Raw genomic sequence first — 72,089 nt, 5'->3', positions numbered from 1 at the left:
AGATTCCGATGCACCAGTGCAGGTTTACTATATCCCGTGGACCTTCACATTGATGATGAAACACAGAAATCGCATCGGAATTGAATATAAAAGGCACAATGCCGACTTATGTACAAGAAGAGTGAATCTTCTAAGAGTTTGTGCTTTGAGCGGCTCCTGGGAGACCAGTATTGGATTCCGATGCACCAGTGTAGGTTTACTGTATCCCTTGGACCTTCACATTGACGATGAAACACAGAAAAAAATATCGGAATTGAATATAAAAGGCACAATGCTGACTTAAGTATAAGAAGAGTGGATCTCCTAAGAGTTTGTGGTTTGAGCGGCTCCTGGGAGACCAGTATTGGATTCCGATGCACCAGTGCAGGTTTACTGTATCCCTTGGACCTTTACATTGACGATGAAACACAGAAATCGCATCGGAATTGAATATAAAAGGCACGATGCTGACTTAAGTACAAGAAGAGTGAATCTTCTAAGAGTTTGTGCTTTGAGCGGCTCCTGGGAGACCAGTATTGGATTCCGATGATCCCACCAGTGCAGGCTTACTGTATCCCTTGGACCTTCACATTGACGATGAAACACAGAAATCGCGTCGGAATTGAATATAAAAGGAACAATGCCGACTTAAGTACAAGAAGAGTGAATCTTCTAAGAGTTTGTGGTTTGAGCGGCTCCTGGGAGACCAGTATGGGATTCCGATGCACCAGTGCAGGTTTACTGTATCCCTTGGACCTTCACTTTGACGATGAAACACAGAAATCGCATCGGAATTGAATATAAAAGGCACAATGCCGACTTAAGTACAAGAAGTGTGAATCTTCTAAGCGTTTGTGGTTTGAGCGGCTCCTGGGAGACCAGTATTGGATTCCGATGCACCATTGCAGGTTTACTGTATCCCTTGGACCTTCACATTGACGATGAAACACAGAAATCGCATCGGAATTGAATACAAGAGGCACAATGCCGACTTAAGTACGTGAAGAGTGAATCTTCTAAGAATTTGTGGTTTGAGCGGCTCCTGGGAGACCACTATTGGATTCAGATGCACCATTGCAGGTTTAATGTATCCCTTGGACCTTCACGTTGACGATGAAACACAGAAATCGCACCGGAATTTAACATAAAAGGCACAATGCCGACTTAAGTACAAGAAGAGTGAAGCTTCTAATAGTTTTTGCTTTGAGCAGCTCCTGGGAGACCAGTATTAGATTCCGATGCACCAGTGCAGGTTTACAGTACCCCTTGGACCTTCACATTGACGATGAAACACAGAAATCGCATCGGAATTGAATATAAAAGGCACAATGCCGACTTAAGTACAAGGAGAGTGAATCTTCTAAGAGTTTGTGGTTTGAGCGGCTCCTGGGAGACCAGTATTGGATTCCGATGCACCAGTGCAGGTTTACTGTATCCCTTGGACCTTCACTTTGACGATGAAACACAGAAATCGCATCTGAATTGAATATAAAATGCACAATGCTGACTTAAGTACAAGAAGAGTGAATCTTGTACGAGTTTTGCTTTGAGCGGCTCCAGGGACACCAGTATTAGATTCCGATGCACCAGTGCAGGTTTACTATATCCTTTGGACCTTCACATTGATGATGAAACACAGAAATCGCATCGGAATTGAATATAAAATGCACAATGCCGACTTATGTACAAGAAGAGTGAATCTTCTAAGAGTTTATGCTTTGAGCGGCTCCTGGAAGACCAGTATTGGATTCCGATGCACCAGTGTAGGTTTACTGTATCCCTTGGACCTTCACATTGACGATGAAACACAGAAAAAAATATCGGAATTGAATATAAAAGGCACATTGCCGACTTAAGTACAAGAAGAGTGGATCTCCTAAGAGTTTGTGGTTTGAGCGGCTCCTGGGAGACCAGTATTGGATTCCGATGCACCAGTGCAGGTTTACTGTATCCCTTGGACCTTTACATTGACGATGAAACACAGAAATCGCATCGGAATTGAATATAAAAGGCACGATGCCGACTTAAGTACAAGAAGAGTGAATCTTCTAAGAGTTTGTGATTTGAGCGGCTCCTGGGAGACCAGTATTGGATTCCGACGCACCAGTGCAGGTTTACTGTATCCCTTGGACCTTCACTTTGATGATGAAACACAGAAATCGCATCGGAATTGAATATAAAAGGCACAATGCTGACTTAAGTACAAGAAGAGTGAATCTTGTACGAGTTTTGTTTTGAGCGGCTCCTGGGACACCAGTATTAGATTCCGACGCACCAGTGCAGGTTTACTATATCCCTTGGACCTTCACATTGATGATGAAACACAGAAATCGCATCGGAATTAAATATATAAGGCACAATGCCGACTTATGTACAAGAAGAGTGAATCTTCTAAGAGTTTGTGCTTTGAGTGGCTCCTGGGAGACCAGTATTGGATTCCGATGCACCAGTGCAGGTTTACTGTATCCCTTGGACCTTCACATTGACGATGAAACACAGAAATCGCATCGGAATTGAATATAAAAGGCACGATGCCGACATAAGTACAAGAAGAGTGAATCTTCTAAGAGTTTGTGCTTTGAGCGGTGCCTGGGAGACCAGTATTGGATTCCGATCCACCAGTGAAGGTTTACTGTATCCCTTGGACCTTCACATTGACGATGAAACATAGAAATCGCATCGGAATTGAATATAAAGGGCACACTGCCGAACTAAGTACAAGAAGAGTTAATCTTCTAATAGTTTGTGCTTAGAGCAGCTCCTGGGAGACCAGTATTGGATTCCGATGCACCAGTGTAGGTTTACTGTATACCTTGGACCTTCACATTGACGATGAAACACAGAAAAAAATATCGGAATTGAATATAAAAGGCACATTGCCGACTTAAGTACAAGAAGAGTGGATCTTCTAAGAGTTTGTAGTTTGAGCGGCTCCTGGGAGACCAGTATTGGATTACGATGCACAAGTGCAGGTTTACTGTATCCCTTGGACCTATACATTGACGATGAAACACAGAAATCGCATCGGAATTGAATATAAAAGGCACGATGCCGACTTAAGTACAAGAAGAGTGAATCTTCTAAGAGTTTGTGCTTTGAGCGGCTACTGGGAGACCAGTATTGGATTACGATGTTCCCACCAGTGCAGGTTTACTGTATCCCTTGGACCTTCACATTGACCATGAAACACAGAAATCGCGTCGGAATTGAATATAAAAGGCACAATGCCGGCTTAAGTACAAGAAGAGTGAATCTTCTAAGAGTTTGTGGTTTGAGCGGCTCCTGGGAGACCAGTATTGGATTCCGATGCACCAGTGCAGGTTTACTGTATCCCTTGGACCTTCACTTTGACGATGAAACACAGAAATCGCATCGGAATTGAATATAAAAGGCACAATGCCGACTTAAGTACAAGAAGAGTGAATCTCCTAAGAGTTTGTGGTGTGAGCGGCTCCTGGGAGACCAGTATTGGATTCCGATGCACCAGTGCGAGTTTACTGTATCCCTTGGACCTTCACATTGACGATTAAACACAGAAATCGCATCGGAATTGAATATAAAAGGCACAATGCCGACTTAAGTACAAGGAGAGTGAATCTTCTAAGAGTTTGTGGTTTGAGCGGCTCCTGGGAGACCAGTATTGGATTCCGATGCACCAGTGCAGGTTTACTGTATCCCTTGGACCTTCACTTTGACGATGAAACACAGAAATCGCATCGGAATTGAATATAAAAGGCACAATGCTGACTTAAGTACAAGAAGAGTGAATCTTCTACGAGTTTTGCTTTGAGCGGCTCCTGGGACACCAGTATTAGATTCCGATGCACCAGTGCAGGTTTACTATATCCCGTGGACCTTCACATTGATGATGAAACACAGAAATCGCATCGGAATTGAATATAAAAGGCACAATGCCGACTTATGTACAAGAAGAGTGAATCTTCTAAGAGTTTGTGCTTTGAGCGGCTCCTGGGAGACCAGTATTGGATTCCGATGCACCAGTGTAGGTTTACTGTATCCCTTGGACCTTCACATTGACGATGAAACACAGAAAAAAAATATCGGAATTGAATATAAAAGGCACAATGCTGACTTAAGTATAAGAAGAGTGGATCTCCTAAGAGTTTGTGGTTTGAGCGGCTCCTGGGAGACCAGTATTGGATTCCGATGCACCAGTGCAGGTTTACTGTATCCCTTGGACCTTTACATTGACGATGAAACACAGAAATCGCATCGGAATTGAATATAAAAGGCACGATGCTGACTTAAGTACAAGAAGAGTGAATCTTCTAAGAGTTTGTACTTTGAGCGGCTCCTGGGAGACCAGTATTGGATTCCGATGATCCCACCAGTGCAGGTTTACTGTATCCCTTGGACCTTCACATTGACGATGAAACACAGAAATCGCGTCGGAATTGAATATAAAAGGCACAATGCCGACTTAAGTACAAGAAGAGTGAATCTTCTAAGAGTTTGTGGTTTGAGCGGCTCCTGGGAGACCAGTATGGGATTCCGATGCACCAGTGCAGGTTTACTGTATCCCTTGGACCTTCACTTTGACGATGAAACACAGAAATCGCATCGGAATTGAATATAAAAGGCACAATGCCGACTTAAGTACAAGAAGTGTGAATCTTCTAAGAGTTTGTGGTTTGAGCGGCTCCTGGGAGACCAGTGTTGGATTCCGATGCACCATTGCAGGTTTACTGTATCCCTTGGACCTTCACATTGACGATGAAACACAGAAATCGCATCGGAATTGAATACAAGAGGCACAATGCCGACTTAAGTACATGAAGAGTGAATCTTCTAAGAATTTGTGGTTTGAGCGGCTCCTGGGAGACCACTATTGGATTCAGATGCACCATTGCAGGTTTAATGTATCCCTTGGACCTTCACGTTGACGATGAAACACAGAAATCGCACCGGAATTTAACATAAAAGGCACAATGCCGACTTAAGTACAAGAAGAGTGAATCTTCTAATAGTTTTTGCTTTGAGCAGCTCCTGGGAGACCAGTATTAGATTCCGATGCACCAGTGCAGGTTTACTGTATCCCTTGGACCTTCACTTTGACGATGAAACACAGAAATCGCATCGGAATTGAATATAAAAGGCACAATGCTGACTTAAGTACAAGAAGAGTGAATCTTGTACGAGTTTTGTTTTGAGCGGCTCCTGGGACACCAGTATTAGATTCCGATGCACCAGTGCAGGTTTACTATATCCCTTGGACCTTCACATTGATGATGAAACACAGAAAAAAATATCGGAATTGAATATAAAAGGCACATTGCCGACTTAAGTTCAAGAAGAGTGAATCTTCTAAGAGTTTGTGCTTTGAGCGGCTACTGGGAGACCAGTATTGGATTACGATGTTCCCACCAGTGCAGGTTTACTGTATCCCTTGGACCTTCACATTGACCATGAAACACAGAAATCGCGTCGGAATTGAATATAAAAGGCACAATGCCGGCTTAAGTACAAGAAGAGTGAATCTTCTAAGAGTTTGTGGTTTGAGCGGCTCCTGGGAGACCAGTATTGGATTCCGATGCACCAGTACAGGTTTACTGTATCCCTTGGACCTTCACTTTGACGATGAAACACAGAAATCGCATCGGAATTGAATATAAAAGGCACAATGAAGACTTAAGTACAAGAAGAGTGAATCTCCTAAGAGTTTGTGGTATGAGCGGCTCCTGGGAGACCAGTATTGGATTCCGATGCACCAGTGCGAGTTTAATGTATCCCTTGGACCTTCACATTGACGGTTAAACACAGAAATCGCATCGGAATTGAATATAAAAGGCACAATGCCGACTTAAGTACAAGGAGAGTGAATCTTCTAAGAGTTTGTGGTTTGAGCGACTCCTGGGAGACCAGTATTGGATTCCGATGCACCAGTGCAGGTTTACTGTATCCCTTGGACCTTCACTTTGACGATGAAACACAGAAATCGCATCGGAATTGAATATAAAAGGCACAATGCTGACATAAGTACAAGAAGAGTGAATCTTCTACGAGTTTTGCTTTGAGCGGCTCCTGGGACACCAGTATTAGATTCCGATGCACCAGTGCAGGTATACTATATCCCGTGGACCTTCACATTGATGATGAAACACAGAAATCGCATCGGAATTGAATATAAAAGGCACAATGCCGACTTATGTACAAGAAGAGTGAATCTTCTAAGAGTTTGTGCTTTGAGCGGCACCTGGGAGACCAGTATTGGATTCCGATGCACCAGTGTAGGTTTACTGTATCCCTTGGACCTTCACATTGACGATGAAACACAGAAAAAAATATCGGAATTGAATATAAAAGGCACAATGCCAACTTAAGTATAAGAAGAATGGATCTCCTAAGAGTTTGTGGATTGAGCGGCTCCTGGGAGACCAGTATTGGATTCCGATGCACCAGTGCAGGTTTACTGTATCCCTTGGACCTTTACATTGACGATGAAACACAGAAATCGCATCGGAATTGAATATAAAAGGAACGATGCTGACTTAAGTACAAGAAGAGTGAATCTTCTAAGAGTTTGTGCTTTGAGCGGCTCCTGGGAGACCAGTATTGGATTCCGATGATCCCACCAGTGCAGGTTTACTGTATCCCTTGGACCTTCACATTGACGATGAAACACAGAAATCGCGTCGGAATTGAATATAAAAGGCACAATGCCGACTTAAGTACAAGAAGAGTGAATCTTCTAAGAGTTTGTGGTTTGAGCGGCTCCTGGGAGACCAGAATTGGATTCCGATGCACCAGTGCAGGTTTACTGTATCCCTTGGACCTTCACTTTGACGATGAAACACAGAAATCGCATCGGAATTGAATATAAAAGGCACAATGCCGACTTAAGTACAAGAAGTGTGAATCTTCTAAGAGTTTGTGGTTTGAGCGGCTCCTGGGAGACCAGTATTGGATTCCGATGCACCAGTGCAGGTTTACTGTATCCCTTGGACCTTCACATTGACGATGAAACACAGAAATCGCATCGGAATTGAATACAAAAGGCACAATGCCGACTTAAGTACATGAAGAGTGAATCTTCTAAGAGTTTGTGGTTTGAGCGGCTCCTGGGAGACCACTATTGGATTCAGATGCACCATTGCAGGTTTAATGTATCCCTTGGACCTTCACGTTGACGATGAAACACAGAAATCGCATCGGAATTTAACATAAAAGGCACAATGCCGACTTAAGTACAAGAAGAGTTAATCTTCTAATAGTTTGTGCTTTGAGCAGCTCCTGGGAGACCAGTATTAGATTCCGATACACCAGTGCAGGTTTACAGTACCCCTTGGACCTTCACATTGACGATGAAACACAGAAATCGCATCGGAATTGAATATAAAAGGCACGATGACGACTTAAGTACTAGAAGAGTGAATCTTCTAAGAGTTTGTGTTTTGAGCGGCTCCTGGGAAACCAGTATTACTAGATTCCGATGCACCAGTGCAGGTTTACTATATCCCTTGGACCTTCACATTGACGATGAATCATAGATATCGCATCGGAATTGAATATAAAAGGCACAATGCCGACTTATGTACAAGAAGAGTGAATCTTCTAAGAGTTTATGCTTTGAGCGGCTCCTGGGAGACCAGTATTGGATTCCGATGCACCAGTGTAGGTTTACTGTATCCCTTGGACCTTCACATTGACGATGAAACACAGAAAACAATATCGGAATTGAATATAAAAGGCACATTGCCGACTTAAGTACAAGAAGAGTGGATCTCCTAAGAGTTTGTGGTTTGAGCGGCTCCTCGGAGACCAGTATTGGATTCCGATGCACCAGTGCAGGTTTACTGTATCCCTTGGACCTTTACATTGACGATGAAACACAGAAATCGCATCGGAATTGAATATAAAAGGCACGATTCCGACTTAAGTACAAGAAGAGTGAATCTTCTAAGAGTTTGTGGTTTGAGCGGCTCCTGGGAGACCAGTATTGGATTCCGATGCACCAGTGCGGGTTTACTGTATCCCTTGGACCTTCACTTTGACGATGAAACATAGAAATCGCATCGTAATTGAATATAAAAGGCACAATGCTGACTTAAGTACAAGAAGAGTGAATCTTGTACGAGTTTTGCTTTGAGCGGCTCCTGGGACACCAATATTAGATTCCGATGCACCAGTGCAGGTTTACTATATCCCTTGGACCTTCACATTGATGATGAAACACAGAAATCGCATCGGAATTGAATATAAAAGGCACAATGCCGACTTATGTACAAGAAGAGTGAATTTTCTAAGAGTTTGTGCTTTGAGCGGCTCCTGGGAGACCAGTATTGTATTCCGATGGACCAGTGCAAGTTTACTGTATCGCTTGGACCTTCACATTGACGATGAAACACAGAAATCGCATCGGAATTGAATATAAAAGGCACGATGCCGACTTAAGTACAAGAAGAGTGAATCTTCTAAGAGTTTGTGCTTTGAGCGGTGCCTGGGAGACCAGTATTGGATTCCGATGCACCAGTGAAGGTTTACTGTATCCCTTGGACCTTCACATTGACGATGAAACATAGAAATCGCATCGGAATTGAATATAAAGGGCACACTGCCGAACTAAGTACAAGAAGAATTAATCTTCTAATAGTTTGTGCTTAGAGCAGCTCCTGGGAGACCAGTATTAGATTCCGATGCACCAGTGCAGGTTTACAGTACCCCTTGGTCCTTCACATTGACGATGAAACACAGAAATCGCATCGGAATTGAATATAGAAGGCACAATGCCGACTTAAGTACTAGAAGAGTGAATCTTCTAAGAGTTTGTGTTTTGAGCGGCTCCTGGGAGACCAGTATTACTAGATTCCGATGCACCAGTGCAGGTTTACTATATCCCTTGGACCTTCACATTGACGATGAAACACAGAAATCGCATCGGAATTGAATATAAAAGGTACAACGCCGACTTATGTACAAGAAGAGTGAATCTTCTAAGAGTTTGTGGTTTGAGCGGCTCTTGGGAGACCAGTATTGGATTCCGATGCACCAGTGCAGGTTTACTGTATCCCTTGGACCTTTACATTGACGATGAAACACAGAAATCGCATCGGAATTGAATATAAAAGGCACGATGCCGACTTAAGTACAAGAAGAGTGAATCTTCTAAGAGTTTGTGGTTTGAGCGGCTCCTGGGAGACCAGTATTGGATTCCGACGCACCAGTGCAGGTTTACTGTATCCCTTGGACCTTCACTTTGACGATGAAACACAGAAATCGCATCGGAATTGAATATAAAAGGCACAATGCTGACTTAAGTACAAGAAGAGTGAATCTTGTACGAGTTTTGTTTTGAGCGGCTCCTGGGACACCAGTATTAGATTCCGATGCACCAGTGCAGGTTTACTATATCCCTTGGACCTTCACATTGATGATGAAACACAGAAATCGCATCGGAATTAAATATATAAGGCACAATGCCGACTTATGTACAAGAAGAGTGAATCTTCTAAGAGTTTGTGCTTTGAGCGGCTCCTGGGAGACCAGTATTGGATTCCGATGCACCAGTGCAGGTTTACTGTATCCCTTGGACCTTCACATTGACGATGAAACACAGAAATCGCATCGGAATTGAATATAAAAGGCACGATGCCGACTTAAGTACAAGAAGAGTGAATCTTCTAAGAGTTTGTGCTTTGAGCGGTGCCTGGGAGACCAGTATTGGATTCCGATGCACCAGTGAAGGTTTACTGTATCCCTTGGACCTTCACATTGACGATGAAACATAGAAATCGCATCGGAATTGAATATAAAGGGCACACTGCCGAACTAAGTACAAGAAGAATTAATCTTCTAATAGTTTGTGCTTAGAGCAGCTCCTGGGAGACCAGTATTAGATTCCGATGCACCAGTGCAGGTTTACAGTACCCCTTGGTCCTTCACATTGACGATGAAACACAGAAATCGCATCGGAATTGAATATAGAAGGCACAATGCCGACTTAAGTACTAGAAGAGTGAATCTTCTAAGAGTTTGTGTTTTGAGCGGCTCCTGGGAGACCAGTATTACTAGATTCCGATGCACCAGTGCAGGTTTACTATATCCCTTGGACCTTCACATTGACGATGAAACACAGAAATCGCATCGGAATTGAATATAAAAGGTACAATGCCGACTTATGTACAAGAAGAGTGAATCTTCTAAGAGTTTGTGCTTTGAGCGGCTCCTGGGAGACCAGTATTGGATTCCGATGCACCAGTGTAGGTTTACTGTATCCCTTGGACCTTCACATTGACGTTGAAACACAGAAAAAAATATCGGAATTGAATATAAAAGGCACAATGCCGACTTAAGTACAAGAAGGGTGAATCTCCTAAGAGTTTGTGGTTTGAGCGGCTCCTGGGAGACCAGTATTGGATTCCGATGCACCAGTGCGAGTTTACTGTATCCCTTGGACCTTCACATTGACGATTAAACACAGAAATCGCATCGGAATTGAATATAAAAGGCACAATGCCGACTTAAGTACAAGGAGAGTGAATCTTCTAAGAGTTTGTGGTTTGAGCGGCTCTTGGGAGACCAGTATTGGATTCCGATGCACCAGTGCAGGTTTACTGTATCCCTTGGACCTTCACTTTGACGATGAAACACAGAAATCGCATCGGAATTGAATATAAAAGGCACAATGCTGACTTAAGTACAAGAAGAGTGAATCTTGTACGAGTTTTGCTTTTAGCGGCTCCTGGGACACCAGTATTAGATTCCGATGCACTAGTGCAGGTTTACTATATCCTTTGGACCTTCACATTGATGATGAAACACAGAAATCGCATCGGAATTGAATATAAAAGGCACAATGCCGACTTATGTACAAGAAGAGTGAATCTTCTAAGAGTTTATGCTTTGAGCGGCTCCTGGGAGACCAGAATTGGATTCCATTGCACCAGTGTAGGTTTACTGTATCCCTTGGACCTTCACATTGACGATGAAACACAGAAAAAAATATCGGAATTGAATATAAAAGGCACATTGCCGACTTAAGTACAAGAAGAGTGGATCTGCTAAGAGTTTGTGGTTTGAGCGGCTCCTGGGAGACCAGTATTGGATTCCGATGCACCAGTGCAGGTTTACTGTATCCCTTGGACCTTTACATTGACGATGAAACACAGAAATCGCATCGGAATTGAATATAAATGGCACGATGCCGACTTAAGTACAAGAAGATTGAATCTTCTAAGAGTTTGTGGTTTGAGCGGCTCCTGGGAGACCAGTATTGGATTCCGACGCACCAGTGCAGGTTTACTGTATCCCTTGGACCTTCACTTTGACGATGAAACACAGAAATCGCATCGGAATTGAATATAAAAGGCACAATGCTGACTTAAGTACAAGAAGAGTGAATCTTGTACGAGTTTTGTTTTGAGCGGCTCCTGGGACACCAGTATTAGATTCCGATGCACCAGTGCAGGTTTACTATATCCCTTGGACCTTCACATTGATGATGAAACACAGAAATCGCATCGGAATTAAATATATAAGGCACAATGCCGACTTATGTACAAGAAGAGTGAATCTTCTAAGAGTTTGTGCTTTGAGCGGCTCCTGGGAGACCAGTATTGGATTCCGATGCACCAGTGCAGGTTTACTGTATCCCTTGGACCTTCACATTGACGATGAAACACAGAAATCGCATCGGAATTGAATATAAAAGGCACGATGCCGACTTAAGTACAAGAAGAGTGAATCTTCTAAGAGTTTGTGCTTTGAGCGGTGCCTGGGAGACCAGTATTGGATTCCGATCCACCAGTGAAGGTTTACTGTATCCCTTGGACCTTCACATTGACGATGAAACATAGAAATCGCATCGGAATTGAATATAAAGGGCACACTGCCGAACTAAGTACAAGAAGAGTTAATCTTCTAATAGTTTGTGCTTAGAGCAGCTCCTGGGAGACCAGTATTGCATTCCGATGCACCAGTGTAGGTTTACTGTATACCTTGGACCTTCACATTGACGATGAAACACAGAAAAAAATATCGGAATTGAATATAAAAGGCACATTGCCGACTTAAGTACAAGAAGAGTGGATCTTCTAAGAGTTTGTGCTTTGAGCGGTGCCTGGGAGACCAGTATTGGATTCCGATCCACCAGTGAAGGTTTACTGTATCCCTTGGACCTTCACATTGACGATGAAACATAGAAATCGCATCGGAATTGAATATAAAGGGCACACTGCCGAACTAAGTACAAGAAGAGTTAATCTTCTAATAGTTTGTGCTTAGAGCAGCTCCTGGGAGACCAGTATTGCATTCCGATGCACCAGTGTAGGTTTACTGTATACCTTGGACCTTCACATTGACGATGAAACACAGAAAAAAATATCGGAATTGAATATAAAAGGCACGATGCCGACTTAAGTACAAGAAGAGTGAATCTTCTAAGAGTTTGTGCTTTGAGCGGCTACTGGGAGACCAGTATTGGATTACGATGTTCCCACCAGTGCAGGTTTACTGTATCCCTTGGACCTTCACATTGACCATGAAACACAGAAATCGCGTCGGAATTGAATATAAAAGGCCCAATGCCGGCTTAAGTACAAGAAGAGTGAATCTTCTAAGAGTTTGTGGTTTGAGCGGCTCCTGGGAGACCAGTATTGGATTCCGATGCACCAGTGCAGGTTTACTGTATCCCTTGGACCTTCACTTTGACGATGAAACACAGAAATCGCATCGGAATTGAATATAAAAGACACAATGCCGACTTAAGTACAAGAAGAGTGAATCTCCTAAGAGTTTGAGGTGTGAGCGGCTCCTGGGAGACCAGTATTGGATTCCGATGCACCAGTGCGAGTTTACTGTATCCCTTGGACCTTCACATTGACGATTAAACACAGAAATCGCATCGGAATTGAATATAAAAGGCACAATGCCGACTTAAGTACAAGAAGTGTGAATCTTCTAAGAGTTTGTGGTTTGAGCGGCTCCTGGGAGACCAGTATTGGATTCCGATGCACCAGTGCAGGTTTACTGTATCCCTTGGACCTTTACATTGACGATGAAACACAGAAATCGCATCGGAATTGAATATAAAAGGAACGATGCTGACTTAAGTACAAGAAGAGTGAATCTTCTAAGAGTTTGTGCTTTGAGCGGCTCCTGGGAGACCAGTATTGGATTCCGATGATCCCACCAGTGCAGGTTTACTGTATCCCTTGGACCTTCACATTGACGATGAAACACAGAAATCGCGTCGGAATGGAATATAAAAGGCACAATGCCGACTTAAGTACAAGAAGAGTGAATCTTCTAAGAGTTTGTGGTTTGAGCGGCTCCTGGGAGACCAGAATTGGATTCCGACGCACCAGTGCAGGTTTACTGTATCCCTTGGACCTTCACTTTGACGATGAAACACAGAAATCGCATCGGAATTGAATATAAAAGGCACAATGCCGACTTAAGTACAAGAAGTGTGAATCTTCTAAGAGTTTGTGGTTTGAGCGGCTCCTGGGAGACCAGTATTGGATTCCGATGCACCAGTGCAGGTTTACTGTATCCCTTGGACCTTCACATTGACGATGAAACACAGAAATCGCATCGGAATTGTATACAAAAGGCACAATGCCGACTTAAGTACATGAAGAGTGAATCTTCTAAGAGTTTGTGGTTTGAGCGGCTCCTGGGAGACCACTATTGGATTCAGATGCACCATTGCAGGTTTAATGTATCCCTTGGACCTTCACGTTGACGATGAAACACAGAAATCGCATCGGAATTTAACATAAAAGGCACAATGCCGACTTAAGTACAAGAAGAGTGAATCTTCTAATAGTTTGTGCTTTGAGCAGCTCCTGGGAGACCAGTATTAGATTCCGATACACCAGTGCAGGTTTACAGTACCCCTTGGACCTTCACATTGACGATGAAACACAGAAATCGCATCGGAATTGAATATAAAAGGCACGATGCCGACTTAAGTACTAGAAGAGTGAATCTTCTAAGAGTTTGTGTTTTGAGCGGCTCCTGGGAAACCAGTATTACTAGATTCCGATGCACCAGTGCAGGTTTACTATATCCCTTGGACCTTCACATTGACGATGAATCATAGAAATCGCATCGGAATTGAATATAAAAGGCACAATGCCGACTTATGTACAAGAAGAGTGAATCTTCTAAGAGTTTATGCTTTGAGCGGCTCCTGGGAGACCAGTATTGGATTCCGATGCACCAGTGTAGGTTTACTGTATCCCTTGGACCTTCACATTGACGATGAAACACAGAAAACAATATCGGAATTGAATATAAAAGGCACATTGCCGACTTAAGTACAAGAAGAGTGGATCTCCTAAGAGTTTGTGGTTTGAGCGGCTCCTGGGAGACCAGTATTGGATTCCGATGCACCAGTGCAGGTTTACTGTATCCCTTGGACCTTTACATTGACGATGAAACACAGAAATCGCATCGGAATTGAATATAAAAGGCACGATTCCGACTTAAGTACAAGAAGAGTGAATCTTCTAAGAGTTTGTGGTTTGAGCGGCTCCTGGGAGACCAGTATTGGATTCCGATGCACCAGTGCAGGTTTACTGTATCCCTTGGACCTTCACTTTGACGATGAAACACAGAAATCGCATCGTAATTGAATATAAAAGGCACAATGCTGACTTAAGTACAAGAAGAGTGAATCTTGTACGAGTTTTGCTTTGAGCGGCTCCTGGGACACCAATATTAGATTCCGATGCACCAGTGCAGGTTTACTATATCCCTTGGACCTTCACATTGATGATGAAACACAGAAATCGCATGGGAATTGAATATAGAAGGCACAATGCCGACTTAAGTACTAGAAGAGTGAATCTTCTAAGAGTTTGTGTTTTGAGCGGCTCCTGGGAGACCAGTATTACTAGATTCCGATGCACCAGTGCAGGTTTACTATATCGCTTGGACCTTCACATTGACGATGAAACACAGAAATCGCATCGGAATTGAATATAAAAGGTACAATGCCGACTTATGTACAAGAAGAGTGAATCTTCTAAGAGTTTGTGCTTTGAGCGGCTCCTGGGAGACCAGTATTGGATTCCGATGCACCAGTGTAGGTTTACTGTATCCCTTGGACCTTCACATTGACGTTGAAACACAGAAAAAAATATCGGAATTGAATATAAAAGGCACAATGCCGACTTAAGTACAAGAAGGGTGAATCTCCTAAGAGTTTGTGGTTTGAGCGGCTCCTGGGAGACCAGTATTGGATTCCGATGCACCAGTGCGAGTTTACTGTATCCCTTGGACCTTCACATTGACGATTAAACACAGAAATCGCATCGGAATTGAATATAAAAGGCACAATGCCGACTTAAGTACAAGGAGAGTGAATCTTCTAAGAGTTTGTGGTTTGAGCGGCTCCTGGGAGACCAGTATTGGATTCCGATGCACCAGTGCAGGTTTACTGTATCCCTTGGACCTTCACTTTGACGATGAAACACAGAAATCGCATCGGAATTGAATATAAAAGGCACAATGCTGACTTAAGTACAAGAAGAGTGAATCTTGTACGAGTTTTGCTTTTAGCGGCTCCTGGGACACCAGTATTAGATTCCGATGCACCAGTGCAGGTTTACTATATCCTTTGGACCTTCACATTGATGATGAAACACAGAAATCGCATCGGAATTGAATATAAAAGGCACAATGCCGACTTATGTACAAGAAGAGTGAATCTTCTAAGAGTTTATGCTTTGAGCGGCTCCTGGGAGACCAGTATTGGATTCCATTGCACCAGTGTAGGTTTACTGTATCCCTTGGACCTTCACATTGACGATGAAACACAAAAAAAAATATCGGAATTGAATATAAAAGGCACATTGCCGACTTAAGTACAAGAAGAGTGGATCTGCTAAGAGTTTGTGGTTTGAGCGGCTCCTGGGAGACCAGTATTGGATTCCGATGCACCAGTGCAGGTTTACTGTATCCCTTGGACCTTTACATTGACGATGAAACACAGAAATCGCATCGGAATTGAATATAAAAGGCACGATGCCGACTTAAGTACAAGAAGAGTGAATCTTCTAAGAGTTTGTGGTTTGAGCGGCTCCTGGGAGACCAGTATTGGATTCCGACGCTCCAGTGCAGGTTTACTGTATCCCTTGGACCTTCACTTTGACGATGAAACACTTAAATCGCATCGGAATTGAATATAAAAGGCACAATGCTGACTTAAGTACAAGAAGAGTGAATCTTGTACGAGTTTTGTTTTGAGCGGCTCCTGGGACACCAGTATTAGATTCCGATGCACCAGTGCAGGTTTACTATATCCCTTGGACCTTCACATTGATGATGAAACACAGAAATCGCATCGGAATTAAATATATAAGGCACAATGCCGACTTATGTACAAGAAGAGTGAATCTTCTAAGAGTTTGTGCTTTGAGCGGCTCCTGGGAGACCAGTATTGGATTCCGATGCACCAGTGCAGGTTTACTGTATCCCTTGGACCTTCACATTGACGATGAAACACAGAAATCGCATCGGAATTGAATATAAAAGGCACGATGCCGACTTAAGTACAAGAAGAGTGAATCTTCTAAGAGTTTGTGCTTTGAGCGGTGCCTGGGAGACCAGTATTGGATTCCGATCCACCAGTGAAGGTTTACTGTATCCCTTGGACCTTCACATTGACGATGAAACATAGAAATCGCATCGGAATTGAATATAAAGGGCACACTGCCGAACTAAGTACAAGAAGAGTTAATCTTCTAATAGTTTGTGCTTAGAGCAGCTCCTGGGAGACCAGTATTGCGTTCCGATGCACCAGTGTCGGTTTACTGTATACCTTGGACCTTCACATTGACGATGAAACACAGAAAAAAATATCGGAATTGAATATAAAAGGCACATTGCCGACTTAAATACAAGAAGAGTGGATCTTCTAAGAGTTTGTGGTTTGAGCGGCTCCTGGGAGACCAGTATTGGATTCCGATGCACCAGTGCAGGTTTACTGTATCCCTTGGACCTTCACTTTGACGATGAAACACAGAAATCGCATCGGAATTGAATGTAAAAGACACAATGCCGACTTAAGTACAAGAAGAGTGAATCTCCTAAGAGTTTGTGGTGTGAGCGGCTCCTGGAAGACCAGTATTGGATTCCGATGCACCAGTGCCAGTTTACTGTATCCCTTGGACCTTCACATTGACGATTAAACACAGAAATCGCATCGGAATTGAATATAAAAGGCACAATGCCGACTTAAGTACAAGGAGAGTGAATCTTCTAGGAGTTTGTGGTTTGAGCGGCTCCTGGGAGACCAGTATTGGATTCCGATGCACCAGTGCAGGTTTACTGTATCCCTTGGACCTTCACTTTGACGATGAAACACAGAAATCGCATCGGAATTGAATATAAAAGGCACAATGCTGACATAAGTACAAGAAGAGTGAATCTTCTACGAGTTTTGCTTTGAGCGGCTCCTGGGACACCAGTATTAGATTCCGATGCACCAGTGCAGGTATACTATATCCCGTGGACCTTCACATTGATGATGAAACACAGAAATCGCATCGGAATTGAATATAAAAGGCACAATGCCGACTTATGTACAAGAAGAGTGAATCTTCTAAGAGTTTGTGCTTTGAGCGGCACCTGGGAGACCAGTATTGGATTCCGATGCACCAGTGTAGGTTTACTGTATCCCTTGGACCTTCACATTGACGATGAAACACAGAAAAAAATATCGGAATTGAATATAAAAGGCACAATGCCGACTTAAGTATAAGAAGAGTGGATCTCCTAAGAGTTTGTGGTTTGAGCGGCTCCTGGGAGACCAGTATTGGATTCCGATGCACCAGTGCAGGTTTACTGTATCCCTTGGACCTTTACATTGACGATGAAACACAGAAATCGCATCGGAATTGAATATAAAAGGAACGATGCTGACTTAAGTACAAGAAGAGTGAATCTTCTAAGAGTGTGTGTTTTGAGCGATGCCTGGGAGACCAGTATTGGATTCCGATCCACCAGTGAAGGTTTACTGTATCCCTTGGACCTTCACATTGACGATGAAACATACAAATCGCATCGGAATTGAATATAAAGGGCACACTGCCGAACTAAGTACAAGAAGAGTTAATCTTCTAATAGTTTGTGCTTAGAGCAGCTCCTGGGAGACCAGTATTGGATTCCGATGCACCAGTGTAGGTTTACTGTATACCTTGGACCTTCACGTTGACGATGAAACACAGAAAAAAATATCGGAATTGAATATAAAAGGCACATTGCCGACTTAAGTACAAGAAGAGTGGATCTTCTAAGAGTTTGTAGTTTGAGCGGCTCCTGGGAGACCAGTATTGGATTCCGATGCACCAGTGCAGATTTACTGTATCCCTTGGACCTATACATTGACGATGAAACACAGAAATCGCATCGGAATTGAATATAAAAGGCACGATGCCGACTTAAGTACAAGAAGAGTGAATCTTCAAAGGGTTTGTGCTTTGAGCGGCTACTGGGAGACCAGTATTGGATTACGATGTTCCCACCAGTGCAGGTTTACTGTATCCCTTGGACCTTCACATTGACCATGAAACACAGAAATCGCGTCGGAATTGAATATAAAAGGCACAATGCCGGCTTAAGTACAAGAAGAGTGAATCTTCTAAGAGTTTGTGGTTTGAGCGGCTCCTGGGAGACCAGTATTGGATTCCGATGCACCAGTGCAGGTTTACTGTATCCCTTGGACCTTCACTTTGACGATGAAACACAGAAATCGCATCGGAATTGAATATAAAAGGCACAATGCCGACTTAAGTACAAGAAGAGTGAATCTCCTAAGAGTTTGTGGTGTGAGCGGCTCCTGGGAGACCCGTATTGGATTCCGATGCACCAGTGCGAGTTTACTGTATCCCTTGGACCTTCACATTGACGATTAAACACAGAAATCGCATCGGAATTGAATATAAAAGACACAATGCCGACTTAAGTACAAGGAGAGTGAATCTTCTAAGAGTTTGTGGTTTGAGCGGCTCCTGGGAGACCAGTATTGGATTCCGATGCACCAGTGCAGGTTTACTGTATCCCTTGGACCTTCACTTTGACGATGAAACACAGAAATCGCATCGGAATTGAATATAAAAGGCACAATGCTGACTTAAGTACAAGAAGAGTGAATCTTCTACGAGTTTTGCTTTGAGCGGCTCCTGGGACACCAGTATTAGATTCCGATGCACCAGTGCAGGTATACTATATCCCGTGGACCTTCACATTGATGATGAAACACAGAAATCGCATCGGAATTGAATATAAAAGGCACAATGCCGACTTATGTACAAGAAGAGTGAATCTTCTAAGAGTTTGTGCTTTGAGCGGCACCTGGGAGACCAGTATTGGATTCCGATGCACCAGTGTACGTTTACTGTATCCCTTGGACCTTCACATTGACGATGAAACACAGAAAAAAATATCGGAATTGAATATAAAAGGCACAATGCCGACTTAAGTATAAGAAGAGTGAATCTTCTAAGAGTTTGTGGTTTCAGCGGCTCCTGGGAGACCAGAATTGGATTCCGATGATCCCACCAGTGCAGGTTTACTGTATCCCTTGGACCTTCACATTGACGATGAAACACAGAAATCGCGTCGGAATTGAATATAAAAGGCACAATGCCGACTTAAGTACAAGAAGAGTGAATCTTCTAAGAGTTTGTGGTTTCAGCGGCTCCTGGGAGACCAGAATTGGATTCCGATGCACCAGTGCAGGTTTACTGTATCCCTTGGACCTTCACTTTGACGATGAAACACAGAAATCGCATCGGAATTGAATATAAAAGGCACAATGCCGACTTAAGTACAAGAAGTGTGAATCTTCTAAGAGTTTGTGGTTTGAGCGGCTCCTGGGAGACCAGTATTGGATTCCGATGCACCAGTGCAGGTTTACTGTATCCCTTGGACCTTCACATTGACGATGAAACACAGAAATCGCATCAGAATTGAATACAAAAGGCACAATGCCGACTTAAGTACATGAAGAGTGAATCTTCTAAGAGTTTGTGGTTTAAGCGGCTCCTGGGAGACCACTATTGGAATCAGATGCACCATTGCAGGTTTAATGTATCCCTTGGACCTTCACGTTGACGATGAAACACAGAAATCGCATCGGAATTTAACATAAAAGGCACAATGCCGACTTAAGTACAAGAAGAGTGAATCTTCTAATAGTTTGTGCTTTGAGCAGCTCCTGGGAGACCAGTATTAGATTCCGATACACCAGTGCAGGTTTACAGTACCCCTTGGACCTTCACATTGACGATGAAACACAGAAATCGCATCGGAATTGAATATAAAAGGCACGATGCCGACTTAAGTACTAGAAGAGTGAATCTTCTAAGAGTTTGTGTTTTGAGCGGCTCCTGGGAAACCAGTATTACTAGATTCCGATGCACCAGTGCAGGTTTACTATATCCCTTGGACCTTCACATTGACGATGAATCATAGAAATCGCATCGGAATTGAATATAAAAGGCACAATGCCGACTTATGTACAAGAAGAGTGAATCTTCTAAGAGTTTATGCTTTGAGCGGCTCCTGGGAGACCAGTATTGGATTCCGATGCACCAGTGTAGGTTTACTGTATCCCTTGGACCTTCACATTGACGATGAAACACAGAAAACAATATCGGAATTGAATATAAAAGGCACATTGCCGACTTAAGTACAAGAAGAGTGGATCTCCTAAGAGTTTGTGGTTTGAGCGGCTCCTGGGAGACCAGTAGTGGATTCCGATGCACCAGTGCAGGTTTACTGTATCCCTTGGACCTTTACATTGACGATGAAACACAGAAATCGCATCGGAATTGAATATAAAAGGCACGATTCCGACCTAAGTACAAGAAGAGTGAATCTTCTAAGAGTTTGTGGTTTGAGCGGCTCCTGGGAGACCAGTATTGGATTCCGATGCACCAGTGTAGGTTTACTGTATCCCTTGGACCTTCACTTTGACGATGAAACACAGAAATCGCATCGTAATTGAATATAAAAGGCACAATGCTGACTTAAGTACAAGAAGAGTGAATCTTGTACGTGTTTTGCTTTGAGCGGCTCCTGGGACACCAATATTAGATTCCGATGCACCAGTGCAGGTTTACTATATCCCTTGGACCTTCACATTGATGATGAAACACAGAAATCGCATCGGAATTGAATATAAAAGGCACAATGCCGACTTATGTACAAGAAGAGTGAATCTTCTAAGAGTTTGTGCTTTGAGCGGCTCCTGGGAGACCAGTATTGTATTCCGATGCACCAGTGCAAGTTTACTGTATCGCTTGGACCTTCACATTGACGATGAAACACAGAAATCGCATCGGAATTGAATATAAAAGGCACGATGCCGACTTAAGTACAAGAAGAGTGAATCTTCTAAGAGTTTGTGCTTTGAGCGGTGCCTGGGAGACCAGTATTGGATTCCGATGCACCAGTGAAGGTTTACTGTATCCCTTGGACCTTCACATTGACGATGAAACACAGAAATCGCGTCGGAATTGAATATAAAAGGCACAATGCCGACTTAAGTACAAGAAGAGTGAATCTTCTAAGAGTTTGTGGTTTGAGCGGCTCCTGGGAGACCAGAATTGGATTCCGATGCACCAGTGCAGGTTTACTGTATCCCTTGGACCTTCACTTTGACGATGAAACACAGAAATCGCATCGGAATTGAATATAAAAGGCTCAATGCCGACTTAAGTACAAGAAGTGTGAATCTTCTAAGAGTTTGTGGTTTGAGCGGCTCCTGGGAGACCAGTATTGGTTTCCGATGCACCAGTGCAGGTTTACTGTATCCCTTGGACCTTCACATTGACGATGAAACACAGAAATCGCATCGGAATTGAATACAAAAGGCACAATGCCGACTTAAGTACATGAAGAGTGAATCTTCTAAGAGTTTGTGGTTTAAGCGGCTCCTGGGAGACCACTATTGGATTCAGATGCACCATTGCAGGTTTAATGTATCCCTTGGACCTTCACGTTGAAGATGAAACACAGAAATCGCATCGGAATTTAACATAAAAGGCACAATGCCGACTTAAGTACAAGAAGAGTGAATCTTCTAATAGTTTGTGCTTTGAGCAGCTCCTGGGAGACCAGTATTAGATTCCGATACACCAGTGCAGGTTTACAGTACCCGTTGGACCTTCACATTGACGATGAAACACAGAAATCGCATCGGAATTGAATATAAAAGGCACGATGCCGACTTAAGTACTAGAAGAGTGAATCTTCTAAGTGTTTGTGTTTTGAGCGGCTCCTGGGAAACCAGTATTACTAGATTCCGATGCACCAGTGCAGGTTTACTATATCCCTTGGACCTTCACATTGACGATGAATCATAGAAATCGCATCGGAATTGAATATAAAAGGCACAATGCCGACTTATGTACAAGAAGAGTGAATCTTCTAAGAGTTTATGCTTTCAGCGGCTCCTGGGAGACCAGTATTGGATTCCGATGCACCAGTGTAGGTTGACTGTATCCCTTGGACCTTCACATTGACGATGAAACACAGAAAACAATATCGGAATTGAATATAAAAGGCACATTGCCGACTTAAGTACAAGAAGAGTGGATCTCCTAAGAGTTTGTGGTTTGAGCGGCTCCTGGGAGACCAGTATTGGATTCCGATGCACCAGTGCAGGTTTACTGTATCCCTTGGACCTTTACATTGACGATGAAACACAGAAATCGCATCGGAATTGAATATAAAAGGCACGATTCCGACTTAAGTACAAGAAGAGTGAATCTTCTAAGAGTTTGTGGTTTGAGCGGCTCCTGGGAGACCAGTATTGGATTCCGATGCACCAGTGCAGGTTTACTGTATCCCTTGGACCTTCACTTTGACGATGAAACACAGAAATCGCATCGTAATTGAATATAAAAGGCACAATGCTGACTTAAGTACAAGAAGAGTGAATCTTGTACGAGTTTTGCTTTGAGCGGCTCCTGGGACACCAATATTAGATTCCGATGCACCAGTGCAGGTTTACTATATCCCTTGGACCTTCACATTGATGATGAAACACAGAAATCGCATCGGAATTGAATATAAAAGGCACAATGCCGACTTATGTACAAGAAGAGTGAATCTTCTAAGAGTTTGTGCTTTGAGCGGCTCCTGGGAGACCAGTATTGTATTCCGATGCACCAGTGCAAGTTTACTGTATCGCTTGGACCTTCACATTGACGATGAAACACAGAAATCGCATCGGAATTGAATATAAAAGGAACGATGCCGACTTAAGTACAAGAAGAGTGAATCTTCTAAGAGTTTGTGCTTTGAGCGGTGCCTGGGAGACCAGTATTGGATTCCGATGCACCAGTGAAGGTTTACTGTATCCCTTGGACCTTCACATTGACGATGAAACATAGAAATCGCATCGGAATTGAATATAAAGGGCACACTGCCGAACTAAGTACAAGAAGAATTAATCTTCTAATAGTTTGTGCTTAGAGCAGCTCCTGGGAGACCAGTATTAGATTCCGATGCACCAGTGCAGGTTTACAGTACACCTTGGACCTTCACATTGACGATGAAACACAGAAATCGCATCGGAATTGAATATAAAAGGCACAATGCCGACTTAAGTACTAGAAGAGTGAATCTTCTAAGAGTTTGTGTTTTGAGCGGCTCCTGGGAGACCAGTATTACTAGATTCCGATGCACCAGTGCAGGTTTACTATATCCCTTGGACCTTCACATTGACGATGAAACACAGAAATCGCATCGGAATTGAATATAAAAGGTACAATGCCGACTTATGTACAAGAAGAGTGAATCTTCTAAGAGTTTGTGCTTTGAGCGGCTCCTGGGAGACCAGTATTGGATTCCGATGCACCAGTGTAGGTTTACTGTATCACTTGGACCTTCACATTGACGTTGAAACACAGAAAAAAATATCGGAATTGAATATAAAAGGCACAATGCCGACTTAAGTACAAGAAGAGTGAATCTCCTAAGAGTTTGTGGTTTGAGCGGCTCCTGGGAGACCAGTATTGGATTCCGATGCACCAGTGCGAGTTTACTGTATCCCTTGGACCTTCACATTGACGATTAAACACAGAAATCGCATCGGAATTGAATATAAAAGGCACAATGCCGACTTAAGTACAAGGAGAGTGAATCATATAAGAGTTTGTGGTTTGAGCGGCTCCTGGGAGACCAGTATTGGATTCCGATGCACCAGTGCAGGTTTACTGTATCCCTTGGACCTTCACTTTGACGATGAAACACAGAAATCGCATCGGAATTGAATATAAAAGGCACAATGCTGACTTAAGTACAAGAAGAGTGAATCTTCTACGAGTTTTGCTTTTAGCGGCTCCTGGGACACCAGTATTAGATTCCGATGCACCAGTGCAGGTTTACTATATCCCTTGGACCTTCACATTGATGATGAAACACAGAAATCGCATCAAAATTGAATATAAAAGGCACAATGCCGACTTAAGTACAAGAAGAGTGAATCTTCTAAGAGTTTGTGCTTTGAGCGGTGCCTGGGAGACCAGTATTGGATTCCGATGCACCAGTGAAGGTTTACTGTATCCCTTGGACCTTCACATTGACGATGAAACATAGAAATCGCATCGGAATTGAATATAAAGGGCACACTGCCGAACTAAGTACAAGAAGAATTAATCTTCTAATAGTTTGTGCTTAGAGCAGCTCCTGGGAGACCAGTATTAGATTCCGATGCACCAGTGCAGGTTTACAGTACACCTTGGACCTTCACATTGACGATGAAACACAGAAATCGCATCGGAATTGAATATAAAAGGCACAATGCCGACTTAAGTACTAGAAGAGTGAATCTTCTAAGAGTTTGTGTTTTGAGCGGCTCCTGGGAGACCAGTATTACTAGATTCCGATGCACCAGTGCAGGTTTACTATATCCCTTGGACCTTCACATTGACGATGAAACACAGAAATCGCATCGGAATTGAATATAAAAGGTACAATGCCGACTTATGTACAAGAAGAGTGAATCTTCTAAGAGTTTGTGCTTTGAGCGGCTCCTGGGAGACCAGTATTGGATTCCGATGCACCAGTGTAGGTTTACTGTATCACTTGGACCTTCACATTGACGTTGAAACACAGAAAAAAATATCGGAATTGAATATAAAAGGCACAATGCCGACTTAAGTACAAGAAGAGTGAATCTCCTAAGAGTTTGTGGTTTGAGCGGCTCCTGGGAGACCAGTATTGGATTCCGATGCACCAGTGCAGGTTTACTGTATCCCTTGGACCTTCACTTTGACGATGAAACACAGAAATCGCATCGGAATTGAATATAAAAGGCACAATGCTGACTTAAGTACAAGAAGAGTGAATCTTGTACGAGTTTTGCTTTGAGCGGCTCCTGGGACACCAGTATTAGATTCCGATGCACCAGTGCAGGTTTACTATATCCCTTTTACCTTCACATTGATGATGAAACACAGAAATCGCATCGGAATTGAATATAAAAGGCACAATGCCGACTTATGTACAAGAAGAGTGAATCTTCTAAGAGTTTGTGCTTTGAGCGGCTCCTGGGAGACCAGTATTGGATTCCGATGCACCAGTGTACGTTTACTATATCCCTTGGACCTTCACATTGACGATGAAACACAGAAAAAAATATCGGAATTGAATATAAAAGGCACATTGCCGACTTAAGTACAAGAAGGGTGGATCTCCTAAGGGTTTGTCGTTTGAGCGGCTCCTGGGAGACCAGTATTGGATTCCGATGCACCAGTGCAGGTTTACTGTATCCCTTGGACCTTTACATTGACGATGAAACACTGAAATCGCATCGGAATTGAATATAAAAGGCACGATGCCGACTTAAGTACAAGAAGAGTGAATCTTCTAAGAGTTTGTACTTTGAGCGGCTCCTGGGAGACCAGTATTGGATTCCGATGCACCAGTGCAGGTTTACTGTATCCCTTCTACCTTCACATTGACGATGAAACACAGAAATCGCGTCGGAATTGAATATAAAAGGCACAATGCCGGCTTAAGTACAAGAAGAGTGAATCTTCTAAGAGTTTGTGGTTTGAGCGGCTCCTGGGAGACCAGTATTGGATTCCGATGAACCAGTGCAGGTTTACTGTATCCCTTGGACCTTCACTTTGACGATGAAACACAGTAATCGCATCGGAATTGAATATAAAAGGCACAATGACGACTTAAGTACAAGAAGAGTGAATCTCCTAAGAGTTTGTGGTTTGAGCGGCTCCTGGGAGACCAGTATTGGATTCCGATGCACCAGTGCGAGTTTACTGTATCCCTTGGACCTTCACATTGACGATTAAACACAGAAATCGCATCGGAATTGAATATAAAAGGCACAATGCCGACTTAAGTACAAGGAGAGTGAATCATATAAGAGTTTGTGGTTTGAGCGGCTCCTGGGAGACCAGTATTGGATTCCGATGCACCAGTGCAGGTTTACTGTATCCCTTGGACCTTCACTTTGACGATGAAACACAGAAATCGCATCGGAATTGAATATAAAAGGCACAATGCTGACTTAAGTACAAGAAGAGTGAATCTTCTACGAGTTTTGCTTTTAGCGGCTCCTGGGACACCAGTATTAGATTCCGATGCACCAGTGCAGGTTTACTATATCCCTTGGACCTTCACATTGATGATGAAACACAGAAATCGCATCAAAATTGAATATAAAAGGCACAATGCCGACTTATGTACAAGAAGAGTGAATCTTCTAAGAGTTTGTGCTTTGAGCGGCTCCTGGGAGACCAGTATTGGATTCCGATGCACCAGTGTAGGTTTACTGTATCCCTTGGACCTTCACATTGAGGATGAAACACAGAAAAAAATATCGGAATTGAATATAAAAGGCACAATGCCGACTTAAGTACAAGAAGAGTGGATCTCCTAAGAGTTTGTGGTTTGAGCGGCTCCTGGGAGACCAGTATTGGATTCCGATGCACCAGTGCAGGTTTACTGTATCCCTTGGACCTTTACATTGACGATGAGACACAGAAATCGCATCGGAATTGAATATAAAAGGCACGATGCCGACTTAAGTACAAGAAGAGTGAATCCCCTAAGAGTTTGTGGTTTGAGCGGCTCCTGGGAGACCAGTATTGGATTCCGATGCACCAGTGCGAGTTTACTGTATCCCTTGGACCTTCACATTGACGATTAAACACAGAAATCGCATCGGAATTGAATATAAAAGGCACAATGCCGACTTAAGTACAAGGAGAGTGAATCTTCTAAGAGTTTGTGGTTTGAGCGGCTCCTGGGAGACCAGTATTGGATTCCGATGCACCAGTGCAGGTTTACTGTATCCCTTGGACCTTCACTTTGACGATGAAACACAGAAATCGCATCGGAATTGAATATAAAAGGCACAATGCTGACTTAAGTACAAGAAGAGTGAATCTTGTACGAGTTTTGCTTTGAGCGGCTCCTGGGACACCAGTATTAGATTCCGATGCACCAGTGCAGGTTTACTATATCCCTTTTACCTTCACATTGATGATGAAACACAGAAATCGCATCGGAATTGAATATAAAAGGCACAATGCCGACTTATGTACAAGAAGAGTGAATCTTCTAAGAGTTTGTGCTTTGAGCGGCTCCTGGGAGACCAGTATTGGATTCCGATGCACCAGTGTACGTTTACTGTATCCCTTGGACCTTCACATTGACGATGAAACACAGAAAAAAATATCGGAATTGAATATAAAAGGCACATTGCCGACTTAAGTACAAGAAGGGTGGATCTCCTAAGGGTTTGTGGTTTGAGCGGCTCCTGGGAGACCAGTATTGGATTCCGATGCACCAGTGCAGGTTTACTGTATCCCTTGGACCTTTACATTGACGATGAAACACTGAAATCGCATCGGAATTGAATATAAAAGGCACGATGCCGACTTATGTACAAGAAGAGTGAATCTTCTAAGAGTTTGTACTTTGAGCGGCTCCTGGGAGACCAGTATTGGATTCCGATGCACCAGTGCAGGTTTACTGTATCCCTTCTACCTTCACATTGACGATGAAACACAGAAATCGCGTCGGAATTGAATATAAAAGGCACAATGCCGGCTTAAGTACAAGAAGAGTGAATCTTCTAAGAGTTTGTGGTTTGAGCGGCTCCTGGGAGACCAGTATTGGATTCCGATGAACCAGTGCAGGTTTACTGTATCCCTTGGACCTTCACTTTGACGATGAAACACAGTAATCGCATCGGAATTGAATATAAAAGGCACAATGACGATTTAAGTACAAGAAGAGTGAATCTCCTAAGAGTTTGTGGTTTGAGCGGCTCCTGGGAGACCAGTATTGGATTCCGATGCACCAGTGCGAGTTTACTGTATCCCTTGGACCTTCACATTGACGATTAAACACAGAAATCGCATCGGAATTGAATATAAAAGGCACAATGCCGACTTAAGTACAAGGAGAGTGAATCATATAAGATTTTGTGGTTTGAGCGGCTCCTGGGAGACCAGTATTGGATTCCGATGCACCAGTGCAGGTTTACTGTATCCCTTGGACCTTCACTTTGACGATGAAACACAGAAATCGCATCGGAATTGAATATAAAAGGCACAATGCTGACTTAAGTACAAGAAGAGTGAATCTTCTACGAGTTTTGCTTTTAGCGGCTCCTGGGACACCAGTATTAGATTCCGATGCACCAGTGCAGGTTTACTATATCCCTTGGACCTTCACATTGATGATGAAACACAGAAATCGCATCAAAATTGAATATAAAAGGCACAATGCCGACTTATGTACAAGAAGAGTGAATCTTCTAAGAGTTTGTGCTTTGAGCGGCTCCTGGGAGACCAGTATTGGATTCCGATGCACCAGTGTAGGTTTACTGTATCCCTTGGACCTTCACATTGAGGATGAAACACAGAAAAAAATATCGGAATTGAATATAAAAGGCACAATGCCGACTTAAGTACAAGAAGAGTGGATCTCCTAAGAGTTTGTGGTTTGAGCGGCTCCTGGGACACCAGTATTGGATTCCGATGCACCAGTGCAGGTTTACTGTATCCCTTGGACCTTTACATTGACGATGAGACACAGAAATCGCATCGGAATTGAATATAAAAGGCACGATGCCGACTTAAGTACAAGAAGAGTGAATCTTCTAAGAGTTTGTGCTTTGAGCGGCTCCTGGGAGACCAGTATTGGATTCCGATGATCCCACCAGTGCAGGTTTACTGTATCCCTTGGACCTTCACATTGACGATGAAACACAAAAATCGCGTCGGAATTGAATATAAAAGGCACAATGCCGGCTTAAGTACAAGAAGAGTGAATCTTCTAAGAGTTTGTGGTTTGAGCGGCTCCTGGGAGACCAGTATTGGATTCCGATGCACCAGTGCAGGTTTACTGTATCCCTTGGACCTTCACTTTGACGATGAAACACAGAAATCGCATCGGAATTGAATATAAAAGGCAGAATGCCGACTTAAGTACAAGAAGTGTGAATCTTCTAAGAGTTTGTGGTTTGAGCGGCTCCTGGGAGACCAGTATTGGATTCCGATGCACCAGTGCAGGTTTACTGTATCCCTTGGACCTTCACATTGACGATGAAACACAGAAATCGCATCGGAATTGAATACAAAAGGCACAATGCCGACTTAAGTACATGAAGAGTGAATCTTCTAAGAGTTTGTGGTTTGAGCGGCTCCTGCGAGACCACTATTGGATGCTGATGCACCATTGCAGGTTTAATGTATCCCTTGGACCTTCACGTTGACGACGAAACACAGAAATCTCATTGGAATTTAACATAAAAGGCACAATGCCGACTTAAGTACAAGAAGAGTGAATCCTCTAAGAGTTTGTGCTTTGAGCAGCTCCTGGGAGACCAGTATTGGATTCCGATGCACCAGTGTAGGTTTACTGTATCCCTTGGTCCTTCCCATTGACGATGAAACACAGAAATCGCATCGGAATTGAATATAAAAGGCACAATGCCGACTTACGTACAAGAAGAGTGAATCTTCTAAGAGTTTGTGCTTTGAGCGGTGCCTGGGAGACCAGTATTGGATTCCGATGCACCAGTGAAGGTTTTCTGTATCCCTTGGACCTTCACATTGACAATTAAACATAGAAATCGCATCGGAATTGAATATAAAGGGCACAATGCCGAATTAAGTACAAGAAGAGTTAATCTTCTAATAGGTTGTGCTTTGAGCAGCTCCTGGGAGACCAGTATTAGATTCCGATGCACCAGTGCAGGTTTACAGTACCCCTTGGACCTTCACATTGACGATGAAACACAGAAATCACATCGGAATTGAATATAAAAGGCTTAATGCCGACTTAAGTACTAGAAGAGTGAATCTTCTAAGAGTTTGTGTTTTGAGCGGCTCCTGGGACACCAGTATTACTAGATTCCGATGCACCAGTGCAGGTTTACTATATCCCTTGGACCTTCACATTGACGATGAAACACAGAAATCGCATCGGAATTGAATATAAAAAGCACAATGCCGACTTATGTACAAGAAGAGTGAATCTTCTAAGAGTTTGTGCTTTGAGCGGCTCCTGGGAGACCAGTATTGGATTCCGATGCACCAGTGTAGGTTTACTGTATCCCTTGGACCTTCACATTGACGTTGAAACACAGAAAAAAATATCGGAATTGAATATAAAGGGCACAATGCCGACTTAAGTACAAGAAGAGTGAATCTCCTAAGAGTTTGTGGTTTGAGCAGCTCCTGGGAGACCCGTATTGGATTCCGATGCACCAGTGCGAGTTTACTGTATCCCTTGGACCTTCACATTGACTATTAAACACAGAAATCGCATCGGAATTGAATATAAAAGGCACAATGCCGACTTAAGTACAAGGAGAGTGATTCTTCTAAGAGTTTGTGGTTTGAGCGGCTCCTGGGAGACCAGTATTGGATTCCGATGCACCAGTGCAGGTTTAGTGTATCCCTTGGACCTTCACTTTGACGATGAAACACAGAAATCGCATCGGAATTGAATATAAAAGGCACAATGCTCACTTAAGTACAAGAAGAGTGAATCTTGTACGAGTTTTGCTTTGAGCGGCTCCTGGGACACCAGTATTAGATTCCGATGCACCAGTGCAGGTTTATTATATCCCTTGGACCTTCACATTGATGATGAAACACAGAAATCGCATCGGAATTGAATATAAAAGGCACAATGCCGACTTATGTACAAGAAGAGTGAATCTTCTAAGAGTTTGTGTTTTGGGCGGCTCCTGGGAGACCAGTATTACTAGATTCCGATGCACCAGTGCAGGTTTACTGTATCCCTTGGACCTTTACATTGACGATGAGACACAGAAATCGCATCGGAATTGAATATAAAAGGCACGATGCCGACTTAAGTACAAGAAGAGTGAATCTTCTAAGAGTTTGTGCTTTGAGCGGCTCCTGGGAGACCAGTATTGGATTCCGATGATCCCACCAGTGCAGGTTTACTGTATCCCTTGGACCTTCACATTGACGATGAAACACAAAAATCGCGTCGGAATTGAATATAAAAGGCACAATGCCGGCTTAAGTACAAGAAGAGTGAATCTTCTAAGAGTTTGTGGTTTGAGCGGCTCCTGGGAGACCAGTATTGGATTCCGATGCACCAGTGCAGGTTTACTGTATCCCTTGGACCTTCACTTTGACGATGAAACACAGAAATCGCATCGGAATTGAATATAAAAGGCAGAATGCCGACTTAAGTACAAGAAGTGTGAATCTTCTAAGAGTTTGTGGTTTGAGCGGCTCCTGGGAGACCAGTATTGGATTCCGATGCACCAGTGCAGGTTTACTGTATCCCTTGGACCTTCACATTGACGATGAAACACAGAAATCGCATCGGAATTGAATACAAAAGGCACAATGCCGACTTACGTACATGAAGAGTGAATCTTCTAAGAGTTTGTGGTTTGAGCGGCTCCTGCGAGACCACTATTGGATTCTGATGCACCATTGCAGGTTTAATGTATCCCTTGGACCTTCACGTTTACGACGAAACACAGAAATCTCATTGGAATTTAACATAAAAGGCACAATGCCGACTTAAGTACAAGAAGAGTGAATCCTCTAAGAGTTTGTGCTTTGAGCAGCTCCTGGGAGACCAGTATTGGATTCCGATGCACCAGTGTAGGTTTACTGTATCCCTTGGTCCTTCCCATTGACGATGAAACACAGAAATCGCATCGGAATTGAATATAAAAGGCACAATGCCGACTTACGTACAAGAAGAGTGAATCTTCTAAGAGTTTGTGCTTTGAGCGGTGCCTGGGAGACCAGTATTGGATTCCGATGCACCAGTGAAGGTTTTCTGTATCCCTTGGACCTTCACATTGACAATTAAACATAGAAATCGCATCGGAATTGAATATAAAGGGCACAATGCCGAATTAAGTACAAGAAGAGTTAATCTTCTAATAGTTTGTGCTTTGAGCAGCTCCTGGGAGACCAGTATTAGATTCCGATGCACCAGTGCAGGTTTACAGTACCCCTTGGACCTTCACATTGACGATGAAACACAGAAATCACATCGGAATTGAATATAAAAGGCACAATGCCGACTTAAGTACTAGAAGAGTGAATCTTCTAAGAGTTTGTGTTTTGAGCGGCTCCTGGGAGACCAGTATTACTAGATTCCGATGCACCAGTGCAGGTTTACTATATCCCTTGGACCTTCACATTGACGATGAAACACAGAAATCGCATCGGAATTGAATATAAAAAGCACAATGCCGACTTATGTACAAGAAGAGTGAATCTTCTAAGAGTTTGTGCTTTGAGCGGCTCCTGGGAGACCAGTATTGGATTCCGATGCACCAGTGTAGGTTTACTGTATCCCTTGGACCTTCACATTGACGTTGAAACACAGAAAAAAATATCGGAATTGAATATAAAGGGCACAATGCCGACTTAAGTACAAGAAGAGTGAATCTCCTAAGAGTTTGTGGTTTGAGCGGCTCCTGGGAGACCCGTATTGGATTCCGATGCACCAGTGCGAGTTTACTGTATCCCTTGGACCTTCACATTGACTATTAAACACAGAAATCGCATCGGAATTGAATATAAAAGGCACAATGCCGACTTAAGTACGAGTGATTCTTCTAAGAGTTTGTGGTTTGAGCGGCTCCTGGGAGACCAGTATTGGATTCCGATGCACCAGTGCAGGTTTAGTGTATCCCTTGGACCTTCACTTTGACGATGAAACACAGAAATCGCATCGGAATTGAATATAAAAGGCACAATGCTCACTTAAGTACAAGAAGAGTGAATCTTGTACGAGTTTTGCTTTGAGCGGCTCCTGGGACACCAGTATTAGATTCCGATGCACCAGTGCAGGTTTATTATATCCCTTGGACCTTCACATTGATGATGAAACACAGAAATCGCATCGGAATTGAATATAAAAGGCACAATGCCGACTTATGTACAAGAAGAGTGAATCTTCTAAGAGTTTGTGTTTTGGGCGGCTCCTGGGAGACCAGTATTACTAGATTCCGATGCACCAGTGCAGGTTTACTATATCCCTTGGACCTTCACATTGACGATGAAACACAGAAATCGCATCGGAATTGAATATAAAAGGTACAATGCCGACTTATGTACAAGAAGAGTGAATCTTCTAAAAGTTTGTGCTTTGAGCGGCTCCTGGGAGACCAGTATTGGATTCCGATGCACCAGTGTAGGTTTACTGTATCACTTGGACCTTCACATTGACGTTGAAACACAGAAAAAAATATCGGAATTGAATATAAAAGGCACAATGCCGACTTAAGTACAAGAAGAGTGAATCTCCTAAGAATTTGTGGTTTGAGCGGCTCCTGCGAGACCAGTATTGGATTCCGATGATCCCACCAGTGCAGGTTTACTGTATCCCTTGGACCTTCACATTGACGATGAAACACAGAAATCGCATCGGAATTGAATACAAAAGGCACAATGCCGACTTAAGTACATGAAGAGTGAATCTTCTAAGAGTTTGTGGTTTGAGCGGCTCCTGCGAGACCACTATTGGATTCTGATGCACCATTGCAGGTTTAATGTATCCCTTGGCCCTTCACGTTGACGACGAAACACAGAAATCTCATTGGAATTTAACATAAAAGGCACAATGCCGACTTAAGTACAAGAAGAGTGAATCCTCTAAGAGTTTGTGCTTTGAGCAGCTCCTGGGAGACCAGTATTGGATTCCGATGCACCAGTGTAGGTTTACTGTATCCCTTGGTCCTTCCCATTGACGATGAAACACAGAAATCGCATCGGAATTGAATATAAAAGTCACAATGCCGACTTACGTACAAGAAGAGTGAATCTTCTAAGAGTTTGTGCTTTGAGCGGTGCCTGGGAGACCAGTATTGGATTCCGATGCACCAGTGAAAGTTTTCTGTATCCCTTGGACCTTCACATTGACAATTAAACATAGAAATCGCATCGGAATTGAATATAAAGGGCACAATGCCGAATTAAGTACAAGAAGAGTTAATCTTCTAATAGTTTGTGCTTTGAGCAGCTCCTGGGAGACCAGTATTAGATTCCGATGCACCAGTGCAGGTTTACAGTACCCCTTGGACCTTCACATTGACGATGAAACACAGAAATCCCATCGGAATTGAATATAAAAGGCACAATGCCGACTTAAGTACTAGAAGAGTGAATCTTCTAAGAGTTTGTGTTTTGAGCGGCTCCTGGGAGACCAGTATTACTAGATTCCGATGCACCAGTGCAGGTTTACTATATCCCTTGGACCTTCACATTGACGATGAAACACAGAAATCGCATCGGAATTGAATATAAAAAGCACAATGCCGACTTATGTACAAGAAGAGTGAATCTTCTAAGAGTTTGTGCTTTGAGCGGCTCCTGGGAGACCAGTATTGGATTCCGATGCACCAGTGTAGGTTTACTGTATCCCTTGGACCTTCACATTGACGTTGAAACACAGAAAAAAATATCGGAATTGAATATAAAGGGCACAATGCCGACTTAAGTACAAGAAGAGTGAATCTCCTAAGAGTTTGTGGTTTGAGCGGCTCCTGGGAGACCCGTATTGGATTCCGATGCACCAGTGCGAGTTTACTGTATCCCTTGGACCTTCACATTGACTATTAAACACAGAAATCGCATCGGAATTGAATATAAAAGGCACAATGCCGACTTAAGTACAAGGAGAGTGATTCTTCTAAGAGTTTGTGGTTTGAGCGGCTCCTGGGAGACCAGTATTGCATTCCGATGCACCAGTGCAGGTTTAGTGTATCCCTTGGACCTTCACTTTGACGATGAAACACAGAAATCGCATCGGAATTGAATATAAAAGGCACAATGCTCACTTAAGTACAAGAAGAGTGAATCTTGTACGAGTTTTGCTTTGAGCGGCTCCTGGGACACCAGTTTTAGATTCCGATGCACCAGTGCCGGTTTATTATATCCCTTGGACCTTCACATTGATGATGAAACACAGAAATCGCATCGGAATTGAATATAAAAGGCACAATGCCGACTTATGTACAAGAAGAGTGAATCTTCTAAGAGTTTGTGTTTTGGGCGGCTCCTGGGAGACCAGTATTACTAGATTCCGATGCACCAGTGCAGGTTTACTATATCCCTTGGACCTTCACATTGACGATGAAACACAGAAATCGCATCGGAATTGAATATAAAAGGTACAATGCCGACTTATGTACAAGAAGAGTGAATCTTCTAAGAGTTTGTGCTTTGAGCGGCTCCTGGGAGACCAGTATTGGATTCCGATGCACCAGTGTAGGTTTACTGTATCACTTGGACCTTCACATTGACGTTGAAACACAGAAAAAAATATCGGAATTGAATATAAAAGGCACAATGCCGACTTAAGTACAAGAAGAGTGAATCTCCTAAGAGTTTGTGGTTTGAGCGGCTCCTGGGAGACCAGTATTGGATTCCGATGCACCAGTGCAGGTTTACTGTATCCCTTGGACCTTCACTTTGACGATGAAACACAGAAATCGCATCGGAATTGAATATAAAAGGCAGAATGCCGACTTAAGTACAAGAAGTGTGAATCTTCTAAGAGTTTGTGGTTTGAGCGGCTCCTGGGAGACCAGTATTGGATTCCGATGCACCAGTGCAGGTTTACTGTATCCCTTGGACCTTCACATTGACGATGAAACACAGAAATCGCATCGGAATTGAATACAAAAGGCACAATGCCGACTTAAGTACATGAAGAGTGAATCTTCTAAGAGTTTGTGGTTTGAGCGGCTCCTGCGAGACCACTATTGGATGCTGATGCACCATTGCAGGTTTAATGTATCCCTTGGACCTTCACGTTGACGACGAAACACAGAAATCTCATTGGAATTTAACATAAAAGGCACAATGCCGACTTAAGTACAAGAAGAGTGAATCCTCTAAGAGTTTGTGCTTTGAGCAGCTCCTGGGAGACCAGTATTGGATTCCGATGCACCAGTGTAGGTTTACTGTATCCCTTGGTCCTTCCCATTGACGATGAAACACAGAAATCGCATCGGAATTGAATATAAAAGGCACAATGCCGACTTACGTACAAGAAGAGTGAATCTTCTAAGAGTTTGTGCTTTGAGCGGTGCCTGGGAGACCAGTATTGGATTCCGATGCACCAGTGAAGGTTTTCTGTATCCCTTGGACCTTCACATTGACAATTAAACATAGAAATCGCATCGGAATTGAATATAAAGGGCACAATGCCGAATTAAGTACAAGAAGAGTTAATCTTCTAATAGGTTGTGCTTTGAGCAGCTCCTGGGAGACCAGTATTAGATTCCGATGCACCAGTGCAGGTTTACAGTACCCCTTGGACCTTCACATTGACGATGAAACACAGAAATCACATCGGAATTGAATATAAAAGGCTTAATGCCGACTTAAGTACTAGAAGAGTGAATCTTCTAAGAGTTTGTGTTTTGAGCGGCTCCTGGGACACCAGTATTACTAGATTCCGATGCACCAGTGCAGGTTTACTATATCCCTTGGACCTTCACATTGACGATGAAACACAGAAATCGCATCGGAATTGAATATAAAAAGCACAATGCCGACTTATGTACAAGAAGAGTGAATCTTCTAAGAGTTTGTGCTTTGAGCGGCTCCTGGGAGACCAGTATTGGATTCCGATGCACCAGTGTAGGTTTACTGTATCCCTTGGACCTTCACATTGACGTTGAAACACAGAAAAAAATATCGGAATTGAATATAAAGGGCACAATGCCGACTTAAGTACAAGAAGAGTGAATCTCCTAAGAGTTTGTGGTTTGAGCAGCTCCTGGGAGACCCGTATTGGATTCCGATGCACCAGTGCGAGTTTACTGTATCCCTTGGACCTTCACATTGACTATTAAACACAGAAATCGCATCGGAATTGAATATAAAAGGCACAATGCCGACTTAAGTACAAGGAGAGTGATTCTTCTAAGAGTTTGTGGTTTGAGCGGCTCCTGGGAGACCAGTATTGGATTCCGATGCACCAGTGCAGGTTTAGTGTATCCCTTGGACCTTCACTTTGACGATGAAACACAGAAATCGCATCGGAATTGAATATAAAAGGCACAATGCTCACTTAAGTACAAGAAGAGTGAATCTTGTACGAGTTTTGCTTTGAGCGGCTCCTGGGACACCAGTATTAGATTCCGATGCACCAGTGCAGGTTTATTATATCCCTTGGACCTTCACATTGATGATGAAACACAGAAATCGCATCGGAATTGAATATAAAAGGCACAATGCCGACTTATGTACAAGAAGAGTGAATCTTCTAAGAGTTTGTGTTTTGGGCGGCTCCTGGGAGACCAGTATTACTAGATTCCGATGCACCAGTGCAGGTTTACTGTATCCCTTGGACCTTTACATTGACGATGAGACACAGAAATCGCATCGGAATTGAATATAAAAGGCACGATGCCGACTTAAGTACAAGAAGAGTGAATCTTCTAAGAGTTTGTGCTTTGAGCGGCTCCTGGGAGACCAGTATTGGATTCCGATGATCCCACCAGTGCAGGTTTACTGTATCCCTTGGACCTTCACATTGACGATGAAACACAAAAATCGCGTCGGAATTGAATATAAAAGGCACAATGCCGGCTTAAGTACAAGAAGAGTGAATCTTCTAAGAGTTTGTGGTTTGAGCGGCTCCTGGGAGACCAGTATTGGATTCCGATGCACCAGTGCAGGTTTACTGTATCCCTTGGACCTTCACTTTGACGATGAAACACAGAAATCGCATCGGAATTGAATATAAAAGGCAGAATGCCGACTTAAGTACAAGAAGTGTGAATCTTCTAAGAGTTTGTGGTTTGAGCGGCTCCTGGGAGACCAGTATTGGATTCCGATGCACCAGTGCAGGTTTACTGTATCCCTTGGACCTTCACATTGACGATGAAACACAGAAATCGCATCGGAATTGAATACAAAAGGCACAATGCCGACTTAAGTACATGAAGAGTGAATCTTCTAAGAGTTTGTGGTTTGAGCGGCTCCTGCGAGACCACTATTGGATTCTGATGCACCATTGCAGGTTTAATGTATCCCTTGGACCTTCACGTTTACGACGAAACACAGAAATCTCATTGGAATTTAACATAAAAGGCACAATGCCGACTTAAGTACAAGAAGAGTGAATCCTCTAAGAGTTTGTGCTTTGAGCAGCTCCTGGGAGACCAGTATTGGATTCCGATGCACCAGTGTAGGTTTACTGTATCCCTTGGTCCTTCCCATTGACGATGAAACACAGAAATCGCATCGGAATTGAATATAAAAGGCACAATGCCGACTTACGTACAAGAAGAGTGAATCTTCTAAGAGTTTGTGCTTTGAGCGGTGCCTGGGAGACCAGTATTGGATTCCGATGCACCAGTGAAGGTTTTCTGTATCCCTTGGACCTTCACATTGACAATTAAACATAGAAATCGCATCGGAATTGAATATAAAGGGCACAATGCCGAATTAAGTACAAGAAGAGTTAATCTTCTAATAGTTTGTGCTTTGAGCAGCTCCTGGGAGACCAGTATTAGATTCCGATGCACCAGTGCAGGTTTACAGTACCCCTTGGACCTTCACATTGACGATGAAACACAGAAATCACATCGGAATTGAATATAAAAGGCACAATGCCGACTTAAGTACTAGAAGAGTGAATCTTCTAAGAGTTTGTGTTTTGAGCGGCTCCTGGGAGACCAGTATTACTAGATTCCGATGCACCAGTGCAGGTTTACTATATCCCTTGGACCTTCACATTGACGATGAAACACAGAAATCGCATCGGAATTGAATATAAAAAGCACAATGCCGACTTATGTACAAGAAGAGTGAATCTTCTAAGAGTTTGTGCTTTGAGCGGCTCCTGGGAGACCAGTATTGGATTCCGATGCACCAGTGTAGGTTTACTGTATCCCTTGGACCTTCACATTGACGTTGAAACACAGAAAAAAATATCGGAATTGAATATAAAGGGCACAATGCAGACTTAAGTACAAGAAGAGTGAATCTCCTAAGAGTTTGTGGTTTGAGCGGCTCCTGGGAGACCCGTATTGGATTCCGATGCACCAGTGCGAGTTTACTGTATCCCTTGGACCTTCACATTGACTATTAAACACAGAAATCGCATCGGAATTGAATATAAAAGGCACAATGCCGACTTAAGTACGAGTGATTCTTCTAAGAGTTTGTGGTTTGAGCGGCTCCTGGGAGACCAGTATTGGATTCCGATGCACCAGTGCAGGTTTAGTGTATCCCTTGGACCTTCACTTTGACGATGAAACACAGAAATCGCATCGGAATTGAATATAAAAGGCACAATGCTCACTTAAGTACAAGAAGAGTGAATCTTGTACGAGTTTTGCTTTGAGCGGCTCCTGGGACACCAGTATTAGATTCCGATGCACCAGTGCAGGTTTATTATATCCCTTGGACCTTCACATTGATGATGAAACACAGAAATCGCATCGGAATTGAATATAAAAGGCACAATGCCGACTTATGTACAAGAAGAGTGAATCTTCTAAGAGTTTGTGTTTTGGGCGGCTCCTGGGAGACCAGTATTACTAGATTCCGATGCACCAGTGCAGGTTTACTATATCCCTTGGACCTTCACATTGACGATGAAACACAGAAATCGCATCGGAATTGAATATAAAAGGTACAATGCCGACTTATGTACAAGAAGAGTGAATCTTCTAAAAGTTTGTGCTTTGAGCGGCTCCTGGGAGACCAGTATTGGATTCCGATGCACCAGTGTAGGTTTACTGTATCACTTGGACCTTCACATTGACGTTGAAACACAGAAAAAAATATCGGAATTGAATATAAAAGGCACAATGCCGACTTAAGTACAAGAAGAGTGAATCTCCTAAGAATTTGTGGTTTGAGCGGCTCCTGCGAGACCAGTATTGGATTCCGATGATCCCACCAGTGCAGGTTTACTGTATCCCTTGGACCTTCACATTGACGATGAAACACAGAAATCGCATCGGAATTGAATACAAAAGGCACAATGCCGACTTAAGTACATGAAGAGTGAATCTTCTAAGAGTTTGTGGTTTGAGCGGCTCCTGCGAGACCACTATTGGATTCTGATGCACCATTGCAGGTTTAATGTATCCCTTGGCCCTTCACGTTGACGACGAAACACAGAAATCTCATTGGAATTTAACATAAAAGGCACAATGCCGACTTAAGTACAAGAAGAGTGAATCCTCTAAGAGTTTGTGCTTTGAGCAGCTCCTGGGAGACCAGTATTGGATTCCGATGCACCAGTGTAGGTTTACTGTATCCCTTGGTCCTTCCCATTGACGATGAAACACAGAAATCGCATCGGAATTGAATATAAAAGTCACAATGCCGACTTACGTACAAGAAGAGTGAATCTTCTAAGAGTTTGTGCTTTGAGCGGTGCCTGGGAGACCAGTATTGGATTCCGATGCACCAGTGAAAGTTTTCTGTATCCCTTGGACCTTCACATTGACAATTAAACATAGAAATCGCATCGGAATTGAATATAAAGGGCACAATGCCGAATTAAGTACAAGAAGAGTTAATCTTCTAATAGTTTGTGCTTTGAGCAGCTCCTGGGAGACCAGTATTAGATTCCGATGCACCAGTGCAGGTTTACAGTACCCCTTGGACCTTCACATTGACGATGAAACACAGAAATCCCATCGGAATTGAATATAAAAGGCACAATGCCGACTTAAGTACTAGAAGAGTGAATCTTCTAAGAGTTTGTGTTTTGAGCGGCTCCTGGGAGACCAGTATTACTAGATTCCGATGCACCAGTGCAGGTTTACTATATCCCTTGGACCTTCACATTGACGATGAAACACAGAAATCGCATCGGAATTGAATATAAAAAGCACAATGCCGACTTATGTACAAGAAGAGTGAATCTTCTAAGAGTTTGTGCTTTGAGCGGCTCCTGGGAGACCAGTATTGGATTCCGATGCACCAGTGTAGGTTTACTGTATCCCTTGGACCTTCACATTGACGTTGAAACACAGAAAAAAATATCGGAATTGAATATAAAGGGCACAATGCCGACTTAAGTACAAGAAGAGTGAATCTCCTAAGAGTTTGTGGTTTGAGCGGCTCCTGGGAGACCCGTATTGGATTCCGATGCACCAGTGCGAGTTTACTGTATCCCTTGGACCTTCACATTGACTATTAAACACAGAAATCGCATCGGAATTGAATATAAAAGGCACAATGCCGACTTAAGTACAAGGAGAGTGATTCTTCTAAGAGTTTGTGGTTTGAGCGGCTCCTGGGAGACCAGTATTGCATTCCGATGCACCAGTGCAGGTTTAGTGTATCCCTTGGACCTTCACTTTGACGATGAAACACAGAAATCGCATCGGAATTGAATATAAAAGGCACAATGCTCACTTAAGTACAAGAAGAGTGAATCTTGTACGAGTTTTGCTTTGAGCGGCTCCTGGGACACCAGTTTTAGATTCCGATGCACCAGTGCCGGTTTATTATATCCCTTGGACCTTCACATTGATGATGAAACACAGAAATCGCATCGGAATTGAATATAAAAGGCACAATGCCGACTTATGTACAAGAAGAGTGAATCTTCTAAGAGTTTGTGTTTTGGGCGGCTCCTGGGAGACCAGTATTACTAGATTCCGATGCACCAGTGCAGGTTTACTATATCCCTTGGACCTTCACATTGACGATGAAACACAGAAATCGCATCGGAATTGAATATAAAAGGTACAATGCCGACTTATGTACAAGAAGAGTGAATCTTCTAAGAGTTTGTGCTTTGAGCGGCTCCTGGGAGACCAGTATTGGATTCCGATGCACCAGTGTAGGTTTACTGTATCACTTGGACCTTCACATTGACGTTGAAACACAGAAAAAAATATCGGAATTGAATATAAAAGGCACAATGCCGACTTAAGTACAAGAAGAGTGAATCTCCTAAGAGTTTGTGGTTTGAGCGGCTCCTGGGAGACCAGTATTGGATTCCGATGCACCAGTGCGAGTTTACTGTATCCCTTGGACCTTCACATTGACGATTAAACACAGAAATCGCATCGGAATTGAATATTAAAGGCACAATGCCGACTTAAGTACAAGGAGAGTGAATCTTCTAAGAGTTTGTGGTTTGAGCGGCTCCTGGGAGACCAGTATTGGATTCCGATGCACCAGTGCAGGTTTACTGTATCCCTTGGACCTTCACTTTGACGATGAAACACAGAAATCGCATCGGAATTGAATATAAAAGGCGCAATGCTGACTTAAGTACAAGAAGAGTGAATCTTGTACGAGTTTTGCTTTGAGCGGCTCCTGGGACACCAGTATTAGATTCCGATGCACCAGTGCAGGTTTACTCTATCCCTTTTACCTTCACATTGATGATGAAACACAGAAATCGCATCGGAATTGAATATAAAAGGCACAATGCCGACTTATGTACAAGAAGAGTGAATCTTCTAAGAGTTTGTGCTTTGAGCGGCTCCTGGGAGACCAGTATTGGATTCCGATGCACCAGTGTACGTTTACTGTATCCCTTGGACCTTCACATTGACGATGAAAGACAGAAAAAAATATCGGAATTGAATATAAAAGGCACATTGCCGACTTAAGTACAAGAAGAGTGGATCTCCTAAGAGTTTGTGGTTTGAGCGGCTCCTGGGAGACCAGTATTGGATTCCGATGCACCAGTGCAGGTTTACTGTATCCCTTGGACCTTTACATTGACGATGAAACACTGAAATCGCATCGGAATTGAATATAAAAGGCACGATGCCGACTTAAGTACAAGAAGAGTGAATCTTCTAAGAGTTTGTGCTTTGAGCGGCTCCTGGGAGACCAGTATTGGATTCCGATGCACCAGTGCAGGTTTACTGTATCCCTTCTACCTTCACATTGACGATGAAACACAGAAATCGCGTCGGAATTGAATATAAAAGGCACAATGCCGGCTTAAGTACAAGAAGAGTGAATCTTATAAGAGTTTGTGGTTTGAGCGGCTCCTGGGAGACCAGTATTGGATTCCGATGAACCAGTGCAGGTTTACTGTATCCCTTGGACCTTCACTTTGACGATGAAACACAGAAATCGCATCGGAATTGAATATAAAAGGCACAATGCTGACATAAGTACAAGAAGAGTGAATCTTCTACGAGTTTTGCTTTGAGCGGCTCCTGGGACACCAGTATTAGATTCCGATGCACCAGTGCAGGTATACTATATCCCGTGGACCTTCACATTGATGATGAAACACAGAAATCGCATCGGAATTGAATATAAAAGGCACAATGCCGACTTATGTACAAGAAGAGCGAATCTTCTAAGAGTTTGTGCTTTGAGCGGCACCTGGGAGACCAGTATTGGATTCCGATGCACCAGTGTACGTTTACTGTATCCCTTGGACCTTCACATTGACGATGAAACACAGAAAAAAATATCGGAATTGAATATAAAACGCACAATGCCGACTTAAGTATAAGAAGAGTGGATCTCCTAAGAGTTTGTGGTTTGAGCGGCTCCTGGGAGACCAGTATTGGATTCCGATGCACCAGTGCAGGTTTACTGTATCCCTTGGACCTTTACATTGACGATGAAACACAGAAATCGCATCGGAATTGAATATAAAAGGAACGATGCTGACTTAAGTACAAGAAGAGTGAATCTTCTAAGAGTTTGTGCTTTGAGCGGCTCCTGGGAGACCAGTATTGGATTCCGATAATCCCACCAGTGCAGGTTTACTGTATCCCTTGGACCTTCACATTGACGATGAAACACAGAAATCGCGTCGGAATTGAATATAAAAGGCACAATGCCGACTTAAGTACAAGAAGAGTGAATCTTCTAAGAGTTTGTGGTTTCAGCGGCTCCTGGGAGACCAGAATTGGATTCCGATGCACCAGTGCAGGTTTACTGTATCCCTTGGACCTTCACTTTGACGATGAAACACAGAAATCGCATCGGAATTGAATATAAAAGGCACAATGCCGACTTAAGTACAAGAAGTGTGAATCTTCTAAGAGTTTGTGGTTTGAGCGGCTCCTGGGAGACCAGTATTGGATTCCGATGACCAGTGCAGGTTTACTGTATCCCTTGGACCTTCACATTGACGATGAAACACAGAAATCGCATCAGAATTGAATACAAAAGGCACAATGCCGACTTAAGTACATGAAGAGTGAATCTTCTAAGAGTTTGTGGTTTAAGCGGCTCCTGGGAGACCACTATTGGAATCAGATGCACCATTGCAGGTTTAATGTATCCCTTGGACCTTCACGTTGACGATGAAACACAGAAATCGCATCGGAATTTAACATAAAAGGCACAATGCCGACTTAAGTACAAGAAGAGTGAATCTTCTAATAGTTTGTGCTTTGAGCAGCTCCTGGGAGACCAGTATTAGATTCCGATACACCAGTGCAGGTTTACAGTACCCCTTGGACCTTCACATTGACGATGAAACACAGAAATCGCATCGGAATTGAATATAAAAGGCACGATGCCGACTTAAGTACTAGAAGAGTGAATCTTCTAAGAGTTTGTGTTTTGAGCGGCTCCTGGGAAACCAGTATTACTAGATTCCGATGCACCAGTGCAGATTTACTATATCCCTTGGACCTTCACATTGACGATGAATCATAGAAATCGCATCGGAATTGAATATAAAAGGCACAATGCCGACTTATGTACAAGAAGAGTGAATCTTCTAAGAGTTTATGCTTTGAGCGGCTCCTGGGAGACCAGTATTGGATTCCGATGCACCAGTGTAGGTTTACTGTATCCCTTGGACCTTCACATTGACGATGAAACACAGAAAACAATATCGGAATTGAATATAAAAGGCACATTGCCGACTTAAGTACAAGAAGAGTGGATCTCCTAAGAGTTTGTGGTTTGAGCGGCTCCTGGGAGACCAGTAGTGGATTCCGATGCACCAGTGCAGGTTTACTGTATCCCTTGGACCTTTACATTGACGATGAAACACAGAAATCGCATCGGAATTGAATATAAAAGGCACGATTCCGACTTAAGTACAAGAAGAGTGAATCTTCTAAGAGTTTGTGGTTTGAGCGGCTCCTGGGAGACCAGTATTGGATTCCGATGCACCAGTGCAGGTTTACTGTATCCCTTGGACCTTCATTTTGACGATGAAACACAGAAATCGCATCGTAATTGAATATAAAAGGCACAATGCTGACTTAAGTACAAGAAGAGTGAATCTTGTACGAGTTTTGCTTTGAGCGGCTCCTGGGACACCAATATTAGATTCCGATGCACCAGTGCAGGTTTACTATATCCCTTGGACCTTCACATTGATGATGAAACACAGAAATCGCATCGGAATTGAATATAAAAGGCACAATGACGACTTATGTACAAGAAGAGTGAATCTTCTAAGAGTTTGTGCTTTCAGCGGCTCCTGGGAGACCAGTATTGTATTCCGATGCACCAGTGCAAGTTTACTGTATCGCTTGGACCTTCACTTTGACGATGAAACACAGAAATCGCATCGGAATTGAATATAAAAGGCACAATGCCGACTTAAGTACAAGAAGTGTGAATCTTCTAAGAGTTTGTGGTTTGAGCGGCTCCTGGGAGACCAGTATTGGATTCCGATGCACCAGTGCAGGTTTACTGTATCCCTTCTACCTTCACATTGACGATGAAACACAGAAATCGCGTCGGAATTGAATATAAAAGGCACAATGCCGGCTTAAGTACAAGAAGAGTGAATCTTATAAGAGTTTGTGGTTTGAGCGGCTCCTGGGAGACCAGTATTGGATTCCGATGAACCAGTGCAGGTTTACTGTATCCCTTGGACCTTCACTTTGACGATGAAACACAGAAATCGCATCGGAATTGAATATAAAAGGCACAATGCTGACATAAGTACAAGAAGAGTGAATCTTCTACGAGTTTTGCTTTGAGCGGCTCCTGGGACACCAGTATTAGATTCCGATGCACCAGTGCAGGTATACTATATCCCGTGGACCTTCACATTGATGATGAAACACAGAAATCGCATCGGAATTGAATATAAAAGGCACAATGCCGACTTATGTACAAGAAGAGCGAATCTTCTAAGAGTTTGTGCTTTGAGCGGCACCTGGGAGACCAGTATTGGATTCCGATGCACCAGTGTACGTTTACTGTATCCCTTGGACCTTCACATTGACGATGAAACACAGAAAAAAATATCGGAATTGAATATAAAACGCACAATGCCGACTTAAGTATAAGAAGAGTGGATCTCCTAAGAGTTTGTGGTTTGAGCGGCTCCTGGGAGACCAGTATTGGATTCCGATGCACCAGTGCAGGTTTACTGTATCCCTTGGACCTTTACATTGACGATGAAACACAGAAATCGCATCGGAATTGAATATAAAACGAACGATGCTGACTTAAGTACAAGAAGAGTGAATCTTCTAAGAGTTTGTGCTTTGAGCGGCTCCTGGGAGACCAGTATTGGATTCCGATGATCCCACCAGTGCAGGTTTACTGTATCCCTTGGACTTTCACATTGACGATGAAACACAGAAATCGCGTCGGAATTGAATATAAAAGGCACAATGCCGACTTAAGTACAAGAAGAGTGAATCTTCTAAGAGTTTGTGGTTTCAGCGGCTCCTGGGAGACCAGAATTGGATTCCGATGCACCAGTGCAGGTTTACTGTATCCCTTGGACCTTCACTTTGACGATGAAACACAGAAATCGCATCGGAATTGAATATAAAAGGCACAATGCCGACTTAAGTACAAGAAGTGTGAATCTTCTAAGAGTTTGTGGTTTGAGCGGCTCCTGGGAGACCAGTATTGGATTCCGATGCACCAGTGCAGGTTTACTGTATCCCTTGGACCTTCACATTGACGATGAAACACAGAAATCGCATCAGAATTGAATACAAAAGGCACAATGCCGACTTAAGTACATGAAGAGTGAATCTTCTAAGAGTTTGTGGTTTAAGCGGCTCCTGGGAGACCACTATTGGAATCAGATGCACCATTGCAGGTTTAATGTATCCCTTGGACCATCACGTTGACGATGAAACACAGAAATCGCATCGGATTTAACATAAAAGGCACAATGCCGACTTAAGTACAAGAAGAGTGAATCTTCTAATAGTTTGTGCTTTGAGCAGCTCCTGGGAGACCAGTATTAGATTCCGATACACCAGTGCAGGTTTACAGTACCCCTTGGACCTTCACATTGACGATGAAACACAGAAATCGCATCGGAATTGAATATAAAAGGCACGATGCCGACTTAAGTACTAGAAGAGTGAATCTTCTAAGAGTTTGTGTTTTGAGCGGCTCCTGGGAAACCAGTATTACTAGATTCCGATGCACCAGTGCAGGTTTACTATATCCCTTGGACCTTCACATTGACGATGAATCATAGAAATCGCATCGGAATTGAATATAAAAGGCACAATGCCGACTTATGTACAAGAAGAGTGAATCTTCTAAGAGTTTATGCTTTGAGCGGCTCCTGGGAGACCAGTATTGGATTCCGATGCACCAGTGTAGGTTTACTGTATCCCTTGGACCTTCACATTGACGATGAAACACAGAAAACAATATCGGAATTGAATATAAAAGGCACATTGCCGACTTAAGTACAAGAAGAGTGGATCTCCTAAGAGTTTGTGGTTTGAGCGGCTCCTGGGAGACCAGTAGTGGATTCCGATGCACCAGTGCAGGTTTACTGTATCCCTTGGACCTTTACATTGACGATGAAACAAAGAAATCGCATCGGAATTGAATATAAAAGGCACGATTCCGACTTAAGTACAAGAAGAGTGAATCTTCTAAGAGTTTGTGGTTTGAGCGGCTCCTGGGAGACCAGTATTGGATTCCGATGCACCAGTGCAGGTTTACTGTATCCCTTGGACCTTCACTTTGACGATGAAACACAGAAATCGCATCGTAATTGAATATAAAAGGCACAATGCTGACTTAAGTACAAGAAGAGTGAATCTTGTACGAGTTTTGCTTTGAGCGGCTCCTGGGACACCAATATTAGATTCCGATGCACCAGTGCAGGTTTACTATATCCCTTGGACCTTCACATTGATGATGAAACACAGAAATCGCATCGGAATTGAATATAAAAGGCACAATGCCGACTTATGTACAAGAAGAGTGAATCTTCTAAGAGTTTGTGCTTTCAGCGGCTCCTGGGAGACCAGTATTGTATTCCGATGCACCAGTGCAAGTTTACTGTATCGCTTGGACCTTCACATTGACGATGAAACACAGAAATCGCATCGGAATTGAATATAAAAGGCACGATGCCGACTTAAGTACAAGAAGAGTGAATCTTCTAGGAGTTTGTGCTTTGAGCGGTGCCTGGGAGACCAGTATTGGATTCCGATGCACCAGTGAAGGTTTACTGTATCCCTTGGACCTTCACATTGACGATGAAACACAGAAATCGCGTCGGAATTGAATATAAAAGGCACAATGCCGACTTAAGTACAAGAAGAGTGAATCTTCTAAGAGTTTGTGGTTTGAGCGGCTCCTGGGAGACCAGAATTGGATTCCGATGCACCAGTGCAGGTTTACTGTATCCCTTGGACCTTCACTTTGACGATGAAACACAGAAATCGCATCGGAATTGAATATAAAAGGCACAATGCCGACTTAAGTACAAGAAGTGTGAATCTTCTAAGAGTTTGTGGTTTGAGCGGCTCCTGGGAGACCAGTATTGGATTCCGATGCACCAGTGCAGGTTTACTGTATCCCTTGGACCTTCACATTGACGATGAAACACAGAAATCGCATCGGAATTGAATACAAAAGGCACAATGCCGACTTAAGTACATGAAGAGTGAATCTTCTAAGAGTTTGTGGTTTAAGCGGCTCCTGGGAGACCACTATTGGATTCAGATGCACCATTGCAGGTTTAATGTATCCCTTGGACCTTCACGTTGTCGATGAAACACAGAAATCGCATCGGAATTTAACATAAAAGGCACAATGCCGACTTAAGTACAAGAAGAGTGAATCTTCTAATAGTTTGTGCTTTGAGCAGCTCCTGGGAGACCAGTATTAGATTCCGATACACCAGTGCAGGTTTACAGTACCCCTTGGACCTTCACATTGACGATGAAACACAGAAATCACATCGGAATTGAATATAAAAGGCACGATGCCGACTTAAGTACTAGAAGAGTGAATCTTCTAAGAGTTTGTGTTTTGAGCGGCTCCTGGGAAACCAGTATTACTAGATTCCGATGCACCAGTGCAGGTTTACTATATCCCTTGGACCTTCACATTGACGATGAATCATAGAAATCGCATCGGAATTGAATATAAAAGGCACAATGCCGACTTATGTACAAGAAGAGTGAATCTTCTAAGAGTTTATGCTTTGAGCGGCTCCTGGGAGACCAGTATTGGATTCCGATGCACCAGTGTAGGTTGACTGTATCCCTTGGACCTTCACATTGACGATGAAACACAGAAAACAATATCGGAATTGAATATAAAAGGCACATTGCCGACTTAAGTACAAGAAGAGTGGATCTCCTAAGAGTTTGTGGTTTGAGCGGCTCCTGGGAGACCAGTATTGGATTCCGATGCACCAGTGCAGGTTTACTGTATCCCTTGGACCTTTACATTGACGATGAAACACAGAAATCGCATCGGAATTGAATATAAAAGGCACGATTCCGACTTAAGTACAAGAAGAGTGAATCTTCTAAGAGTTTGTGGTTTGAGCGGCTCCTGGGAGACCAGTATTGGATTCCGATGCACCAGTGCAGGTTTACTGTATCCCTTGGACCTTCACTTTGACGATGAAACACAGAAATCGCATCGTAATTGAATATAAAAGGCACAATGCTGACTTAAGTACAAGAAGAGTGAATCTTGTACGAGTTTTGCTTTGAGCGGCTCCTGGGACACCAATATTAGATTCCGATGCACCAGTGCAGGTTTACTATATCCCTTGGACCTTCACATTGATGATGAAACACAGAAATCGCATCGGAATTGAATATAAAAGGCACAATGCCGACTTATGTACAAGAAGAGTGAATCTTCTAAGAGTTTGTGCTTTGAGCGGCTCCTGGGAGACCAGTATTGTATTCCGATGCACCAGTGCAAGTTTACTGTATCGCTTGGACCTTCACATTGACGATGAAACACAGAAATCGCATCGGAATTGAATATAAAAGGCACGATGCCGACTTAAGTACAAGAAGAGTGAATCTTCTAAGAGTTTGTGCTTTGAGCGGTGCCTGGGAGACCAGTATTGGATTCCGATGCACCAGTGAAGGTTTACTGTATCCCTTGGACCTTCACATTGACGATGAAACATAGAAATCGCATCGGAATTGAATATAAAGGGCACACTGCCGAACTAAGTACAAGAAGAATTAATCTTCTAATATTTTGTGCTTAGAGCAGCTCCTGGGAGACCAGTATTAGATTCCGATGCACCAGTGCAGGTTTACAGTACACCTTGGACCTTCACATTGACGATGAAACACAGAAATCGCATCGGAATTGAATATAAAAGGCACAATGCCGACTTAAGCACTAGAAGAGTGAATCTTCTAAGAGTTTGTGTTTTGAGCGGCTCCTGGGAGACCAGTATTACTAGATTCCGATGCACCAGTGCAGGTTTACTATATCCCTTGGACCTTCACATTGACGATGAAACACAGAAATCGCATCGGAATTGAATATAAAAGGTACAATGCCGACTTAAGTACAAGAAGAGTGAATCTCCTAAGAGTTTGTGGTTTGAGCGGCTCCTGGGAGACCAGTATTGGATTCCGATGCACCAGTGCGAGTTTACTGTATCCCTTGGACCTTCACATTGACGATTAAACACAGAAATCGCATCGGAATTGAATATAAAAGGCACAATGCCGACTTAAGTACAAGGAGAGTGAATCTTCTAAGAGTTTGTGGTTTGAGCGGCTCCTGGGAAACCAGTATTGGATTCCGATGCACCAGTGCAGGTTTACTGTATCCCTTGGACCTTCACTTTGACGATGAAACACAGAAATCGCATCGGAATTGAATATAAAATGCACAATGCTGACTTAAGTACAAGAAGAGTGAATCTTGTACGAGTTTTGCTTTGAGCGGCTCCTGGGACACCAGTATTAGATTCCGATGCACCAGTGCAGGTTTACTATATCCCTTTTACCTTCACATTGATGATGAAACACAGAAATCGCATCGGAATTGAATATAAAAGGCACAATGCCGACTTATGTACTAGAAGAGTGAATCTTCTAAGAGTTTGTGCTTTGAGCTGCTCCTGGGAGACCAGTATTGGATTCCGATGCACCAGTGTACGTTTACTGTATCCCTTGGACCTTCACATTGACGATGAAACACAGAAAAAAATATCGGAATTGAATATAAAAGGCACATTGCCGACTTAAGTACAAGAAGGGTGGATCTCCTAAGGGTTTGTGGTTTGAGCGGCTCCTGGGAGACCAGTATTGGATTCCGATGCACCAGTGCAGGTTTACTGTATCCCTTCTACCTTCACATTGACGATGAAACACAGAAATCGCGTCGGAATTGAATATAAAAGGCACAATGCCGGCTTAAGTACAAGAAGAGTGTATCTTCTAAGAGTTTGTGGTTTGAGCGGCTCCTGGGAGACCAGTATTGGATTCCGATGAACCAGTGCAGGTTTACTGTATCCCTTGGACCTTCACTTTGACGATGAAACACAGTAATCGCATCGGAATTGAATATAAAAGGCACAATGACGACTTAAGTACAAGAAGAGTGAATCTCCTAAGAGTTTGTGGTTTGAGCGGCTCCTGGGAGACCAGTATTGGATTCCGATGCACCAGTGCGAGTTTACTGTATCCCTTGGACCTTCACATTGACGATTAAACACAGAAATCGCATCGGAATTGAATATAAAAGGCACAATGCCGACTTAAGTACAAGGAGAGTGAATCATCTAAGAGTTTGTGGTTTGAGCGGCTCCTGGGAGACCAGTATTGGATTCCGATGCACCAGTGCAGGTTTACTGTATCCCTTGGACCTTCACTTTGACGATGAAACACAGAAATCGCATCGGAATTGAATATAAAAGGCACAATGCTGACTTAAGTACAAGAAGAGTGAATCTTCTACGAGTTTTGCTTTGAGCGGCTCCTGGGACACCAGTATTAGATTCCGATGCACCAGTGCAGGTTTACTATATCCCTTGGACCTTCACATTGATGATGAAACACAGAAATCGCATCAAAATTGAATATAAAAGGCACAATGCCGACTTATGTACAAGAAGAGTGAATCTTCTAAGAGTTTGTGCTTTGAGCGGCTCCTGGGAGACCAGTATTGGATTCCGATGCACCAGTGTAGGTTTACTGTATCCCTTGGACCTTCACATTGAGGATGAAACACAGAAAAAAATATCGGAATTGAATATAAAAGGCACAATGCCGACTTAAGTACAAGAAGAGTGGATCTCCTAAGAGTTTGTGGTTTGAGCGGCTCCTGGGAGACCAGTATTGGATTCCGATGCACCAGTGCAGGTTTACTGTATCCCTTGGACCTTTACATTGACGATGAGACACAGAAATAGCATCGGAATTGAATATAAAAGGCACGATGCCGACTTAAGTACAAGAAGAGTGAATCTTCTAAGAGTTTGTGCTTTGAGCGGCTCCTGGGAGACCAGTATTGGATTCCGATGATCCCACCAGTGCAGGTTTACTGTATCCCTTGGACCTTCACATTGACGATGAAACACAAAAATCGCGTCGGAATTGAATATAAAAGGCACAATGCCGGCTTAAGTACAAGAAGAGTGAATCTTCTAAGAGTTTGTGGTTTGAGCGGCTCCTGGGAGACCAGTATTGGATTCCGATGCACCAGTGCAGGTTTACTGTATCCCTTGGACCTTCACTTTGACGATGAAACACAGAAATCGCATCGGAATTGAATATAAAAGGCAGAATGCCGACTTAAGTACAAGAAGTGTGAATCTTCTAAGAGTTTGTGGTTTGAGCGGCTCCTGGGAGACCAGTATTGGATTCCGATGCACCAGTGCAGGTTTACTGTATCCCTTGGACCTTCACATTGACGATGAAACACAGAAATCGCATCGGAATTGAATACAAAAGGCACAATGCCGACTTAAGTACATGAAGAGTGAATCTTCTAAGAGTTTGTGGTTTGAGCGGCTCCTGCGAGACCACTATTGGATTCTGATGCACCATTGCAGGTTTAATGTATCTCTTGGACCTTCACGTTGACGACGAAACACAGAAATCTCATTGGAATTTAACATAAAAGGCACAATGCCGACTTAAGTACAAGAAGAGTGAATCCTCTAAGAGTTTGTGCTTTGAGCAGCTCCTGGGAGACCAGTATTGGATTCCGATGCACCAGTGTAGGTTTACTGTACCCCTTGGTCCTTCCCATTGACGATGAAACACAGAAATCGCATCGGAATTGAATATAAAAGGCACAATGCCGACTTACGTACAAGAAGAGTGAATCTTCTAAGAGTTTGTGCTTTGAGCGGTGCCTGGGAGACCAGTATTGGATTCCGATGCACCAGTGAAGGTTTTCTGTATCCCTTGGACCTTCACATTGACAATTAAACATAGAAATCGCATCGGAATTGAATATAAAGGGCACAATGCCGAATTAAGTACAAGAAGAGTTAATCTTCTAATAGTTTGTGCTTTGAGCAGCTCCTGGGAGAGCAGTATTAGATTCCGATGCACCAGTGCAGGTTTACAGTACCCCTTGGACCTTCACATTGACGATGAAACACAGAAATCACATCGGAATTGAATATAAAAGGCACAATGCCGACTTAAGTACTAGAAGAGTGAATCTTCTAAGAGTTTGTGTTTTGAGCGGCTCCTGGGAGACCAGTATTACTAGATTCCGATGCACCAGTGCAGGTTTACTATATCCCTTGGACCTTCACATTGACGATGAAACACAGAAATCGCATCGGAATTGAATATAAAAAGCACAATGCCGACTTATGTACAAGAAGAGTGAATCTTCTAAGAGTTTGTGCTTTGAGCGGCTCCTGGGAGACCAGTATTGGATTCCGATGCACCAGTGTAGGTTTACTGTATCCCTTGGACCTTCACATTGACGTTGAAACACAGAAAAAAATATCGGAATTGAATATAAAGGGCACAATGCCGACTTAAGTACAAGAAGAGTGAATCTCCTAAGAGTTTGTGGTTTGAGCGGCTCCTGGGAGACCCGTATTGGATTCCGATGCACCAGTGCGAGTTTACTGTATCCCTTGGACCTTCACATTGACTATTAAACACAGAAATCGCATCGGAATTGAATATAAAAGGCACAATGCCGACTTAAGTACAAGGAGAGTGATTCTTCTAAGAGTTTGTGGTTTGAGCGGCTCCTGGGAGACCAGTATTGGATTCCGATGCACCAGTGCAGGTTTAGTGTATCCCTTGGACCTTCACTTTGACGATGAAACACAGAAATCGCATCGGAATTGAATATAAAAGGCACAATGCTCACTTAAGTACAAGAAGAGTGAATCTTGTACGAGTTTTGCTTTGAGCGGCTCCTGGGACACCAGTATTAGATTCCGATGCACCAGTGCAGGTTTATTATATCCCTTGGACCTTCACATTGATGATGAAACACAGAAATCGCATCGGAATTGAATATAAAAGGCACAATGCCGACTTATGTACAAGAAGAGTGAATCTTCTAAGAGTTTGTGTTTTGGGCGGCTCCTGGGAGACCAGTATTACTAGATTCCGATGCACCAGTGCAGGTTTACTATATCCCTTGGACCTTCACATTGACGATGAAACACAGAAATCGCATCGGAATTGAATATAAAAGGTACAATGCCGACTTATGTACAAGAAGAGTGAATCTTCTAAGAGTTTGTGCTTTGAGCGGCTCCTGGGAAACCAGTATTGGATTCCGATGCACCAGTGCAGGTTTACTGTATCCCTTGGACCTTCACTTTGACGATGAAACACAGAAATCGCATCGGAATTGAATATAAAATGCACAATGCTGACTTAAGTACAAGAAGAGTGAATCTTGTACGAGTTTTGCTTTGAGCGGCTCCTGGGACACCAGTATTAGATTCCGATGCACCAGTGCAGGTTTACTATATCCCTTTTACCTTCACATTGATGATGAAACACAGAAATCGCATCGGAATTGAATATAAAAGGCACAATGCCGACTTATGTACTAGAAGAGTGAATCTTCTAAGAGTTTGTGCTTTGAGCTGCTCCTGGGAGACCAGTATTGGATTCCGATGCACCAGTGTACGTTTACTGTATCCCTTGGACCTTCACATTGACGATGAAACACAGAAAAAAATATCGGAATTGAATATAAAAGGCACATTGCCGACTTAAGTACAAGAAGGGTGGATCTCCTAAGGGTTTGTGGTTTGAGCGGCTCCTGGGAGACCAGTATTGGATTCCGATGCACCAGTGCAGGTTTACTGTATCCCTTCTACCTTCACATTGACGATGAAACACAGAAATCGCGTCGGAATTGAATATAAAAGGCGCAATGCCGGCTTAAGTACAAGAAGAGTGTATCTTCTAAGAGTTTGTGGTTTGAGCGGCTCCTGGGAGACCAGTATTGGATTCCGATGAACCAGTGCAGGTTTACTGTATCCCTTGGACCTTCACTTTGACGATGAAACACAGTAATCGCATCGGAATTGAATATAAAAGGCACAATGACGACTTAAGTACAAGAAGAGTGAATCTCCTAAGAGTTTGTGGTTTGAGCGGCTCCTGGGAGACCAGTATTGGATTCCGATGCACCAGTGCGAGTTTACTGTATCCCTTGGACCTTCACATTGACGATTAAACACAGAAATCGCATCGGAATTGAATATAAAAGGCACAATGCCGACTTAAGTACAAGGAGAGTGAATCATCTAAGAGTTTGTGGTTTGAGCGGCTCCTGGGAGACCAGTATTGGATTCCGATGCACCAGTGCAGGTTTACTGTATCCCTTGGACCTTCACTTTGACGATGAAACACAGAAATCGCATCGGAATTGAATATAAAAGGCACAATGCTGACTTAAGTACAAGAAGAGTGAATCTTCTACGAGTTTTGCTTTGAGCGGCTCCTGGGACACCAGTATTAGATTCCGATGCACCAGTGCAGGTTTACTATATCCCTTGGACCTTCACATTGATGATGAAACACAGAAATCGCATCAAAATTGAATATAAAAGGCACAATGCCGACTTATGTACAAGAAGAGTGAATCTTCTAAGAGTTTGTGCTTTGAGCGGCTCCTGGGAGACCAGTATTGGATTCCGATGCACCAGTGTAGGTTTACTGTATCCCTTGGACCTTCACATTGAGGATGAAACACAGAAAAAAATATCGGAATTGAATATAAAAGGCACAATGCCGACTTAAGTACAAGAAGAGTGGATCTCCTAAGAGTTTGTGGTTTGAGCGGCTCCTGGGAGACCAGTATTGGATTCCGATGCACCAGTGCAGGTTTACTGTATCCCTTGGACCTTTACATTGACGATGAGACACAGAAATAGCATCGGAATTGAATATAAAAGGCACGATGCCGACTTAAGTACAAGAAGAGTGAATCTTCTAAGAGTTTGTGCTTTGAGCGGCTCCTGGGAGACCAGTATTGGATTCCGATGATCCCACCAGTGCAGGTTTACTGTATCCCTTGGACCTTCACATTGACGATGAAACACAAAAATCGCGTCGGAATTGAATATAAAAGGCACAATGCCGGCTTAAGTACAAGAAGAGTGAATCTTCTAAGAGTTTGTGGTTTGAGCGGCTCCTGGGAGACCAGTATTGGATTCCGATGCACCAGTGCAGGTTTACTGTATCCCTTGGACCTTCACTTTGACGATGAAACACAGAAATCTCATTGGAATTTAACATAAAAGGCACAATGCCGACTTAAGTACAAGAAGAGTGAATCCTCTAAGAGTTTGTGCTTTGAGCAGCTCCTGGGAGACCAGTATTGGATTCCGATGCACCAGTGTAGGTTTACTGTACCCCTTGGTCCTTCCCATTGACGATGAAACACAGAAATCGCATCGGAATTGAATATAAAAGGCACAATGCCGACTTACGTACAAGAAGAGTGAATCTTCTAAGAGTTTGTGCTTTGAGCGGTGCCTGGGAGACCAGTATTGGATTCCGATGCACCAGTGAAGGTTTTCTGTATCCCTTGGACCTTCACATTGACAATTAAACATAGAAATCGCATCGGAATTGAATATAAAGGGCACAATGCCGAATTAAGTACAAGAAGAGTTAATCTTCTAATAGTTTGTGCTTTGAGCAGCTCCTGGGAGAGCAGTATTAGATTCCGATGCACCAGTGCAGGTTTACAGTACCCCTTGGACCTTCACATTGACGATGAAACACAGAAATCACATCAGAATTGAATATAAAAGGCACAATGCCGACTTAAGTACTAGAAGAGTGAATCTTCTAAGAGTTTGTGTTTTGAGCGGCTCCTGGGAGACCAGTATTACTAGATTCCGATGCACCAGTGCAGGTTTACTATATCCCTTGGACCTTCACATTGACGATGAAACACAGAAATCGCATCGGAATTGAATATAAAAAGCACAATGCCGACTTATGTACAAGAAGAGTGAATCTTCTAAGAGTTTGTGCTTTGAGCGGCTCCTGGGAGACCAGTATTGGATTCCGATGCACCAGTGTAGGTTTACTGTATCCCTTGGACCTTCACATTGACGTTGAAACACAGAAAAAAATATCGGAATTGAATATAAAGGGCACAATGCCGACTTAAGTACAAGAAGAGTGAATCTCCTAAGAGTTTGTGGTTTGAGCGGCTCCTGGGAGACCCGTATTGGATTCCGATGCACCAGTGCGAGTTTACTGTATCCCTTGGACCTTCACATTGACTATTAAACACAGAAATCGCATCGGAATTGAATATAAAAGGCACAATGCCGACTTAAGTACAAGGAGAGTGATTCTTCTAAGAGTTTGTGGTTTGAGCGGCTCCTGGGAGACCAGTATTGGATTCCGATGCACCAGTGCAGGTTTAGTGTATCCCTTGGACCTTCACTTTGACGATGAAACACAGAAATCGCATCGGAATTGAATATAAAAGGCACAATGCTCACTTAAGTACAAGAAGAGTGAATCTTGTACGAGTTTTGCTTTGAGCGGCTCCTGGGACACCAGTATTAGATTCCGATGCACCAGTGCAGGTTTATTATATCCCTTGGACCTTCACATTGATGATGAAACACAGAAATCGCATCGGAATTGAATATAAAAGGCACAATGCCGACTTATGTACAAGAAGAGTGAATCTTCTAAGAGTTTGTGTTTTGGGCGGCTCCTGGGAGACCAGTATTACTAGATTCCGATGCACCAGTGCAGGTTTACTATATCCCTTGGACCTTCACATTGACGATGAAACACAGAAATCGCATCGGAATTGAATATAAAAGGTACAATGCCGACTTATGTACAAGAAGAGTGAATCTTCTAAGAGTTTGTGCTTTGAGCGGCTCCTGGGAGACCAGTATTGGATTCCGATGCACCAGTGTAGGTTTACTGTATCACTTGGACCTTCACATTGACGTTGAAACACAGAAAAAAATATCGGAATTGAATATAAAAGGCACAATGCCGACTTAAGTACAAGAAGAGTGAATCTCCTAAGAGTTTGTGGTTTGAGCGGCTCCTGGGAGACCAGTATTGGATTCCGATGATCCCACCAGTGCAGGTTTACAGTATCCCTTGGACCTTCACATTGACGATGAAACACAAAAATCGCGTCGGAATTGAATATAAAAGGCACAATACCGGCTTAAGTACAAGAAGAGTGAATCTTCTAAGAGTTTGTGGTTTGAGCGGCTCCTGGGAGACCAGTATTGGATTCCGATGCACCAGTGCAGGTTTACTGTATCCCTTGGACCTTCACTTTGACGATGAAACACAGAAATCGCATCGGAATTGAATATAAAAGGCAGAATGCCGACTTAAGTACAAGAAGTGTGAATCTTCTAAGAGTTTGTGGTTTGAGCGGCTCCTGGGAGACCAGTATTGGATTCCGATGCACCAGTGCAGGTTTACTGTATCCCTTGGACCTTCACATTGACGATGAAACACAGAAATCGCATCGGAATTGAATACAAAAGGCACAATGCCGACTTAAGTACATGAAGAGTGAATCTTCTAAGAGTTTGTGGTTTGAGCGGCTCCTGCGAGACCACTATTGGATTCTGATGCACCATTGCAGGTTTAATGTATCCCTTGGACCTTCACGTTGACGACGAAACACAGAAATCTCATTGGAATTTAACATAAAAGGCACAATGCCGACTTAAGTACAAGAAGAGTGAATCCTCTAAGAGTTTGTGCTTTGAGCAGCTCCTGGGAGACCAGTATTGGATTCCGATGCACCAGTGTAGGTTTACTGTATCCCTTGGTCCTTCCCATTGACGATGAAACACAGAAATCGCATCGGAATTGAATATAAAAGGCACAATGCCGACTTACGTACAAGAAGAGTGAATCTTCTAAGAGTTTGTGCTTTGAGCGGTGCCTGGGAGACCAGTATTGGATTCCGATGCACCAGTGAAGGTTTTCTGTATCCCTTGGACCTTCACATTGACAATTAAACATAGAAATCGCATCGGAATTGAATATAAAGGGCACAATGCCGAATTAAGTACAAGAAGATTTAATCTTCTAATAGTTTGTGCTTTGAGCAGCTCCTGGGAGACCAGTATTAGATTCCGATGCACCAGTGCAGGTTTACAGTACCCCTTGGACCTTCACATTGACGATGAAACACAGAAATCACATCGGAATTGAATATAAAAGGCACAATGCCGACTTAAGTACTAGAAGAGTGAATCTTCTAAGAGTTTGTGTTTTGAGCGGCTCCTGGGAGATCAGTATTACTAGATTCCGATGCACCAGTGCAGGTTTACTATATCCCTTGGACCTTCACATTGACGATGAAACACAGAAATCGCATCGGAATTGAATATAAAAAGCACAATGCCGACTTATGTACAAGAAGAGTGAATCTTCTAAGAGTTTGTGCTTTGAGCGGCTCCTGGGAGACCAGTATTGGATTCCGATGCACCAGTGTAGGTTTACTGTATCCCTTGGACCTTCACATTGACGTTGAAACACAGAAAAAAATATCGGAATTGAATATAAAGGGCACAATGCCGACTTAAGTACAAGAAGAGTGAATCTCCTAAGAGTTTGTGGTTTGAGCGGCTCCTGGGAGACCCGTATTGGATTCCGATGCACCAGTGCGAGTTTACTGTATCCCTTGGACCTTCACATTGACTATTAAACACAGAAATCGCATCGGAATTGAATATAAAAGGCACAATGCCGACTTAAGTACAAGGAGAGTGATTCTTCTAAGAGTTTGTGGTTTGAGCGGCTCCTGGGAGACCAGTATTGGATTCCGATGCACCAGTGCAGGTTTAGTGTATCCCTTGGACCTTCACATTGACGATGAAACACAGAAATCGCATCGGAATTGAATATAAAAGGCACAATGCTCACTTAAGTACAAGAAGAGTGAATCTTGTACGAGTTTTGCTTTGAGCGGCTCCTGGGACACCAGTATTAGATTCCGATGCACCAGTGCAGGTTTATTATATCCCTTGGACCTTCACATTGATGATGAAACACAGAAATCGCATCGGAATTGAATATAAAAGGCACAATGCCGACTTATGTACAAGAAGAGTGAATCTTCTAAGAGTTTGTGTTTTGGGCGGCTCCTGGGAGACCAGTATTACTAGATTCCGATGCACCAGTGCAGGTTTACTATATCCCTTGGACCTTCACATTGACGATGAAACACAGAAATCGCATCGGAATTGAATATAAAAGGTACAATGCCGACTTATGTACAAGAAGAGTGAATCTTCTAAGAGTTTGTGCTTTGAGCGGCTCCTGGGAGACCAGTATTGGATTCCGATGCACCAGTGTAGGTTTACTGTATCACTTGGACCTTCACATTGACGTTGAAACACAGAAAAAAAAATCGGAATTGAATATAAAAGGCACAATGCCGACTTAAGTACAAGAAGAGTGAATCTCCTAAGAGTTTGTGGTTTGAGCGGCTCCTGGGAGACCAGTATTGGATTCCGATGCACCAGTGCGAGTTTACTGTATCCCTTGGACCTTCACATTGACGATTAAACACAGAAATCGCATCGGAATTGAATATTAAAGGCACAATGCCGACTTAAGTACAAGGAGAGTGAATCTTCTAAGAGTTTGTGGTTTGAGCGGCTCCTGGGAGACCAGTATTGGATTCCGATGCACCAGTGCAGGTTTACTGTATCCCTTGGACCTTCACTTTGACGATGAAACACAGAAATCGCATCGGAATTGAATATAAAAGGCACAATGCTGACTTAAGTACAAGAAGAGTGAATCTTGTACGAGTTTTGCTTTGAGCGGCTCCTGGGACACCAGTATTAGATTCCGATGCACCAGTGCAGGTTTACTCTATCCCTTTTACCTTCACATTGATGATGAAACACAGAAATCGCATCGGAATTGAATATAAAAGGCACAATGCCGGCTTATGTACAAGAAGAGTGAATCTTCTAAGAGTTTGTGCTTTGAGCGGCTCCTGGGAGACCAGTATTGGATTCCGATGCACCAGTGTACGTTTACTGTATCCCTTGGACCTTCACATTGACGATGAAAGACAGAAAAAAATATCGGAATTGAATATAAAAGGCACATTGCCGACTTAAGTACAAGAAGAGTGGATCTCCTAAGAGTTTGTGGTTTGAGCGGCTCCTGGGAGACCAGTATTGGATTCCGATGCACCAGTGCAGGTTTACTGTATCCCTTGGACCTTTACATTGACGATGAAACACTGAAATCGCATCGGAATGGAATATAAAAGGCACGATGCCGACTTAAGTACAAGAAGAGTGAATCTTCTAAGAGTTTGTGCTTTGAGCGGCTCCTGGGAGACCAGTATTGGATTCCGATGCACCAGTGCAGGTTTACTGTATCCCTTCTACCTTCACATTGACGATGAAACACAGAAATCGCGTCGGAATTGAATATAAAAGGCACAATGCCGGCTTAGGTACAAGAAGAGTGAATCTTATAAGAGTTTGTGGTTTGAGCGGCTCCTGGGAGCCCAGTATTGGATTCCGATGAACCAGTGCAGGTTTACTGTATCCCTTGGACCTTCACTTTGACGATGAAACACAGTAATCGCATCGGAATTGAATATAAAAGGCACAATGCCGACTTAAGTACAAGAAGAGTGAATCTGCTAAGAGTTTGTGGTTTGAGCGGCTCCTGGGAGACCAGTATTGGATTCCGATGCACCAGTGCGAGTTTACTGTATCCCTTGGACCTTCACATTGACGATTAAACACAGAAATCGCATCGGAATTGAATATAAAAGGCACAATGCCGACTTAAGTACAAGGAGAGTGAATCATCTAAGAGTTTGTGGTTTGAGCGGCTCCTGGGAGACCAGTATTGGATTCCGATGCACCAGTGCAGGTTTACTGTATCCCTTGGACCTTCACTTTGACGATGAAACACAGAAATCGCATCGGAATTGAATATAAAAGGCACAATGCTGACTTAAGTACAAGAAGAGTGAATCTTCTACGAGTTTTGCTTTGAGCAGCTCCTGGGACACCAGTATTAGATTCCGATGCACCAGTGCAGGTTTACTATATCCCTTGGACCTTCACATTGATGATGAAACACAGAAATCGCATCGGAATTGAATATAAAAGGCACGATGCCGACTTATGTAAAAGAAGAGTGAATCTTCTAAGAGTTTGTGCTTTGAGCGGCTCCTGGGAGACCAGTATTGGATTCCGATGCACCAGTGTAGGTTTACTGTATCCCTTGGACCTTCACATTGAGGATGAAACACAGAAAAAAATATCGGAATTGAATATAAAAGGCACAATGCCGACTTAAGTACAAGAAGAGTGGATCTCCTAAGAGTTTGTGGTTTGAGCGGCTCCTGGGAGACCAGTATTGGATTCCGATGCACCAGTGCAGGTTTACTGTATCCCTTGGACCTTTACATTGACGATGAAACACAGAAATCGCATCGGAATTGAATATAAAAGGCACGATGCCGACTTAAGTACTAGAAGAGTGAATCTTCTAAGAGTTTGTGCTTTGAGCGGCTCCTGGGAGACCAGTATTGGATTCCGATGATCCCACCAGTGCAGGTTTACTGTATCCCTTGGACCTTCACATTGACGATGAAACACAGAAATCGCGTCGGAATTGAATATAAAAGGCACAACGCCGGCTTAAGTACAAGAAGAGTGAATCTTCTAAGAGTTTGTGGTTTGAGCGGCTCCTGGGAGACCAGTATTGGATTCCGATGCACCAGTGCAGGTTTACTGTATCCCTTGGACCTTCACTTTGACGATGAAACACAGAAATCGCATCGGAATTGAATATAAAAGGCAGAATGCCGACTTATGTACAAGAAGTGTGAATCTTCTAAGAGTTTGTGGTTTGAGCGGCTCCTGGGAGACCAGTATTGGATTCCGATGCACCAGTGCAGGTTTACTGTATCCCTTGGACCTTCACATTGACGATGAAACACAGAAATCGCATCGGAATTGAATACAAAAGGCACAATGCCGACTTAAGTACATGAAGAGTGAATCTTCTAAGAGTTTGTGGTTTGAGCGGCTCCTGCGAGACCACTATTGGATTCTGATGCACCATTGCAAGTTTAATGTATCCCTTGGACCTTGACGTTGACGATGAAACACAGAAATCTCATTGGAATTTAACATAAAAGGCACAATGCCGACTTAAGTACAAGAAGAGTGAATCCTCTAAGAGTTTGTGCTTTGAGCGGCTCCTGGGAGACCAGTATTGGATTCCGATGCACCAGTGTAGGTTTACTGTATCCCTTGGTCCTTCCCATTGACGATGAAACACAGAAATCGCATCGGAATTGAATATAAAAGCACAATGCCGACTTACGTACAAGAAGAGTGAATCTTCTAAGAGTTTGTGCTTTGAGCGGTGCCTGGGAGACCAGTATTGGATTCCGATGCACCAGTGAAGGTTTTCTGTATCCCTTGGACCTTCACATTGACGATGAAACATAGAAATCGCATCGGAATTGAATATAAAGGGCACAATGCCGAATTAAGTACAAGAAGAGTTAATCTTCTAATAGTTTGTGCTTTGAGCAGCTCCTGGGAGACCAGTATTAGATTCCGATGCACCAGTGCAGGTTTACAGTACCCCTTGGACCTTCACATTGACGATGAAACACAGAAATCACATCGGAATTGAATATAAAAGGCACAATGCTGACTTAAGTACAAGAAGAGTGAATCTTGTACGAGTTTTGCTTTGAGCGGCTCCTGGGACACCAGTATTAGATTCCGATGCACCAGTGCAGGTTTACTCTATCCCTTTTACCTTCACATTGATGATGAAACACAGAAATCGCATCGGAATTGAATATAAAAGGCACAATGCCGACTTATGTACAAGAAGAGTGAATCTTCTAAGAGTTTGTGCTTTGAGCGGCTCCTGGGAGACCAGTATTGGATTCCGATGCACCAGTGTACGTTTACTGTATCCCTTGGACCTTCACATTGACGATGAAAGACAGAAAAAAATATCGGAATTGAATATAAAAGGCACATTGCCGACTTAAGTACAAGAAGAGTGGATCTCCTAAGAGTTTGTGGTTTGAGCGGCTCCTGGGAGACCAGTATTGGATTCCGATGCACCAGTGCAGGTTTACTGTATCCCTTGGACCTTTACATTGACGATGAAACACTGAAATCGCATCGGAATTGAATATAAAAGGCACGATGCCGACTTAAGTACAAGAAGAGTGAATCTTCTAAGAGTTTGTGCTTTGAGCGGCTCCTGGGAGACCAGTATTGGATTCCGATGCACCAGTGCAGGTTTACTGTATCCCTTCTACCTTCACATTGACGATGAAACACAGAAATCGCGTCGGAATTGAATATAAAAGGCACAATGCCGGCTTAGGTACAAGAAGAGTGAATCTTATAAGAGTTTGTGGTTTGAGCGGCTCCTGGGAGACCAGTATTGGATTCCGATGAACCAGTGCAGGTTTACTGTATCCCTTGGACCTTCACTTTGACGATGAAACACAGTAATCGCATCGGAATTGAATATAAAAGGCACAATGCCGACTTAAGTACAAGAAGAGTGAATTTGCTAAGAGTTTGTGGTTTGAGCGGCTCCTGGGAGACCAGTATTGGATTCCGATGCACCAGTGCGAGTTTACTGTATCCCTTGGACCTTCACATTGACGATTAAACACAGAAATCGCATCGGAATTGAATATAAAAGGCACAATGCCGACTTAAGTACAAGGAGAGTGAATCATCTAAGAGTTTGTGGTTTGAGCGGCTCCTGGGAGACCAGTATTGGATTCCGATGCACCAGTGCAGGTTTACTGTATCCCTTGGACCTTCACTTTGACGATGAAACACAGAAATCGCATCGGAATTGAATATAAAAGGCACAATGCTGACTTAAGTACAAGAAGAGTGAATCTTCTACGAGTTTTGCTTTGAGCAGCTCCTGGGACACCAGTATTAGATTCCGATGCACCAGTGCAGGTTTACTATATCCCTTGGACCTTCACATTGATGATGAAACACAGAAATCGCATCGGAATTGAATATAAAAGGCACGATGCCGACTTATGTACAAGAAGAGTGAATCTTCTAAGAGTTTGTGCTTTGAGCGGCTCCTGGGAGACCAGTATTGGATTCCGATGCACCAGTGTAGGTTTACTGTATCCCTTGGACCTTCACATTGAGGATGAAACACAGAAAAAAATATCGGAATTGAATATAAAAGGCACAATGCCGACTTAAGTACAAGAAGAGTGGATCTCCTAAGAGTTTGTGGTTTGAGCGGCTCCTGGGAGACCAGTATTGGATTCCGATGCACCAGTGCAGGTTTACTGTATCCCTTGGACCTTTACATTGACGATGAAACACAGAAATCGCATCGGAATTGAATATAAAAGGCACGATGCCGACTTAAGTACAAGAAGAGTGAATCTTCTAAGAGTTTGTGCTTTGAGCGGCTCCTGGGAGACCAGTATTGGATTCCGATGATCCCACCAGTGCAGGTTTACTGTATCCCTTGGACCTTCACATTGACGATGAAACACAGAAATCGCGTCGGAATTGAATATAAAAGGCACAACGCCGGCTTAAGTACAAGAAGAGTGAATCTTCTAAGAGTTTGTGGTTTGAGCGGCTCCTGGGAGACCAGTATTGGATTCCGATGCACCAGTGCAGGTTTACTGTATCCCTTGGTCCTTCCCATTGACGATGAAACACAGAAATCGCATCGGAATTGAATATAAAAGGCACAATGCCGACTTACGTACAAGAAGAGTGAATCTTCTAAGAGTTTGTGCTTTGAGCGGTGCCTGGGAGACCAGTATTGGATTCTGATGCACCATTGCAAGTTTAATGTATCCCTTGGACCTTCACGTTGACGATGAAACACAGAAATCTCATTGGAATTTAACATAAAAGGCACAATGCCGACTTAAGTACAAGAAGAGTGAATCCTCTCAGAGTTTGTGCTTTGAGCGGCTCCTGGGAGACCAGTATTGGATTCCGATGCACCAGTGTAGGTTTACTGTATCCCTTGGTCCTTCCCATTGACGATGAAACACAGAAATCGCATCGGAATTGAATATAAAAGGCACAATGCCGACTTACGTACAAGAAGAGTGAATCTTCTAAGAGTTTGTGCTTTGAGCGGTGCCTGGGAGACCCGTATTGGATTCCGATGCACCAGTGCGAGTTTACTGTATCCCTTGGACCTTCACATTGACTATTAAAGACAGAAATCGCATCGGAATTGAATATAAAAGGCACAATGCCGACTTAAGTACAAGGAGAGTGAATCTTCTAAGAGTTTGTGGTTTGAGCGGCTCCAGGGAGACCAGTATTGGATTCCGATGCACCAGTGCAGGTTTACTGTATCCGTTGGACCTTCACTTTGACGATGAAACACAGAAATCGCATCGGAATTGAATATAAAAGGCACAATGCTCACTTAAGTACAAGAAGAGTGAATCTTGTACGAGTTTTGCTTTGAGCGGCTCCTGGGACACCAGTATTAGATTCCGATGCACCAGTGCGGGTTTATTATATCCCTTGGACCTTCACATTGATGATGAAACACAGAAATCGCATCGGAATTGAATATAAAAAGCACAATGCCGACTTATGTACAAGAAGAGTGAATCTTCTAAGAGTTTGTGCTTTGAGCGGCTCCTGGGAGACCGGTATTGGATTCCGATGCACCAGTGTAGGTTTACTGTATCCCTTGGACCTTCACATTGACGATGAAACACAGAAAAAAATATCGGAATTGAATATAAAAGGCACGATGCCGACTTAAGTACAAGAAGAGTGAATCTTCTAAGAGTTTGTGCTTTGAGCGGCTCCTGGGAGACCAGTATTGGATTCCGATGATCCCACCAGTGCAGGTTTACTGTATCCCTTGGACCTTCACATTGACGATGAAACACAGAAATCGCGTCGGAATTGAATATAAAAGGCACAATGCCAGCTTAAGTACAAGAAGAGTGAATCTTTTAAGAGTTTGTGGTTTGAGCGGCTCGTGGGAGACCAGTATTGGATTCTGATGCGCCAGTGCAGGTTTACTGTATCCCTTGGCCTTTCACTTTGACGATGAAACACAGAAATCGCACCGGAATTGAATATAAAAGGCACAATGCCGACTTAAGTACAAGAAGAGTGAATCTCCTAAGAGTTTGATGTTTGAGCGGCTCCTGGGAGACCAGTATTGGATTCCGATGCACCAGTGCGAGTTTACTGTATCCCTTGGACCTTCACATGACGATTAAACACAGAAATCGCGTCGGAATAGAATATAACAGGGCACAATGCCGACTTAAGTACAAGGAGAGTGAATCTTCTAAGGGTTTGTGGTTTGAGCGGCTCCTGGAAGACCAGTATTGGATTCCGATGCACCAGTGCAGGTTAACTGTATCCCTTGGACCTTCACTTTGACGATGAAACACAGAAATCGCATCGGAATTGAATATAAAAGGCACAATGCTGACTTAAGTACAAGAAGAGTGAATCTTCTACGAGTTTTGCTTTGAGCGGCTCCAGGGACACCAGTATTAGATTCCGATGCACCAGTGCAGGTTTACTATATCCCTTGGACCTTCACATTGATGATGAAACACAGAAATCGCATCGGAATTGAATATAAAAGGCACAATGCCGACTTATGTACAAGAAGAGTGAATCTTCTAAGAGTTTGTGCTTTGAGCGGCTCCTGGGAGACCAGTATTGGATTCCGATGCACCAGTGCAGGTTTACTGTATCCCTTGGACCTTCACATTGACGATGAAACACAGAAAAAAATATCGGAATTGAATATAAAAGGCACAATGCCGACTTAAGTACAAGAAGAGTGGATCTCCTAAGAGTTTGTGGTTTGAGCGGCTCCTGGGAGACCAGTATTGGATTCCGATGCACCAGTGCAGGTTTACTGTATCCCTTGGACCTTTACATTGACGATGAAACACAGAAATCGCATCGGAATTGAATATAAAAGGCACGATGCCGACTTAAGTACAAGAAGAGTGAATCTTCTAAGAGTTTGTGCTTTGAGCGGCTCCTGGGAGATCAGTATTGGATTCCGATGATCCCACCAGTGCAGCTTTACTGTATCCCTTGGACCTTCACATTGACGATGAAACACAGAAATAGCGTCGGAATTGAATATAAAAGGCACAATGCCGGCTTAAGTACAAGAAGAGTGAATCTTCTAAGAGTTTGTGGTTTGAGCGGCTCCTGGGAGACCAGTATTGGATTCCGATGCACCAGTGCAGGTTTACTGTATCCCTTGGACCTTCACTTTGACGATGAAACACAGAAATCGCATCGGAATTGAATATAAAAGGCACAATGCCGACTTAAGTACAAGAAGTGTGAATCTTCTAAGAGTTTGTGGTTTAAGCGGCTCCTGGGAGACCAGTATTGGATTCCAATGCACCAGTGCAGGTTTACTGTATCCCTTGGACCATCACATTGACTATGAAACACAGAAATCGCATCGGAATTGAATACAAAAGGCACAATGCCGACTTAAGTACATGAAGAGTGAATCTTCTAAGAGTTTGTGGTTTGAGCGGCTCCTGGGAGACCACTATTGGATTCAGATGCACCATTGCAGGTTTAGTGTATCCCTTGGACCTTCACGTTGACGATGAAACACAGAAATCGCATCGGAATTTAACATAAAAGGCACAATGCCGACTTAAGTACAAGAAGAGTGAATCCTCTAAGAGTTTGTGCTTTGAGCGGCTCCTGGGAGACCAGTATTGGATTCCGATGCACCAGTGTAGGTTTACTGTATCCCTCGGACCTTCACATTGACGATGAAACACAGAAAAAAATATCGGAATTGAATATAAAAGGCACAATGCCGACTTAAGTACAAGAAGAGTGAATCTTCTAAGAGTTTGTGGTTTGAGCGGCTCCTGGGAGACCAGTATTGGATTCCGATGCACCAGTGCAGGTTTACTGTATCCCTTTGACATTCACTTTGACGATGAAACACAGAAATCGCATCGGAATTGAATATAAAAGGCACAATTCCGACTTAAGTACAAGAAGAGTGAATCTTCTAAGAGTTTGTGGTTCGAGCGGCTCCTGGGAGACCAGTATTGGATTCCGATGCAACAGTGCAGGTTTACTGTATCCCTTGGACCTTCACATTGACGATGAAACACAGAAATCGCATCGGAATTGAATACAAAAGGCACAATGCCGACTTAAGTACAAGAAGAGTGAATCTTCTAAGAGTTTGTGGATTGAGCGGCTCGTCGGAGACCAGTATTGGATTCCGATGCACCAGTGCAGGTTTACTGTATCCCTTGCACCTTCACATTGACGATGAAACACAGAAATCGCATCGGAATTGAATACACAAGGCACAATGCCGACTTATGTACATGAAGAGTGAATCTTCTAAGAGTTTGTGGTTTGAGCGGCTTCTGGGGGACCACTATTGGATTCAGATGCACCAATGCAGGTTTAATGTATCCCTTGGACCTTCACGTTGACGATGAAACACAGAAATCGCATCGGAATTTAACATAGAAGGCACAATGCCGACTTAAGTACATGAAGAGTGAATCCTCTAAGAGTTTGTGCTTTGAGCGGCTCCTGGGAGACCAGTATTGGATTCCGATGCACCAGTGTAGGTTTACTGTATCCCACGGACCTTCACATTGACGATGAAACACAGAAAAAAATATCGGAATTGAATATAAAAGGCACAATGCCGACTTAAGTACAAGAAGAGTGAATCTCCTAAGAGTTTGTGGTTTGAGCGGCTCCTGGGAGACCAGTATTGGATTCCGATGTACCAGTGCAGGTTTACTGTATCCCTTGGACCTTCACATTGACGATGAAACACAGAAATCGCATCGGAATTGAATATAAAAAGCACGATGCCGACTTAAGTACAAGAAGAGTGAATCTTCTAAGAGTTTGTGCTTTGAGCGGCTCCTGGGACACCAGTATTGGATTCCGATGCGCCCACCAGTGCAGGTTTACTGTATTCCATGGACCTTCACATTGACGATGAAACACAGAAATCGCGTCGGAATTGAATATAAAAGGCACAATGCCGACTTAAGTACAAGAAGAGTGAATCTTCTAAGAGTTTGTGGTTTGAGCGGCTCCTGGGAGACCAGTATTGGATTCCGATGGACCAGTGCATGTTTACTGTATCCCTTTGACCTTCACTTTGACGATGAAACACAGAAATCGCATCAGAATTGAATATAAAAGGCACAATGCCGACTTAAGTACAAGAAGAGTGAATCATCTAAGAGTTTGTGGTTTGAGCGGCTCCTGGGAGACCAGTATTGGATTCCGATGCAACAGTGCAGGTTTACTGTATCCCTTGGACCTTCACATTGACGATGAAACACAGAAATCGCATCGGAATTGAATACAAAAGGCACAATGCCGACTTAAGTACAAGAAGAGTGAATCTTCAAAGAGTTTGTGGATTGAGCGGCTCGTCGGAGACCAGTATTGGATTCCGATGCACCAGTGCAGGTTTACTGTATCCCTTGGACCTTCACATTGACGATGAAACACAGAAATCGCATCGGAATTTAACATAAAAGGCACAATGCCGACTTAAGTACAAGAAGAGTGAATCTTCTAAGAGTTTGTGCTTTGAGCGGCTCCTGGGAGACCAGTATTGGATTCCGATGCACCAGTGCAGGTTTACTGTATCCCTTGGACCTTCACATTGACGATGAAACACAGAAATCGCGTCGGAATTGAATATAAAATGCACAATGCCGACTTTAGTACAAGAAGAGTGAGTCTTCTAAAAGTTTGTGTTTTGAGCGGCTCCTGGGAGACCAGTATTAGATTCCGATGCACCAGTGCAGGTTTAATGTATCCCTTGGACCTTCACATTGACGAAATCGCATCGGAATTGAATATAAAAAGCTCAATGCCGACTTAAGTACAAGGAGAGTGAATCTTCTAAGAGTTTGTGGTTTGAGCGGCTCCTGGGAGACCAGTATTGGATTCCGATGCGC

This window comes from Schistocerca nitens, unplaced genomic scaffold (assembly GCF_023898315.1).
Source record: "Schistocerca nitens isolate TAMUIC-IGC-003100 unplaced genomic scaffold, iqSchNite1.1 HiC_scaffold_528, whole genome shotgun sequence".
Taxonomy (NCBI): Eukaryota; Metazoa; Arthropoda; class Insecta; order Orthoptera; family Acrididae; genus Schistocerca; species Schistocerca nitens.
This window is presented reverse-complemented; position numbering follows the sequence as displayed.